This window comes from Rhododendron vialii, chromosome 10a, assembly GCF_030253575.1.
Source record: "Rhododendron vialii isolate Sample 1 chromosome 10a, ASM3025357v1".
Lineage (NCBI taxonomy): Eukaryota > Viridiplantae > Streptophyta > Magnoliopsida > Ericales > Ericaceae > Rhododendron > Rhododendron vialii.
This window is the reverse complement of record NC_080566.1, coordinates 13,747,469-13,819,557: the sequence shown is the minus strand read 5'-3', so window position 1 is coordinate 13,819,557 and position 72,089 is coordinate 13,747,469. Positions and strand designations below refer to the sequence as shown.

The following is a 72,089-nucleotide window of genomic DNA, read 5'->3' as shown; positions in this document are numbered from 1 at the left end:
GTGTGTGTATACTAGTACAAGAGAGAGAGAGAGAGGAGAGGGCCGAGAGATAGAGTTGGCCGAGAGAGAGAGAGGAAGAGAAAGAAGAAAGATTTGGGTTGTATCATGCCTTAACCACCATGATCTTCTTTATCCTTCCAATCTTTGACAAATCTAACCTCCATTGTCCTACTTTGTACAATTATCAATTGTTTAACACAAAATCTTGTACAAACTCTCCTTTCTTCCACAAATCTTCCAAGAATCAAATCCAAGGACTAAATCTAGCCATGCAAACTTAGAAACTAGACCTTGATCTTCCTTGAAAGCTTGATTTCTTGAATTAAAAAAATGGGATATGGAGAGAGAGAGAGGGGCCGGCCATGAAGAGGGAGAGGATGAGCCTTGCCTATAAATAGAAGCTCATTCCAAGCTTGAACTCACACCTTCACTTATTGCTCTCACTTCTCTCTAGAAATTCTAAGTGTTCTTGGTTCAAAAGTTCAAAGTTTCTTGAGTTTCTTGAAGTTCTTGAGAGCAACCACCAAACCACTTCCAAAACCACCACTAGATCTTTAACATAGCTTAGTTTAGTTAGCAAGTTGTTTCTAGGAAGAGAAAAGTCCATCTCTCTTCATTTCGAAGCAATCCGAAGCCGTTACGCCGCCGAATCACAAAACCGACGACCAAATCTTCGTAGCCGACCACTGCCAAGAAGTAAGGTAGAATCCCTAGCCTACTAACTCTACGTATAGTATAGAATCGTATGCTGAAAAGTAGAATGTCTTTAGTTCAAAGATCTTAACCATTTTCTCTAAGTATATAAGGTTATCTGTTGACTGTTAAGGTTATCTGTCATAAGTATATAAGGTTATCTGTTGACTGTTAAGGTTATAAGGCTATCTGTTGCCTAAAATGTTAGAATTTCATGAAATACTTGAAAGGTGTTTTCTAGAAATAATGAAAAGGATAAGGAGTATGTTGAACTCGTCAACTTATGTTTTGAGCATGCTAAATAATATAGAGTTGGATGATCTTGCTAGATTAGTTTCAAGATTTCAATAAATACTTTATGATTCCTTATGTGGAAAGTCCTACCGCGGAGTCTATGCATGAAAACGAGACACCGAAATCAAGAAAGTTAGAGACATGGCACCTAGGGTGTGGTTAACAAGGAAAAAGTGTTCGAAGAAGGAAATATTTTGAAACTACATAATGACCAATTTTGGTGGCATTATGTGAGTTGGGGGTGTGTGTGTGTGCCAATGGGAACCCGGAGCGGCGGAATCATTGTGCGGATACCCGGGAATTCGGAACGGCGGAACCGAGGTAGGGTGTGTGGCTTGGTTACCGCGCAGAGGTGCCAATGTAACTGTGTGCCAGTGGGAACCCGGAGCGGCGGAACCATTGTGCGGATACTCGAGAACTCAGAGCGGCGGAACCGAGGTTGGGTGTGTTAAACACAAATTTTGGAAACGTTGATTTGGAAAAAGAAAAGTGGAAATGGTGATACGGTCTACGATGAGTCGCGTAGGAGAAACACAGAAAATCATGGACACCAACGATAGTTGAATATCGAATGTGGATGTGTTGTTGTTACTGTCTGTTGTATAATTTCTATTGTTTGTAAGTTAAGTGTTCGTGGGTTTAGATTATTCTATTGAGCTTTTCAAGCTCATGGTGTTACCTTTGGTGACCCTGACATATTATATCGATGGCGACGCTGGTATAATGTGTTAGACCTTATAGATAAATAGGGTGAGCTCTACACCTTGAAAGCCTTCGGAGCCGAAGAGCTAGCCCGGATGGAGGAAAAAGCAGAGCAGTAGTTAGGAACCCTAGTTCCCTCCTTGTTTGTTTTAAAGTACTTTTGTAAGACTTTGAGATGTAATAATGAGCCAGACTTACTTATTTTTGTAATAAAAAGTCTTATTAACGTACCCAGAATTTGGAGGCGTTACAAAATCAATCCTATCCTACACCACGAAAATTCACCTATAGGCTATAAATACCCCACTCCATTGACCCACGAGCATACCACGATATTTCCCACCCTCCACCGACCAAAAAAGAAGAGAAAAATAGAAGAAAACCAAGCTCCAATCAATGGAGTTTTAGAGAGAGAAAGTTAGAGTGAGAAAACTGGATTTCATAGCTACGTTCAACCGAAACCCAATTCCCTCATTCCAATCAATTCCTACAGCTCCAAGCATCACCAAACACCCCTTAATTTGATCCCAAGGTCTCCCAATCAAAGAACCTGTAACGCCTCGAATTTTGGGTACGTTAAGAAGACAATTTATGGATAAAAACTGTAACGCCCTGAATTTTGGGTACGTTAAAAGGACATTTTATTCATACAATCAAATAGAGTCAGGCTCTTATTACAACAACTACTCTCACAAGAGTTCAATATTTTACACAAATGGAGGGGGATTCTAGGGTTCCTAACTACAGCTCCTCAGCTCCTCTATTCTTGCCAGCTCCTCAGCTCCAAAGCCTCCACGGTGATCTGCTAACCCTAATTATCTACAAAATCTGACACATTATACCAGTGTCGCCACCGATATAATATGTCAGGGTCACCAAAAAGGCAACACCGTGAGCTACAAAGCTCAGCAGAGTAATCCCATACCCGCTAACCCATACTTATAAACAAGCTATAATACAACATCAATTTCCACATGATAAGTATATACACAGTTAATCAATGACACATCCACATTCATTAATCAACTATCGTTGGTGTCCAAGATTTCAGAGTTTCTCCTACGCGACTCATCGTAGACCGTGTCAACATTTTCATTTACAAAACAACCTTTCAAAAATCATTTGTTTACACAAAACATTTGCATTGGCTCCGTACCGCGGATAACCAAGCTACACACTTTCAAAATTATTTGCATTGGCTTCGTACCGCGGATAACCAAGCTACACACCCAACCTTTTTAAAATCATTAGCATTGGCTCCATACCGCGGATAACCAAGCCACACACTTTACAAAATCGTTTGCATTGGCTCCGTACCGCGGATAACCAAGCTACACACCCAACCTTGGTTCCGCCGCGCCGGGTTCCCAAGTATCCTCACAATGGTTCCGCCGCGCCGGGTTCCCATTGGCACACAAAAATATTTGCATTGGCTCCGTACCGCGGATAACCAAGCATACACACCCAACCTTGGTTCCGCCGCGCCGGGTTCCCAAGTATCCTCACAATGGTTCCGCCGCGCCGGGTTCCCATTGGCACACAAAAATATTTGCATTGGCTCCGTACCGCGGATAACCAAGCTACACACACCCTACCTCGGTTCTGCCGCGCCGGGTTCCCGAGTATCCTCACAATGGTTCCGCCGCGCCGGGTTCCCATTGGCACACAAAAATATTTGCATTGGCTCCGTACCGCGGATAACCAAGCATACACACCCAACCTTGGTTCCGCCGCGCCGGGTTCACAAGTATCCTCACAATGGTTCCGCCGCGCCGGGTTCCCATTGGCACACAAAAATATTTGCATTGGCTCCGTACCGCGGATAACCAAGCTACACACACCCTACCTCGGTTCCGCCGCGCCGGGTTCCCGAGTATCCTCACAATGGTTCCGCCGCGCCGGGTTCCCATTGGCACACAAAAATATTTGCATTGGCTCCGTACCGTGGATAACCAAGCATACACACCCAACCTTGGTTCCACCGCACCGGGTTCCCAAGTATCCTCACAATGGTTCCGCCGCGCCGGGTTCCCATTGGCACACAACCTCACAATGGTTCCGTTTTTTCCGGATCCCATTGGAACACACACAAAACACACACCACACAATGGGCTACCACGTCCGGCCACATTGTGGTTTTCACAATCCACGCAATGGGCTACCAAGTCCGGCCACATTACGAGTTTTCATACACACAACGGGCTACCAAGTCCGGCCACGCTGCGGTTTTCAAAACATTTCAAAAAAAACCTTTTCAAATGTCTCTTTTACACACGCACACAACTCACATAATGTCACCCAAAACCGGTCATTATGTTGTTTCAAAAATATTTTCTTCCTCGGAAAACATTTCTTTTAATTAACCACACCCTAGGTGTCATGTTTCTACTTTCTCGGTTCTCGTGTCTCGTTTACATTCAAAGACTCCGCGGTAGGACATGAATCTTTCTAACAAGATCATCCAATTCTATATTACTTTAACACGCTCAATCACTACTTATAGCATAACGCCACATATACGGACGCCTTTGGAGTGTATCACTTATGCTTTATTCAAAGCACAACGCCACATGTACGGACGTCTTTGGAGTGAAATCACTTATGCTTTATCACATACCACAAGTAATACAAGCAACTCATATACGTATACTCATAACTATCTTAAAGATCAAAATACGAATACTTCTACACAACGATAAGTACGTAAATAAAGATAACCTACTTTCTATCATACAGTTCTATACGTAGAGTTAGGGTCAAGGGGTTCTACATTATACTTTCCAACATACAGTTCTACGTTATACGTTGAGTTAGTGGACGAGGGACTCTACCTTACTTCTTGGCGGTAGTCGGCTACGGAAAGTACGTCGGTGGTCGGACGGAGTAACTTCCTACGGTGGTCTCTGGTAGCTTCGAAAGAGAAAGGTTTCTCTCGAAACTTCTACTTGACTAATACTACCACTACTTTTGGATCGAAGGGTGGTCGAGTGGCGGTTTAGTGGCGGCCTAGGTTGAGTTTCTTGAAGAACTCAAGAACTACTCAAGAACAAAAGAAGAACTAACAAGAATCAAAGAAAGAATACAATTTTTCTAGAGAGAGAAGTTGCTAGGTGAAGGTGTGAGTTGAATGGCAAACATGGGGTGCTATTTATAGGCAAAACCTTGGCTCTCCCCCTCTCTCTATGGCCGGCCCTCTCTCTCTCTATATCTCCCATGGATTTTGCTCCATCAAGTCATCAAATCAACCTTTCAACCAAGTCATAACTTGTCCAATCTAAATCTTAGGTGTAAGGCTATGTAATCAACTAAGATCTTAGGCTTTTTAGGTAGTCATAACCTAGGTTTAGCTTGTAGTCAAGGTCTAAGGCTAATAAAGGCTAGGATTATGTCATAATGGTCCATCATAGGTTGTCATTAGGCATAAAAAGACTTAGGCCTATATAGGTAGCTTGCAAGGCTAGTTTGTACCAAGGATGGGATTTATGAGAGATTTGTTGGAAGGATAGGAGACAAGGGGTACAAGATTTGGTTTTAAACAAGGCATGGAGGTACAAATGGGGAGTTATATTTGGTTAGGAGAAAGGTTTACTCATGGATTTGAAAGGACAATGGAAGATCAAGGGAATCAAAGTACATATCAAGATCTCTCTCTCTCTCTCCTCTCTCTCTCTCTCTCTCTCTCTCTCTCGGGTCTCTCTCTCTCTCTCTCTCTCTCTCAAGTACAACTACACACACACATACATGTATATATATATATATATATATATATATATATATATATATATATATAAATATAAATGCAAGAAAGAATAAGAAAGGTACAAGATTTTCTAAATCCAAATCCTATTAAAGAAATCCAATTTAGGCACATGTTGATTAAATAAATAAACTAGGGTACTTTTTGTAATCTAGGTAGATCACACCTCCCATTTAAACAAATCCAATTGGGTACAAAATCCCAATACAAAATAATAAAAAGGTACTTAAGAAAATCTTAGGCTTTAAAGGCTACATAATAAAATATGGGTACTTCATCACATGGGGTTTTAAGAAGAAAAAACTAATTTAATAAATCCATGTACTTGGTGAAAGAATAACTCTATTACCCAATGGATAATAAATACCCTAACGGTTATCGTCCAATGGATAATAAGGTACGAGTACTTTAAATTATAATTTAAGTCTTTTAAAAGACTACATGTCCTTTTTGAAATTTACCCATGTGTTTATATATATGTACTTAGCCAAATATAATAAAGAAAAAGCTTTTGTCCAATGGGTAAAGATTACCCTAACAATCATTGTCCAATGGACAATAGTTACTAGGGTACTTTTATTAGAAAAAATAATCAAAAGTACTTTTCAAAATAATTATAAAAGTCTATTCAAGTACTTTGCTCAAAACCCCTTTAATATAAAGAATTGGGTTTCTATTATCCAATGGATAATAGTTCCCCTAACTTTTATTGTCCAATGGACAAAGAATAAAACCAAAATAATAAAAAGAAATAAATAAGTAATTTCTAGGGTTTGAAAAGTTTGACTAGTCACATCAACTTTATTGGAAAGTTTTCTTGTCACATCGGTACTTTATTTGGTCAAAAGTCTCTATTATCCAATGGTCACTAACTTTCCTAACGGTTATTACCCAATGGATAATAGTTTCCCTTGCGGTTAATAACCATTGGTTAATGGAGGGGTGGAAGAATCCCCAATAAATAAAGCATACAAGTATTAGCACATGTTTTATAAACCATTAAAATACTATATTTTGTACTTTACCAAAATATTTAAATGGGGGGCCTATTGTCCAATGGACAAAGATTACCCTAACCATCATGGACCAATGGGCAAAGGCAAAAGGTTCAAAAGGTTCATCTAGTAACTAGGTAAGTCGGTTGCTTGGTTCCTCCAAGTAGTCGGTTGGAAATTAACCAAATTGGCCAAGTAGGGTTTCTAGTTGAGACCAAAATCTAACTACAACGAATTTTACAAGAAAACATATAGTCACTCAAAAGAAAATAAGTAAATTAAATAAAATTCAAATTTTTAACGAAATTTTTATAGACCAAAATTCAGGGTCGTTACAATCTATCCCCCTTAAAACAATTTCGTCCCCGAAATTGGCACGCAGCTACAGGTTAGACTAGGTTGCTAAACCGATCTCGGAATCATCGACTATCCCCCTTAAAAATTTGAAGTAGGTCACCATCAATCGAATTAAGCCTCATCACTTGCTTAACGAGATGGGGTTGAAGTTGCTCCTGCCGTCGAACAGCTTGCCTCGTCGTACGTCTTCGGTAAGGTCTCCACCGTAAATACCAACGCCATATGCAAAACTTCTTTCAAATCGTCATGCGGACTAGCATCCCACAAGCATTCCTAATACATCCTTGTTGAACCCTCATGTTCCTCGATATAAAACCTATTTCCAAAAGTAGGAAACAATGGGTCCATCCTTTATAATCGTAAGGCATAAGCTCTCCATTGGACATTAGTAAGCAAGCCCTACGATACTCTTCAGTATTTGCAAAGGCATTGAAAGAACCTTTGCAGTCTCGGGAAAATAAAACCTTGGCAGCGTCGACTTCTAGCGGCTGCTTCCAATCCAGTACTGCTTTGACCTCGATTCCATCCTTGGATACCACGTGCCCCAAGAATCTTAACCACTTCTTAGCCAGAACTTGTCTTGGCATAAAGTTAGCTATCTCAGAGTACTCGTAGTACCATCCGAAAGTGTCCTTCGTGCTTCTCCTGATAAGTCATCAAGCCTTGGCAATGGATACCGGTTCTTGATGGTGACTTGATTTAGCTCCCTATATAGTTGAAGCGTGCCTTCTTTCTTCTTCTCGAACGATGCCGGTGCTTCCCATGGTGATGTGCTTGGCTTGATAGGCCCTCAGTCCAATAGCTCTTGCAATTGGGTCTTGATCTCCCTTAGTTCCGCAGGGGTCATTTGATACAACGCCATAGAAATTGGTGTCGTTCCTGGCTGAAGTTCTATAGAGAGACCTATTTCCTTAAGGCCACAAGCCAGGAAGTTCTTTAGGGAAAATATCGGCGTAATCGCACCCGATGTGTGGTAATCCCACTTCCATTCTATTGGCTTCCTCCAATTGAAGACTAGCGAGCCACCCAAATAGTTGGTTCTTCCATTTGATACCAAGTTGTGGATTCTGCTACCTCGATCTTTTCGTCGCCGAACTTGCTATCCGTCTATCCCCCTTAAAAGGAATCGAGTCCCTTCTAGGGTATAAGCTGTCACCACTTTTCATGGCAGTCTATGGCTGCTCGATGCGCTGATCGCCAATCCATCCCCAGGATTATGTCGAAATCCGCCATGTCGATCACTAAAGGGTTGCAAGCTAGGCGCAGGTCGGCTACTCCTAATTCGCATTCTCAACTCACTAGGCTAACAACTATACTCCCTTCAACTGGTTCATGGCCAAAGCCACACGATCTTCGTCCTGGGTAACTCCGAAGGTGCTGAAGATCATCTTGACCTCATTCAGCCACGTCTCGTCTACGACAGGGTTGGTGTCTCCGTGAAAGGTCGAAGGTCGACGTTTGCAGAACGCGTTCATCGCTCGGGTTCGGGTCATGGATCCATCGTCGTGGTTTTGGTGGTTGGCGTTCAAGGCAGCAACAAACGCTTGCACGATTCGGGTTAGGTCGGGGTTCGCGTTAGAGGGTTCTCCGTTATCGTATCCTAATCCGCGGCGCGTATTACCAATCTACGAATGAAAATCGAAGGGGGGTTTTTGTTTACTAAAACAAATTTTCTATTTGCAAATGGTCTATCTTTCAAAAGCAAAAAGTAGTTTAACAAATAGTATGCAACGGTACTCTTTAAAATAAAAGCAGGTTTTTCATAGATAAGAACATCATTCAATCATAAGCATAGAATTACAAACATAACATAGAGTTCTACTATAAAACAGATAGATTAGAACACGATTTCCTACTACAAGCTGAGACGGTCCTACATAGTCCTACAGCTAGGCAAGTCTTATTCTATACTGCTAGTGCAATATTCTAGGGTAGTTCGATTCCGAAGACTTCCTTCAGCCATATCTTGTAGCTCCTTTTAGCTGCGGTCTCTTCCCTAAAAAGACGCTCACGTTCTTGGGCGAGCAGTTCTTCCATAGTCGGGATGTTTGGCTCCTCCATTGGTTTCGGGTAGTACTGAGAGAGGTTTAGTATTGCAGCTTCAAGCTCTGGGTCAAACATGAGATAATCGTTGGTTTGCTCAAAGTTTTGTACAAGCGGTGCGGGGACAAAGGTAGGCGGAAGGTTCTCGGGAATTGCAACTGGTGGAGACATCTCCCAAGTGATTGGGACCTCATAGAGCTCCATGTCATCCTCTGGTGGGGGTGTCGGTTGAAAATACTCAGGTGCTAGTAGTGAGCGATAATTGGCTAAAACACGCGGGGCGAAAGGTGGGCGTCCTCCTTGCGGTATGTTCGACATCTATATCAATAAGGAAGGTTATATTTCTAGACTTAACGGGGTAAGGGGAAATTTTTCACGTCACAAGGGATAAAATGCAAGTCCACACATAAACAAAGATCACATACAAAAGAAAACATAAGTCTCTTATTACCAAATAAAATGAGAACAACGAAGATGGCTTACTAGCCTAATCTCTAGTTACAACAAGAGGTCCAACTACTACTAAATCCTTATCATCTTACATCCTGAAGGATTACAACGATTACTAGTTTTATTCTATGCACGCCTAAGCAATCTCCTTGGCCTCATAGATCCTTTGGGGTCTCGTCCTCCTCGAGATTCTCTTCACCTTCACCTAACAGGTTTTCCTCCTCGGTCACTTCATTGGCGTCCTTATCACCATCGACTTCTTCCTCTTCAACCTCAAAGTTCTCCATCGGGGGTAAGACACCGAAATACTCATGGTAAGCAAACATGATCGGAAACATTGCAGAAAACCAAGGGTCCTTTTCAACGGGAATAATGGTATTCTGCTGCACTCTTTGGAAATCTCTCTTTTCCTTAAGTACTGCGGCAATAAAGGCAGGATCTTCCAACACTTGTGCTGTCAGGATTTCTATGGTATTTCTGGGTTGATAGGCTTCGGCTAAAAGATCAACCAGACGTTTCATCTACAAGAAAAAGTGTCAACCTCAATTAGGAAAATTTTAGGACAGGGTTTTGCTAATACTAAGAAAACTTTCGAGTCTCTAAGTTCCACAATCAACTCTTGTCTTAGGTCATCATCCAATTGTTCGGGAATTCCCAGCTCAGCAGTACTGCCAATTTCCGCGCCTTGCTTCAATCCGAAGATTGTTTTGACAGAATTCCACCCAATTTGGGACGGTAAACGTAAACTCAATTCACGACGGTGCAACGGTCAAACTTATCTCGTGGTTCTACCCATTCTACCCATGGCCGAGGTTTTGAACCTAAAGCTCTGATACCAAGTTGTAACGCCCCGAATTTTGGGTACGTTAAGAAGACAATTTATGGATAAAAACTGTAACGCCCTGAATTTTGGGTACGTTAAAAGGACATTTTATTCATACAATCAAATGGAGTCTGGCTCTTATTACAACAACTACTCTCACAAGAATTCAATATTTTACACAAATGGAGGGGGATTCTAGGGTTCCTAACTACAGCTCCTCAGCTCCTCTATTCTTGCCAGCTCCTCAGCTCCAAAGCCTCCACGGTGATCTGCTAACCCTGATTATCTACAAAATCTGACACATTATACCAGTGTCGCCACCGATATAATATGTCAGGGTCACCAAAAAGGCAACACCGTGAGCTACAAAGCTCAGCAGAGTAATCCCATACCCGCTAACCCATACTTATAAACAAGCTATAATACAACATCAATTTCCACATGATAAGTATATACACAGTTAATCAATGACACATCCACATTCATTAATCAACTATCGTTGGTGTCCAAGATTTCAGAGTTTCTCCTACGCGACTCATCGTAGACCGTGTCAACATTTTCATTTACAAAACAACCTTTCAAAAATCATTTGTTTACACAAAACATTTGCATTGGCTCCGTACCGTGGATAACCAAGCTACACACTTTCAAAATCATTTGCATTGGCTCCGTACCGCGGATAACCAAGCTACACACCCAACCTTTTTAAAATCATTAGCATTGGCTCCATACCGCGGATAACCAAGCCACACACTTTACAAAATCGTTTGCATTGGCTCCGTACCGCGGATAACCAAGCTACACACCCAACCTTGGTTCCGCCGCGCCGGGTTCCCAAGTATCCTCACAATGGTTCCGCCGCGCCGGGTTTCCATTGGCACACAAAAATATTTGCATTGGCTCCGTACCGCGGATAACCAAGCATACACACCCAACCTTGGTTCCGCCGCGCCGGGTTCCCAAGTATCCTCACAATGGTTCCGCCGCGCCGGGTTCCCATTGGCACACAAAAATATTTGCATTGGCTCCGTACCGCGGATAACCAAGCTACACACACCCTACCTCGGTTCTGCCGCGCCGGGTTCCCGAGTATCCTCACAATGGTTCCGCCGAGCCGGGTTCCCATTGGCACACAAAAATATTTGCATTGGCTCCGTACCGCGGATAACCAAGCATACACACCCAACCTTGGTTCCGCCGCGCCGGGTTCCCAAGTATCCTCACAATGGTTCCGCCGCGCTGGGTTCCCATTGGCACACAAAAATATTGCATTGGCTCCGTACCGCGGATAACCAAGCTACACACACCCTACCTCGGTTCCGCCGCGCCGGGTTCCCGAGTATCCTCACAATGGTTCCGCCGCGCCGGGTTCCCATTGGCACACAAAAATATTTGCATTGGCTCCGTACCGCGGATAACCAAGCATACACACCCAACCTTGGTTCCGCCGCGCCGGGTTCCCATTGGCACACAACCTCACAATGGTTCCGTTTTTCCCGGATCCCATTGGAACACACACAAAACACACACCACACAATGGGCTACCACGTCCGGCCACATTGTGGTTTTCACAATCCACGCAATGGGCTACCAAGTCCGGCCACATTACGAGTTTTCATACACACAACGGGCTACCAAGTCCGGCCACGCTGCGGTTTTCAAAACATTTCAAAAAAAATCTTTTCAAATGTCTCTTTTACACACGCACACAACTCACATAATGTCACCCAAAACCGGTCATTATGTTGTTTCAAAAATATTTCCTTCCTCGGAAAACATTTCTTTTAATTAACCACACCCTAGGTGTCATGTTTCTACTTTCTCGGTTCTCGTGTCTCGTTTACATTCAAAGACTCCGCGGTAGGACATGAATCTTTCTAACAAGATCATCCAATTCTATATTACTTTAACACGCTCAATCACTACTTATAGCATAACGCCACATATACGGACGCCTTTGGAGTGTATCACTTATGCTTTATTCAAAGCACAACGCCACATGTACGGACGTCTTTGGAGTGAAATCACTTATGCTTTATCACATACCACAAGTAATACAAGCAACTCATATACGCATACTCATAACTATCTTAAAGATCAAAATACGAATACTTCTACACAACGATAAGTACGTAAATAAAGATAACCTACTTTCTATCATACAGTTCTATACGTAGAGTTAGGGTCAAGGGGTTCTACATTATACTTTCCAACATACAGTTCTACGTTATACGTTGAGTTAGTGGACGAGGGACTCTACCTTACTTCTTGGCGGTAGTCGGCTACGGAAAGTACGTCGGTGGTCGGACGGAGTAACTTCCTACGGTGGTCTCTGGTAGCTTCGAAAGAGAAAGGTTTCTCTCGAAACTTCTACTTGACTAATACTACCACTACTTTTGGATCGAAGGGTGGTCGAGTGGCGGTTTAGTGGCGGCCTAGGTTGAGTTTCTTGAAGAACTCAAGAACTACTCAAGAACAAAGGAAGAACTAACAAGAATCAAAGAAAGAATATAATTTTTCTAGAGAGAGAAGTTGCTAGGTGAAGGTGTGAGTTGAATGGCAAACATGGGGTGCTATTTATAGGCAAAACCTTGGCTCTCCCCCTCTCTCTATGGCCGGCCCTCTCTCTCTCTATATCTCCCATGGATTTTGCTCCATCAAGTCATCAAATCAACCTTTCAACCAAGTCATAGCTTGTCCAATCTAAATCTTAGGTGTAAGGCTATGTAATCAACTAAGATCTTAGGCTTTTTAGGTAGTCATAACCTAGGTTTAGCTTGTAGTCAAGGTCTAAGGCTAATAAAGGCTAGGATTATGTCATAATGGTCCATCATAGGTTGTCATTAGGCATAAAAAGACTTAGGCCTATATAGGTAGCTTGCAAGGCTAGTTTGTACCAAGGATGGGATTTATGAGAGATTTGTTGGAAGGATAGGAGACAAGGGGTACAAGATTTGGTTTTAAACAAGGCATGGAGGTACAAATGGGGAGTTATATTTGGTTAGGAGAAAGGTTTACTCATGGATTTGAAAGGACAATGGAAGATCAAGGGAATCAAAGTACATATCAAGATTTCTTTCTCTCTCCTCTCTCTCTCTCTCTCTCTCTCTCTCAAGTACAACTACACACACACATACATGTATATATATATATATATATATATATATATATAAATATAAATGCAAGAAAGAATAAGAAAGGTACAAGATTTTCTAAATCCAAATCCTATTAAAGAAATCCAATTTAGGCACATGTTGATTAAATAAATAAACTAGGGTACTTTTTGTAATCTAGGTAGATCACACCTCCCATTTAAACAAATCCAATTGGGTACAAAATCCCAATACAAAATAATAAAAAGGTACTTAAGAAAATCTTAGGCTTTAAAGGCTACATAATAAAATATGGGTACTTCATCACATGGGGTTTTAAGAAGAAAAAACTAATTTAATAAATCCATGTACTTGGTGAAAGAATAACTCTATTACCCAATGGATAATAAATACCCTAACGGTTATCGTCCAATGGATAATAAGGTACGAGTACTTTAAATTATAATTTAAGTCTTTTAAAAGACTACATGTCCTTTTTGAAATTTACCCATGTGTTTATATATATGTACTTAGCCAAATATAATAAAGGAAAAGTTTTTGTCCAATGGGTAAAGATTACCCTAACAATCATTGTCCAATGGACAATAGTTACTAGGGTACTTTTATTAGAAAAAATAATCAAAAGTACTTTTCAAAATAATTATAAAAGTCTATTCAAGTACTTTGCTCAAAACCCCTTTAATATAAAGAATTGGGTTTCTATTATCCAATGGATAATAGTTCCCCTAACTTTTATTGTCCAATGGACAAAGAATAAAACCAAAATAATAAAAAGAAATAAATAAGTAATTTCTAGGGTTTTAAAAGTTTGACTAGTCACATCAACTTTATTGGAAAGTTTTTTTGTCACATCGGTACTTTATTTGGTCAAAAGTCTCTATTATCCAATGGTCACTAACTTTCCTAACGGTTATTACCCAATGGATAATAGTTTCCCTTGCGGTTAATAACCATTGGTTAATGGAGGGGTGGAAGAATCCCCAATAAATAAAGCATACAAGTACTAGCACATGTTTTATAAACCATTAAAATACTATATTTTGTACTTTACCAAAATATTTAAATGGGGGGCCTATTGTCCAATGGACAAAGATTACCCTAACTATCATGGACCAATGGGCAAAGGCAAAAGGTTCAAAAGGTTCATCTAGTAACTAGGTAAGTCGGTTGCTTGGTTCCTCCAAGTAGTCGGTTGGAAATTAACCAAATTGGCCAAGTAGGGTTTCTAGTTGAGACCAAAATCTAACTACAACGAATTTTACAAGAAAACATATAGTCACTCAAAAGAAAATAAGTAAATTAAATAAAATTCAAATTTTTAACGAAATTTTTATTGACCAAAATTCAGGGTCGTTACAGAACCCGAAGCCTTCTTCCCCAAAATTCGAGATTCGTTTTTAAATCAATCTGATCCAATTCAAGGTATTATAATTCATTTTAACCTCTTCTCTAAGTATATTAAGTATTTATATGCTTAACCTTATGTCCCAAACGAACCCATGCATCGAAATCGTGTCAGAAAGACGAAAAAATGAATTCTGGACGTAACCTTGCGGCTGCAACCTGCGGACCGCAAGAACCAGCAGCGAGTTCGCGGTGGATTGCTCCACCGCAAGGTTGACCGTTCCAACCTCGTGGTTTGGACAGTTTTGGTTCAAAATCATTTTGCGACCTTCCGAACATTATTTTTGACACTCGAACTATTTTTTCTAGACTTTTCACATCTCAAAGATCATATATATTTTTATTTTATTACCTATTTATTAGTTATCTTTCAAAGTTTACAAACAAAAAATCTTTGCGACATTCCAAACAACGTTTTAACACCCAAACTATTTTTCCTAGACTCCTTACATCTCAAAGATGATATCTTGTTAATTTAATATTTTTTTAATTTAATTTACTATTTATTGTTATTTTTATAGTGTTTCCAATCAAAATTACCTTGCGACCTTATAGACATTATTATTAATGCCCGAGTAATTTTATTTAGACTCCCTACATTCCGAAGATGAAACTTTGTTAACCTCAACATATTTTAATTAGTAAATTATTTATTATCTATATACTTCACTTTCGGCCACTTTATTTAACATCTTTATTTAAATTAATTCCGCGACCCTCCGAACCCAACTTTTGACACTCAACTGGTTGCATAGAACCTTTAAGACTCTTATTAAAGTCATGTTAATTATTCTAATATTTTTACCTAATTAATGTATTTAATTAGTTCTTAATCAATCTAATTACTTAAAAATAATTAATGAGAACCTAGAAAAAAAATTTTAATTCTTTTAAATTTTTTTTACTTATTATAATCTTGGCCATACGAGATTAAGGGTAACGATCCATTCATAAAAAATTGCGTGATTGCATTGCTTACTAATTGTTTTGTTTGTTATTTGATTAAATTGTATGTTGCACCACTACTTAATTTGAATGCTAGATTGGACCCTAGAGACATGGGGTAGTATGCGAAATAGAATTCACTTATAAGGTGCTAGGTAATGGATAAATTGAGAAGTTTTTCTTTTTAGAGATTGCCTGCAGGCGGGATTTCGAGATGTGATAAGATTGAAACTGGCGGGAGTCCAGTTATGAATTGATAGACTGACAGGAGTCCAGTGATGATTGTGAAGTTGTTTGTCAAGTGGTGTATAAGATAGGCGAACTCTAGTTGTGATTCAGACATGATAAGCTTTTCCTTGTTGTAGTTATTGGGGTGCACACTCGGTATATAACTTATGTGTATCTGCGACAGCAAAGGGAAATGATCTCATGGGACCGAGCATGACTAATGGTTGGGGAGGAAAGGTCTCGTGGATGAGATCTTAGATTTCACATTAGAATAATGGATCGATAGTAATAAATTGGTGTTTGTAAATTTCTGTTCTACTTTTCGCTTCTTTATTATCCTATTACTTACTAGCTGTAAAGTAAGGGGGGTAGTTGGGTTGGATTATACTACGGGGTGAACTCTATCACTCAGGTACGGATTGCCTGGCATCCGTGCTAGATGTTGCAGAAAATCAAGAAGAGACACAGAACCCCGAAGGCGAGCAGTTTTATGCAGAGGAGAATCCAGAGGTGGGAGCCAAGCCAGAAGATGTTTGGGATCCGTATCAAACCTAGGAGTCGGGTCTGTACTCTGTCTATTTCTTTATCACAAAGACCATTTTTAGTATTTTCACAATGGTTTGTAATAAATGAATCTTTATGTTGAACTATCTGTTTGGATTTTTGAACTTTAATTTAATAAATTTTTCAGCAATTAATATTTAATGCCTCCAATTTTATTTCCAAAAATTGGGGCGTTACAGTTGAAGCGTATCTCAAACCAAGTAATTCAAGAGAAAAACTGATTGATGCGAGCCATGGGTGTTAGAATCCGCTAAACCTAGCCGCTTAATCCAAATAATTTTAAAACTCATTTTTATTGAGTTTATTTCCTTCATTTCAAATCACTACAAAGTTGGCTGTCTTAGAGCCGCTATTCTTACATTTACAAATTCAATCAAGCCGTGATGATTTTTCCTTGGGTACGATATCCAGTCTTCCATTATTATGCTTTAATTGATGTATTAGCCCTACATTTGGGGTAATTTTATTCATATTGAGTAGACGACGAAGCAATGGACAGCATGCTCCCCAGTTCGTGAGTATAACTCAAAAGTCAACTTAACTTCTGAGATTAGTTAAACAATAGTTTTCAATTCGTTTGTTGATCAAGATTATCCCATTAAATCATAAGCTTTTATCAACTCCTAATTAAGATTAGGTGCAACGTAGTGATCAATTAATTAATTTTTAATCACATGGATTGTAATAATATTGAAGCTTGCTTTTGTATCAGCAGAGCCAAGATTAACCGACAGTAGAGTCAAATACTTAAAGTACATCATGTTTTATTTTTTTGCACTTCATAATAGGATGATAAAATAACTACATCAAATGCTAAACAAAAAGTACATATCGATTCGTAACACCGAAAACTTACCGATATTGTAATAAACTTTGACTCAATTATCATGATTTCTGAAGCTTAGAAATATACAAATTCAGGAAAAAAAATTACAATCTAACCTATTATTTTGATTTTTCTCGAATTCAAAAAGATTCCGTGTTGCATTTTTATATGGGAGAATGAGAATTATGTTGTGAATGAGAAGGGAAAAACTTATTTCCCCGTAGAATCTTTAGGGCAACTGACTAATAGATGTGGGGTCAAAACTATAGATAACCGAAAAAATTACACTCATCTATAGTGTGTTTTTCGTTCAATCCCCCAAATTGCGTATGTCAATTAAATATATCGATTCGAAAAAAATGTTGTCACTCTGTTTTAGTATCCTACGTGTAGAACTTGTTTCTGGAATCCGGTAGATGAATGAATAAACTAGTAATATGGAGTGTCTGTTTGGATACCTCATTTTAGCTTTTCCATTTCTACTTTTTGGGTGTTTGGCAACCCAAAGCCAAACCTCATTATGAGAAAATGACTTCTCAGATTTTGTATTTAAAATTACTTTCCTATAAATGAACAAGTTAAGCAACATATATATAAGCTAATTAATCACTGTGAATTTGCACTACGAGTTTTAGCCATATGTATCGATCTGTAGGCTTAGCTGTACGTAGCATTACGAAAACAACATCAATGAATTGTTAATTAATTGCACATGCATGATCGATCGAACGTACGCACGTAGGATACATACAAATAGCAGGTGTTGTGTCGCACTACGTACTGTCGGTATCATCGGTTTTGTTTTGGCTGTCTTTCCTGGATCTCAATTATTGAACAGAAACGTAAAACACTCTTGCGAGATCTTTTTGGTTTCAGTGGCAGACGACTGGCATATTAAAGAATACCCAAAAATATTGAATAGAAAGCATAGGTTATGAGCCTAATGTTTGTCTATCTTTAATTGCAAAGCTATAAATTCTGCGCTACCTATACCTCTATTTTCGGGTTCTTATCGCTTATTGTTTGAAAACTTGCAAGCAAGGTCTTGGATAGTTGGATCTAGTAGAGTTGTGTCACATCGTAAATGGAAAAAAAAAAAAAAAAAAAACACCTATGGGTACACCATTGGGTGAACACCAAATATACACCGGCTTTGTGGAATACACCTCGTGGTTTCACATAAATTGAAGTCATTTAATTTGCTTAAAACATGTTTTAATAGTCTCTGTCAAAAAAAAAATTTCATTCGGATATTTATAAGATCTTGATCAATTATCGTCATTTGTCCAACGAATTCGGGAATGAAAATTGATCAAGATCTTACTCGTATTCGAATGAGCTGAATTTTTTAATTTTTTTTTTGCAAAGACCCTTGGAATAATATATGAAAGAATTTTATTAATCTTTGGAAACAAAATTTTTAAAACAAATGAAACGGGCCTCACGCAATCTGGTTTTTTTTTTTTTTTTGGGTACTTCAGAATATTATCTGGTGTATATTTGCATTCCATATATCGTATCTTTATATCCGAAAAATATGGTGCTGATGGAGTATTTTTTTTAATCAAATAGTGCATTACAAAAGTATTGTTTATATTTCTTATTTTGATGTCTTTCTTATACTATTACTTATTGCCAAAAGTTTACCTTGCTTTTAGAAATTGGGTTTGGCAGCCTCGATCTCTCCCAATTAAGAGCTGAAATTCGGTGCTCACAAAATTTCCGGACGAAAAAAGGGGATGGGTTTGGACGGACGTATAAATGATTTTAGACTTTGACGAGAGAGAGAGAGTGAAATCTGGCCCCGATCCGCCCATTTGTGATTCATAGTTATGGATTTAAATCTTTAGTTACATAATTCTTCAAAACATTTTATGCACTCATTCTCAATTTTCGAGCTCTCAATTTTCGTTCTCTAAATCGAAGAAAGAGAGCAGCTAAAAAATGTGATCAAGCGCGCGCTCTCTCTCTCTCTCTCTCTCTCTCTCTCTCAAAATCTCCAAAATCCTAGCCACCAACAGCCCTCTCTCTCTCTCTCTCTCTCAAAATCTCCAAAATCCTAGCCACCAACAGCCCTTCCTCTCCTTCCCCTCAACCCCCCCCCCCCTCCCCCCCGGCGCCGGAAGGGGAGGGATCCTCCCCCTCCGATCTCTCTCTCTCTCTGTGTTCTCTTTCCCCCACCATCGAACCGTCTTCTCTATCAATCCCGTGACTGAAGTTCAGGCATCCATTGGAAACTTTTTAGCCAGATCGTTTTCCGGCAACGTTTCGGGGCTTCGATTTTAGTGTTTGCGGATAAGATGTTGTCCACCACACTTCTCAGTCTCCATCTTCTCAGATCTGTGACCTGACGTCATCTGCCGCATTTGCTGGGCAACCACCTCCCAATAACGTGTTCCTATTTTGTGAAGCAGAGGTGGTGGTTACGAGTTTATCAAGGTGGTTGCAAAAGAGTGGCGGCGGATGTCTCGGCGATGCTTTTATTTATTTATTTTTATGTATTTTAATAATGTCCTCTCATTTGGAGGGTTTCTTCTCATTATTTAGGACGGCACATTTATGCGTTTATACGCTCTTTCTGTTTGAGTGTCCGATCTGTGAACTCCCAACCTTTCCCTATGGAGATCTTTTGATGAATACTACCTCTCAACTTTTGGGAAAAAAAATTCGTTCTCTATGAACGAAAAAATCGAATTACCCCTAATTTTTTTTCAACGCTTTGTTGAACGCAAAATTCGAGTCTGCGAAAAAGACAGAAAAATGCTGAATAAGGTCAATTTTATTAATTTGAGAAATTTAGGGTTACAATCTCTGATGCAATTTTCAAAGAAAATTAATCCTCTGATTCTTCACTTCGGATAAACGAGGGCTTGACAGCTTGATCTTGATTTGAACGGCGATATCTTCTGCGGTCTTTGCGAAGATGACGGCGACTTTGTCGGACTTTGACTTGAGGGCTTTGACGCTTCTTCTTAAGTTGAATTACTTAATCTTCTCCAATTCGGTTGAAAAAGATGGCAGATTTGTGGATATTGACTTGAGGGCTTTGGAGCTTTTTCTCAAATCGGTCTTTGAGATTTTCTTCAATTTGGTTGAAGGAGATGCAAATTGCAGATGTTGACTCAAATCGGTATTTGAGATCTTCTTCAATTTGGTTGAAGGAGACTGATGATTTGTGGATTTGGCTTGAACGTTCTTCAGGGCTTGGATGCTTTAACCTGAAGAGCGTCTGGCTTGATGTGGATTTGAAAGATTCTGAAGGGCCTTCGCATCTTTGATCTTCAGAACTCTGGAAGCTTGCGTGTGACGGACGAATGCGAATTCTGAAGGGCTTGGAGGGTTTGATCTTTAGAGTTCTGGAGTTTGAATTTGATGATGGAGATTTGATTTGAGCGTTCTTCAGGGCTTTGAAGCTTTGATCGATCTGAAGAACCGCCTAGTTTGATGTAGACTTGACTTGAATGTTCTTCGGAGCTTTGATCTGAAGAACCTTCTTGTTGGATGCAGACTTGAAGACTTCTGAAGGGCTGGATGCAGACTTGAAGACTTTTGAAGGGCTTGAGGGCTTTGATCTTCAGAGCTCTGGAACTTGTGTGCTTCAATGTGTTGATGGAAAAATATGAAAGGAGAGCACCTCTATTTATAGAGATGTAGAATGGAGAGTCATAACCAATCTCTGCTTCCTTCATATTTATCTCCCTTTAATTATTTCTTTATTTAGTGTATAAGAAATAATTAAAATTCAATAATTATCCTTCTTTCTTTTATTTTAAGAAAGACAATTATTTATAAAGAGAAACACAATTATTATTTTACCAAGTGGCTTAATTTGATTGGCCGAGCTTAATAAAAATAATAACTACGCCACTTTGACACGTGGCATCATTTGATTGGCTTATACGCATCATCTTGACTTTTGATCTCGAGACACATGGCAACATTTGATTGACCATTTACCGTGCCCTATTTACTAGGTCTCATAACACGTGGCAACTTGTGATTGACAGTAAATTTTACATGTCTACACCCTTGTCATTGTGTAGTTGTGTTATGTTATCGTGTTCAAGCGCGCTATTATTTAATTTTGCATCCGTGTTGTCACTTTATGCCAAAATGTAAGTAACATATTTTAGAGGTAATATTTGAGATCTTCTGCTTAGCAGAAATAAAATGTAAAATTTCAAATATATGGGACACAAGTATTTGGGAGGTGGAAAGGATCAAACGATATTTTTAGATTAACCCCACTATTCGAAAATATGTATGTCTAAAAGGGTTGTTCATACGCATTATAATAGCATTAATGTAAGTAACCAAAAGCAACAAGGTAAAAAATCAAATTCATAATCTACTTTAATGATTATACTCTCAAACACTAATATGTTACAAAATCTATTCTAGATATATCTCTCAACACTCTATAGTTCCATAATCTATTTTGACCATAATTTAAATTTTTAAAATTCACAATGCAAAATGTAAAAAAAGATAGGCTCCCTAACGCTAGATGAATTTGTTCGGGAGCCCCATTTTGTGAATTTTTCATTTTGTCGTAGGCGAGTATGATTGTCTCACAACCAAACTAAAAATACATTTTGTCACAAATCAATTTCCAAAACTGAAGAATTGAGATGCATTTTGCGATAAACCCTTGAGGAACTTTCTGAATTCTCATTTCGCATTCTTCAATTACCTTTGAAGCAAAAGACTAACTTAACCCTCACATTCATAGAAGAATAGTAGTACATAAATCCTAGAAAAAATGTGTACATTTTTTTGTAATCAACTTTAACACAATACTCAATTATATGTTTTCATAAAAAATGGCAATCGAAAAGAAAAAGGAAGAAGATAAAGTAAAGTAAAAGTACACAAAACAACATAGGCTAAGAAGAATAAAAGGCTCCAAAGGTGGGGGTTTCTCAAGAAGCCCGGTGATGGAAGCTCTGTGGAAGAACCTTTGCCCCTCAAAGGTGGAAATTTTAGCTTGGATGGCTATTCAATCCAAGGTGGCTACTAGATCCATGCTTCTGGGCAGAAATCTGATTTTAGAGGGTCAATCAGCTCTTTGCCAGCTCTGCTCGCTGTACTTGGAAACTCCTCACCACCTATTCTTGCATTGTCAATTTTCTTGGGAGGTTTGGTCTCGGATATTGGATTGGTGGCATGTGAGATGGGTGTGCCTTGAATCATTGTAAGATCTTTTCATTTGGTGGGAGGATAATCGATTTCGAAAGTGGGAGAAGCACTTGTGGGAAGCTACCTTCTTTGCGACCTTGTGGTCCTTGTGGCTTGCAAGAAATGCCTATGTGTTCAACAATGTTTCTACAAGTGCGGGGAAAGTGAGTGAGCTGATTAAATCTAGAGTTGAAATATGGGTTAAAGCGAAATTTGACATAAAAGTATATTCGGTGGAGGATTTTAGGATATTTTTGGATGGAGTTAGATTGTTGAAGCTGTAACATTGGTTGAGGGTGAGGTGTTTTGCTATTCCAACTTTCTGTTGGAGGGCAGTGCCTAGGTTGTTTTGTTGTTCTTCTATTTTTTCCTCTTCATATGGTTTGATCGAGTAAGCTTGTAATCTTACTGTGTTCGAACCGCTCGATGTATTTCTTCGAGTGTTATAAAAGTTTCGTTGTATATCCCTTCGAGTGTTATAAAAGTTTCGTTTGCCAAGCAAAAAAAAAAGAATAAAAGGCTCCAGTCGAAAAATATTGGAAGGGAAAAATATTGAGAACAACATAATCTATTCTGCAAGTTATATTTGAAACACTAATCTACTGCAAAATCTACTCCATTTGATATCATCCAAACATTTTTATCATTTCAGAATCTATTTCCTGCATACTTTTTTTTATCCGCATGAAAGCTACAATTTACGGTGAAAATAACAATAATAATAAAAAAAGCTCTCATTAGTCTAACTTGTCCAGAAAAATAAATTCTGTCTTTTTCTAATCCAGACGGGGTCTGAAGATGACATATAATAATTAAATTCTGTCTTTATCTCATTTTGTTTTGACAGAAGAACACTGCATATATAATGCCACACGGCCCATACCTCAAGTTACGAATGGGACCATATCTATCACTAGCTTAAGCTCCGTTTCAGTACTCAATATAAGTATTTATTTTTTAAAAAAGCAATTTCAAGCTTAAAAATAATGTGTTTACGCAAATAATTTTTCTACCAATATGGATCTTGTTTAATAGATCTCATCGAGATCTTTTATACGGTGCAAAAAAAATCAAAAAATTATTTTTTATTTACATTATTTTTAAATTTAAAAATATGAAATAAATACTTACTATTTTTTAAGAAGGTGTTCTAGAATGGAGCCTTAATTCAACTGGGGGATTTGTTAGTGGGCCTCTCTCAATGTCTCAGTGGGGTGTCCTATCTTCATAGGACTGAAAAGATTTGAGGGGTAGTTTCCTAAAAATCCTAAAGTCTTGTCTTTTATTTTTTTATTTTTTAAGTCAAGTCGTTTTACAAAAAAACATACTACTAAAAGTGCTAAAAATGTTATGGTATTTTTTTTGTCATTCGTTAATCATAATCTACTCAATCTTAAGGGATTTAGAGAAGGAGATGAGTGCTTACAAAAATCGAACCCTAATTATTCACATAAGAGTATAAAGGAGGCACCAACTGTACGATGTGCTAAAAATGCTTTTTTAGATAAATGAGTGGGCTACTTGTCCCAAAAGTAGCCTGGGTTACTTTTAAAAAACTTCCCTGACTAGAAAAAATGCAAAAAGAAAAACAAAACAAGATGGTTTGCATTTGGAGAATATGAAGCCCAAAACGTACTTTCCTTTTTCTATTCTTTTTTTTTTTTTGAAAAAATAGATAAATGGCTCATGTCCCTTTTTCGAGTGACGAAAAAATGTTGTTTATATTGGCAAAAAGAATAAGATACAAGCTACACGGCTCATAAGTCTAAAACAGTTATAGACAGAGGAACCAAAGATAGTCCAAACAATAGAAAAAGGAAACAAAATTAAAATGAAACTGAAAAAAATTAAAAAAGAAAGAGAAGCCAAAAAACAGCTGCAGTGTTGGACAGATCTTGTGGATGTATGTGGCTTGAAGGAAATTGCAGGAGAATAAAATCTGCATGTTGGAAATTAAAAGATCCCTCCGCCCCAGTAAAGTCGTTGTTGCTAGGCATCGCCGTTGCTGGAGATTTGAAACTTCGGCTCCGTTTGGTTGGGCGTAAAATGTTTTACTTATTTTTCGGCGTTTGGTTGTATAAAAAAATGAGAAAAACATTTTATATGTAAAATATTTTTCATTAATTGGATGAAAATAACTTACCCTTAAATCTTCCGTAAGTTATTTTTCGAAATGAACCTGCTGTCTTCTACTGCAATTTTCACTGCTCAGTTTCCTCAATTGTCAATCCTGACTTACATTCAATTCCAATATTTGCAAATCTTTTGACCGTTTAAACCCTCTTCTCTCTCTATACATTATTTTGTTGATTTCTGAAAATATTTTTCAAGTGCCAACCAAACACCAAAAAATAAAAATTTAAACTTTGTTTTCTAAAAAAATATTTTACATTATAAAACATTTTACATCAAAACAAACGGAGCTTTCATGTCTTCCATATAAGTAATACGTATGCACAATAATCGACCCATAATTATTTAATTGAATTTTAAAATGTCAATGATTATGAATTACATGTACATATGATTGACGTTGACAATTTTTTTAAAAGAGAACAATTACTTACACTTTATTCCTTATATTAGTTTCGGAAGGTATCCCATTAGGCTCCGTTCAGTTGCCAGGAAAGTACAGGAAAGGATGGAAAAATCAACTTTTCCATGATTTTTGTAGTGTTCAGTTGGCAGGAAAGTAGAGGGAAACATGTTTTTAAGTTTTTGCAGGAATTACTTTCCTGCAAAAGTGATCCTGCAAAAAACACAAGATTTTGCGTCGCGGGAAAAGAAAAATGAGTAAACACTCACAAAATTTTCCCGAAAGTTTCTTTTTCCTGACAAATGAACAACTAAACCTTAATTATTCTTGCAAAATTCTTTTGTCAAATGAACACTCACAGGAAAATAATTTTCTTTTTCTTGTACTTCACCTCACTTCACTTTTTCTGGGAACCACTTTCTCATACAACTTTCTCGACAACTGAACGGAGCCTTAGTGACTCCACTTTATTATTGCTTTTTTTAATCTGTCTTATTATGTTTGCCCTATAAATCATTCCATTGTTCCACACTTATTTAAGACCAATTTTTTTATTTAAGTCATTATTAGAAAACAAAATGACCCGTTCTCATAATTTATGGTTCTAGAAAATGATCCAAAAGAAAATTCTCCCTTGAAAATGGTTCAAATGCAATATCTTTTTATTGTCTTCGATATTTTACTTTTCGCTGATAAAATTCGAATTAAAAATGCATCGCTCGGCATGCACTTGATACTGTATTACTATCGGTATTTGACGATGAATAAAATTTGTTGTTGAAGTTTTTGGCAACAATTTATTTGTTTTTTGTTTCACTACAAAAAAAAAAGAGCGATAGTGACAAAAAAGTTGTCACTGAGCTGTCAGTAAAAGTGTGTTGCTAAAAAAATTTAGTAACAACTGTTTTGTCACTATCGCTCTTTTTTTTTTTTTTTTTGTAGTTTTTCTCGCCAAAGGGGTGATAAGTTATTGGTGACGAATTTTGTAATCGTCAAATGTATATTTTTTTTTTGAATGGCAAAAAAGGGATTATATTAATAATAATAATGAAATTAAGAAGTGCACTAGTTTGAGAGCAAGAAAAGATAGCATTACAACGTGAGAGTAGCATCCCAATTAGGTTGACACCCTACATTACGACAATCATATGTTATTCAAGCTCCAAGGATTGACAAGAAATCAAACCAAACAACACCCAAATTACAAGATACATCTAATAGCACTCCCAAAAGTCAAATGCAAATTTTGGCGACGAAACCCAAGACGACCAAAATAGAAAAATTATTTTGACTTTATTGTTAAACTACCACTGCACCACTTACCATTTGGTTAATAATATTGCAAAATGAAGTATACTAATCTTTCAATAAATTTTAAAGTAATCTATGTATAATCTATACATATCAATATAGATTATTTATTTAAAATATATAAAAAAAAATTGAAATTTAAAAAGTAATTAGTCTTGCATTTAGCGATGAAATATGGGTTTCCTCGCCAAAAGGTGCCATTTGACGACGAAGTCTCATTTCCTCGCCAAATAGGTCCAATTTGTCAATGAACTACCAATTCTCGCCAAAAAGTATCATTATTCATTTGGTGACAAATTTTGGATTTCTTTGGTAATAGTGTGTTTTTTTTTTGTTGAAGTGTGATGAGGAAGAAGTCGAAAGTAAAAGATTTGAATTAAAAGAACGACCAATCATTTCATTTTTTTAAAAAAAAAACTAAAGAACCGATCAATAAGTTTTACCAATATATTTGCCATTGCACTTCCACATGTATATCGTGTAGTTGACACAAAGAACAAAATAACAAATTTTCATTAACAAATATCATGTTCACATACTATGCCATTTAATTAACGTTTCCGAAAATTATCGGTTCTATATTCACAACATCTTTTCCTCACCCATATTTTTGGTACTGTAACAAAAGAATATCAACCAAACAGACCCTTAATAATCCTTCCTTCCCGTGTACTTATGATCCTTGAATTTCCTCAAAACCCCATCAATGGCGATATCAAAAGCATCTCTAAATCCCATACTACTCAACCCATCACTCGGAATCCCATACAAAAACTTGGGTATATTCTCAACCACTCTTTCTCTCATCCTCCACACCTCTTCTATATGGTACCCCTCCAATATTTTCCTTACCGAAATCCCGTTTCTAACCTCATTCTGGTCTATAAACACCGAGTAACGCTCCGGATCGGCCGGCAGGAACCACCCCTTCTCGTTCTGTTTGTACGCGGTCTCTTTCCTGAAAAAAACCGGAATTGAACCGGCCAGCATGCAGTCGAACAGGGACCGCCTCGTGAACCCGTCCCCTTTCGTCTGCAAACAGAAGACCGAGCCCAGAAACGTCTCGAGAATCGATGCCGTCCCGTCGACACATCGAGTCTCGGAGCAGTCCACATGCTGGCACGAGCCGGACTCGTTCCGGCACTGGCTCAGTAAAACTCCCGTGAAGTCGTTTTTTACGGTGCCACGTGTTGCTCCCACGAACGTGAAGAGGCCCGTGCGGGTACGGCTGCGGACGAACCTCTGCCACTCTCTGACGTCCGATACGGTTCTGGGGTGGAATTCGGTGGGGTAAGGCACAGCTATTTCCATGCGGTCCGACAGGCTTTTCTCCACGGTTAAACGAAGGACGTTTTCCATTCCCGGCATGTGGATAAAGCGGGACCCCCCTTCGGAATCGGAGTCTGTCGGCCGTCGAAAATCCCACGTCAGCCGTCCCATCGTGATGAAGTGATCTGAGCCGTTGGATCTCTTCCACCACTTCTGACCCTGGACCCACTTCAACATCCTCCCATAGAGCAAATCCCAGTCCCTCGCGGTGTGATTGCGCGACACATGCTTTCCCACCGCGAGTCCAACGTAAAAAGGTATGTAGAACGACGTAGCGGATTCCGGCTCCATCGTTCTGCACTTGTAGTCCAACAGCCTGTTGTGGTATATAATCTCCACCATGTAATGGTCGGTCCAGTACCATGCCGGGGCGAGCTTCTTGGGTACGACCCGGGAGAGCTCTGTCATCGCTCTCGGGCCGTACCCGTTGTTTGATACCGCATCGCATTTTGACGTCTGCGGGTCTAATTTATCGCAATTGGTTAACAAGTCATTGTTAAACATCGCTGGGAGGTCGTACACGTAAACTGACCCGGACGGACATTCTTGGGGATCCGAATTACTAAAATTTGGTCGAGTGGAGGCGGATCGGGCCCGGGTGAGAAAGACGACGAGGAAGATTTGGGAGAGAATGACAACGCAGACGAAGGCTTGACATAGGAGTGGCTTTAATGGGTGGGTGTTGGGAGGTTGAGCTGATTTGGGTTTGCTTCGGATTTCGGATTTTTGCGTGGAATCCCTGAGTAAAGGAAGCTTCATTTATGTGTTTGTTGTGGTTGGAGTATAATGAGGGAGGAAAGAGTACTGGGATTGCGATGGTGTAACGGAGGGAGGAAAGAGTACAGGGATTGCGATGGTGTAACAGAGGAAGAACAGAGGTGAATGGTGTGGAGAGAGAGAGAGAGAGAGAGAGAGAGAGAGAGAGAGAGAGGGTGTAAGGCAAATTCTGGGATTAGACTAGTTATATGAAGAATGGAGGGATGAGCGCTAGAGACCAACAATTATTTCAATAAAGTGAGTGATTACTAATAACTTGGGTATAACCAAAGATGGAACCAGGTCTAGTGGCGGTTGAATGACAAGAATTTTAGAAAATGTAATTATTATATGTAATATATATATATATATATATATATGCTTAATTTATATAGTTTCGCTATCACTAGATTTTTTTAGTATACATTTCGCCACTGTTAGGGTAAAATCATGATTCTGTCTTTGGGTATAACTTGGCAATAAGTTGCCAATGAGTGGCTGGAGCACCTAATAATTTTTCTTCCGTAAATAAAAAAGCAATTATTTCAATAATTTGAGAATAGTGGTTTTTCTTGATGCCCATTTGCCACCTCTTGATGTGTTGGTATCCAGTTCATTTAAAAAAACAAAAAACGAAAGGGAAAATCTCACAAATAGTCCCTCTAGTTTGCACAAGTTTTTATTTTCGTTCCTCTAATATTAATTGTATCAATTTTAACCCTATAGTTTTCATTTCATCTCAATTTCGTCCGTCTCCTTAATGCCGTCAATGAAACAAATTGAATTAAAGGGAAAATTTGTCAGTTTCTCTCATAGAGGGACTAAATTGAGATTTTATGTAAATCAGAGAGACTATTTCTAAAATTTTACATTTTACTTTCGTTTTTTGCAAATAAAATAAAAAAGACCATAAGTAATATATTTGACAATTGAATTATTTTTTATTGGGTAGTCAAACTATATTGAAAAAAATTTATATATCATTTCACATTACAAAAATATTTAAAAAATGTACAAATCAACCCCTTACCTAATGTCTTTGTATCATGTTCTTATTATCTCCTTACTTTTTCACATGATAAAAAAAATGTTCAAAATCCATGTTTATTTGTTATATGAGTGATCTTATGAGTAAGTCCCAAAATAAATACACTTATACCCATATTTTAATGTATTTGATCTCTTAATATTCAATAGTGTTTCATTACTTAATTAAACACAATTACAAAATTTATAAATATTACTGAACAACTTTTTATTTTTAATCATGTGACAAAGAAAATAGCGAGAGTGAAAATTTAATTGAAAAAAAATACAATACCAGACATTTGACATAGGGGTTGCTTTTCGAATTTTCTCATATTTTTTTGTGATATATATAATAAAAACTTTAAAAAATTTCAACATATTTTGATTATTCAATATAAAATGAGATGAGAAATACATTACATATGACGTATTTTAAATTTATTTACAAAAACAAAAGTAAAAATAAAATTGTTGAAATAGTCCCTCTAGTTTGCATGAAATCTCAATTTAGTCCATTTGTGAGGAGAAATGACAATTTTGTCCTCAAATTCTGTTTGTTTCATTAACGCCGTAAGCGAGAGGGATGAAATTGAGAAAGAATGCAAATTATAGGGCTAAAATTAACACAATTGATATTAGAGAGACGAAAATGAGAATTCATGCACACTAGAGGGACCATTTGTTAAATTTATCCCAAAAAAATTAGTAAAAATAAAGAATTGGTATGAACAAAAACGTGAAATAACGTGGCATGAACATTATAGGAGAACAAATGAATCTTACCTACCTACTATAATATACAAAGCTAAGGAGAGCATCAATTTGGTTGTTTGTGACAATTTTTATATATTATACCTAAAGAGCCTATTTGGATTTTGTATTACCCAAATTGCGATTGAAATCCGTGTGTTGTCATGCGAAACATGATCAAAACTTGTTCTTTTATTCGACCTCTAATTAAGGGATTGAGTTTTAGTTTTCTGAAAATGGTTTGAAACGATTTTAGAATGCACTTGAAGTTTCGCTTATTAAAATATGGTATTATTTTTCTTCAATAATCAATCGGAGAATCCGGATATGGAATGGACCATGTTGGTATGAACAGTCTTCGTAATCAATAGATAGAGGCATACAGCTAGTATGACATGGGATGAAATATGTATATTGGTTTTTTAAGAATACGATACGAATCGTAGGATATATCTCGTATTGTTAAGGAAATGAATCCCACATTTTTTGGGAATTGAATGGGTGATCAGTTAATAACATCTGAGATCTCTCCACTCGTTGCCAATTGATTTTGAGATAGACATAAAATTTTTACATGGTATCGGAGCGGAGCCATTCATAAAGTTTCTACACGTATATTTATGACAATTACGTACAATTGGAAAGGAAATTGATTTTAGCACTTTAAAAATTGATGGAGGGGCTCCAAAACGACGTCATTTTATGTATCAACACAGTTCAATTTTAGAGCATCTTTATCAATTTTTGGAGTGCCGAAATCACAATCCTACTGGGAATACCCTTGCAACTGGCAATGTAACTACTCTTCCATATCCCAATCACCGTCTAAGCTCTAAACATGCACTAATAACTGCTGCGGTTTCCACTTCGGCATCAAAAAACTCTCCATTGCTGTCTTCTTCTTCATCTACATGTACACCACTGCTTGTTCCAAAACAACAATGGCCATACATATCGATCTGTGTCATCTTCCTATCAAAATAACCAATAGAAGGTGGTCCATGTCAATTTGCTTCCATCAGTGGTGGTTGCCTTTTCTGTCTCACGGAGGACTTTTTGTCCGGATTTTTAAACTCTAGAAAGAGAGGGCTTTCTTTTTCTTTTTTTAAAGGCTAGAAAGAGAAAGTTTAATAGTGATGTTTTCAGCTCTTTCTGGTCTCTCCAACTTGGCCACTTGAAATCAAAATATTCTTGATGCTATCCAGAATCAGGGTTGTAAACGAATAAAGCAGCTCACGAGCTTGGTTTGGCTCGGCTCGGCTCATTTAGTACTATATGAGCCGAGCTCGAATTTGAGTTTTTGGCTCGTTTAGTGAATGAGTCGAGCTCGGCTCAGCTCAGCTCCTTTGACAAAAGGTCGGCTCCTTTAGGGTGACTCGGCTCAATTAAAGAGGCTCAGCTCGATAAGGGCTTAGCTCGTTAAGGCTTGAGCCGAGCTCGAATTCGAGTTTTTGGCTCATTTAGTAAACGAGCTGAGCTCGAACTCAACAAAACTCGGCTCAGCTCGTTTACTACCCATCTAGAATTCAGTAGAATGAATTTTTATTTTTTTTTGTTAACATATTTATGTTGTGTTTGGATGAGTGTTTGAGAAACTTTTAAAAAAAATTTGGGATTATGAGTGAAGAGAGAAATGAAAGTAATGATTAAAAGTAAAGGTAATGAGTAGAGAGAGATAAAAAGAGAAATTAGAATAATGATTGGAGATAAAAGTAATGAGTGGAGAGTAATGATTAAAAATAGGGGTAATGAGTATTTTTTGAGTTGGAATTTTTTTTTCAAAAAGGGAACCAAACAAGGCATAACTTTTTGGGTTTGAAAATTATGGTAAAATGCAATCGAGGTCCCTTGATTTGGGTACGTAAGGAAAATAATAACTCAATATTTGAGTATGATGTGAGTAAAGGGTTGGAGATATTGACTTTAAGTAGTTTTTACACAAATTTTGATTGGGGTGAAGTTTATTCTATTCTCCAACCACTTGAAATCTAAATCTTCGAGATGCCATAAACAATTCAGTCAAATGATTTTTCTCTCTTGTTAATAAATAAACTATTTGGGTTTGAAACTTTTCGTAGAATGACATCGGAATTGATTTGGTTAAGGAAAACTCATTTGAGTATGACTTGAGTAAAGGGCTAGAGATCAATTTAAGAAGTAATTTTTACTCAAAATTTTGATTGGTGTGAAATTTATATCTTTTTGTTGTTTATATGGCACAAAAAGTAATATGAGAGTGTAAAAAATCTAACATAAATCTGAAACTTAGTCGTTATTGTGTGAGTAAACTCGACTTGTACAAGTATTGCATATGGCCACTCTCTTGCATGTTGTACAAGAAATTGTGATGGAGTACGTGACTATGAACAAGGATCCATGGTGCGTTAATTCACTGCTAGATCTAGGAAATTTATAATGCCACTCCCCAAATTGATCACAATGTCCCTCCTAAAGGGGAATTCAGTTATCAATTATGGGAGTGACATTATCAATCCCTATATGCATGGAATTGATTTCGCCACTCTCGTGGGGAGTAACAATATAAATTTGGGGAGTGGCATTATCAATGGCCTAGATCTATTGCGTCTTGGTAAAACCTACCGAGATTTTTCTCACCTTGATCTGACACTGTCAGAAGTAATTGATTTTGATTAAATTTATGGCAAGATTGATTTATGAAAAGCTTTGTTAAAACTCCTTTAATTCCACAAGTTTTGAAATGTTGATTTTTGGACTACTAACACATTTTGATACAGTTTTGGAAATGAATCTTCAAAAAAGCAATAGTATTGACCCTTGGCCCAAAACTCCTTTTAAATGTGGTCCTTGAATTAATCCCTTTTTCAGTAATTAATATTAAGTTTTTGGACATAAGCTCTTTTGGCCTTATCTATTTTGCTGCTTTCTAGTCCACTTCGGTCCATACATACCAAAGCATGCACCACGCCCATTTAATCACTAGTGGTTGTCCGGTTCCTCTCAGAGGCCAACTGATGGAATGTGATTTCTGTCCGTCATTGTTGACCCTTCGAGCTTTGCAATTAAGGCATACAATCGTTACAAATCATATATATCAAATCAGCATATCATCGTTACAAAGTTGGAGCAGAAGAGATTTTCATTTCATCTCAACAGAAATATTTCCAATTCCAACGGGTCGATACCTTGGCTATGAAAAAAAGGGAAGATGTTCAGCAGTTGTAGCACACTCAGCAATATAAGAGCTATACAGACTCTTACAAAGCATTACAACAATTTAGAAAATCCTTCTCATTTCTCTCTCAGATACTGTATCAAATTGTATTATTTTCTTCGCGAGAGTTTTTGTGAGGTCGCAAATGTATTTAGAAAATAATTTACTAGATTTTTTATTTTATTTTTGATAAAATAGAGAGAGAGAGAGAGAGAGAGAGAGAGAGAGAGAGAGAGAGAGAGAGAGAGAGAGAGACGTGGGGAGTTGAATATGGAGAGAAAAAAAAATCATTCTAGGCTTCTGGAGTACTGTCACGTGATGCCCAAATTAATTTTCCACCACACAGGTCTTTTGAGCCGTAAGTAAGTTTTTACGGAGCCCAATTTCACGAGTCCAAAAGTGTTTTAGACAGTCCAGATTTTAAAAAAAAATTGTTCCCTAGAGGACTACTTTTAAAATCCGAATCGTCCAAAACACTTTTGAACGCGTGAGATTGAACGATGGTGTAAACAACTTATTCATGGAGGAGCTGTGAAAAACTATATCTCATGTCTTTTAATAATGCATAAAATGAAACCAATGCTAGCGTGCATCAAATACAAAATCAAAAAAAAATTGTTAAACTATTTTTTTATCAACTAGCTTTGTGTCTGTTCGATACATGGGCTTTTTTATCCCGTCCATCGAACAGGTACAAATGCTAGTTTTATTCTTAGTGAGAGATCAATGAGCTTTCATTTATCCTTTTGTTCTGTGAACAAGAAAACTTTCTCAATAGAATATTTGTACACGGGCTATAGAACTGGGTTTTGCTCTGTGAGTGATTTTAGAGCTTGGTATATAAACTCTAGCAATTTAGCTAACTCCTCGGGAAAGGTAGTGGGACAGTTGTAAGGTTTAATCGGCACCAAAAGCTAGTTGATTGATTAGTAAAACGGTGACTCCTTAGGTGAGTGTGTAGACACCCCAATCTGACTTACCGATCATTTTACTTTCTTCTTCGGTTTCTTGATTCCCCGATGATGAATCAGGTCGAAAACAGTCTCGAGAACTTGGAATGGCTTGAGTTTGGCATGTGAGGAACCCATCCTTAGCCCTAAAACCCTTGAATCAGAACCTGGACCTTGGGTTTGATAGTCGCGCGACCCACTAGGATTCGCGCGCGATGGTCCATTTGCCAGGTGGTGGTCAAAGTCAAAGCTTTGACCATTGACCCTCGCGGGGTTGGCTGGACCCTCACGCGATGCTCTCACTTCATCGCGCGATGGTCAACACCTGTCAACCGGATGTCACACCTGAAGCAATGATAACTATAATTCTCCCGCCTACTTCTATGATATCTATAATTTTCACCCAGATTGCGTGGTGGTCAGGGGGCTACAGGCCTATGTGACCCCGTTTTCGTCGGCTGAACAGCGTTTTGGGGGGCTCCCCTTGCACCACCTCACCCCCCATTCTCCCATCACCTTTGCCACCCCACTTCTCCACCAAGCAATTGTAACCAGCATTGTTGGCTGGTTACATGGCCTTGGCTAGCCACCAACCAACCCATTCTTCTATAAACCCCCCCCCCCCCCATGCTTCATTTCAAAGGGTTAGAAAATTCTCTCTAAGAAAGAAGAAGCAAAAGCTCAAGCACAAACATCTCATACCACACTCTCTCCTACATAGTCACCTCCCAAGCCTCACCACCTCATTTAAGCCATCTCCAAGGAACTCAAGCAAAGGTATAATATCTTTCTGCTCACTGTTCGAACCCCTGAGGGGGGCTGGCAGGGTCAAGGCTGGTAACCGATACCAGTTCTGGCCCTAAAGCTAGCAGGGTTTCAAGAGCCGTTACCTGGAACACCCTCGTGCGATGGTCCCATACACTCGCGCGACACTTCTGTCTGCGTGAGATTGGACCACGTGGGGAAGGGATCCTGGTCTTTAAGTTTATTGTTGTGTTCATAGTCTTTTTAAAGTCTTTTAAGGAGCTTTAGCTCACTGCTTTGCAAGTTTGCATGTTAAAAATCATCGTTTAAGCCTAGTTCATAACTCCTCTTGATTTGGAATGCTCTTGGGATGCTCTTGAATATGTCTCAGAGCCCTGAGTATGCAAAGCAATTCCTGGAAATCCAGTCTGAACGATCGCGCGCCTGTATGACTCTATCGCGCGATGGTTCTGGGTTTTCCAGGGACTGCCCTTGCATGAGCAGCTTGGCCTTGGCCTCTGTTTAGATACCCCCACTGTTTAGGGGTCGTGTTTTCACAATATTTCTATCTACTTGCAGTAATATTGTTTACTTTCAAGTGCTTATAAACTGCTTGGTTTGCACCTGGGTGAGCACTGGTCCTTCCAGAGCCCAGAAGGGGGTAAAATCCAAAACATTGGTGGAACGTCAACACTCGCGCGAGTGTATGGTAGTGTCGCGCGATGGTTGGCTTGCATGTAGATGGGTTCACGCATGCAAACTGGCTGTTTGTTCGTGCCAAAATCATACACAGCATTGCTTTGATGTATGATCGATGTTTTGAACTTTATTCCATTTATTGTGTGTCATATCACTAATCCATGCCATATCTTATCACATCCTGCAAATTGTTACAGTTTTAATCCCCGATTAACTGTTCCCCGGCCCTAATTGGCTAAAAATTGATTAATCAAACAGAATCGCAAACAAACATTTTCGCAAATGCCTAAGTAGAGACCGATCTCCGGATTGGGCGAGAGGGGTGCCATAAAACCCTTCCCCTCTCGTAACCTGGCTCCCGAACCCAGATATGGTTATGACGGACTGGTTCCTTAAACTTTTTCAAACAAACAGCGCGACAAGTGCTTCGAAATACGGTTCCTTGGGTGTCGGACCTTCAAACCCGAGTGGCGACTCTGTATTTTCGCGAGCGCTTGCTTCCGCGGTTGCGCTCCCTCGACCCGGGCCCTTCGCGTCTCGGAATCCGGAAATTCCGAAGGGCACGCATGCCCACAGTGGCGACTCTACTGGGGATCGAACCAATATTGGTCTATGTTTAGATTTCAATACACTTGAAGAACGATCCCACAAAAGTTTGTCAAAACGGTGAGCTTCGCGCTGCCGAAGGTTGGAGTGGTGATTTAACGGGACCTCGTGTCCGGCCAATCCAATCTGGGACTCTTCCGATTGTTCTCTTGTGTAGTTTCTTCTAAGCATTGACTAAATAAAGTGAGCCAAATTTGAAAAGGGCATTTGCGAATTTGCAATTCTGTTTCAATAATCAAACCTTTTAGCATTCTCATTTGCATCGATGTGGGATAAGCCCCGTTGGATCGTTTTGGCAATCCAGCACGGTTTACAGGAGCTCGGGGACCCCGAATGACCAACAACCTTCGACGATGATGAGTCATTCTACCGTTTGACTGTTGCTCTGCGATTACGCGGGCAGCGGGAGGTATATCTTGGCTCTAGTCCGAGGAACCCGTTACAAGCCAAAACCAGCCTTTGCATATACAAAGCATTAGAACTCTCCAAACTAGGACAGGTACCTACAGGGTAAGATTATTTGCATCTAACCCCCATATACTGTCTATGTGTTACTGCTTTCCCTATCGCATGCACTGTACATACATACCGTTTTGCGTAGGGGCATGTTTAGGGCGGCTTCTAGGTTGTCTCTTTTTCGAGTCTGTCTTATGTTTATTAGGACGCTGCTAGGCCCGATGAAGAGTCATGCATCTTCGCGGTGCATGTTATCAGATTTTCAAAAGTCCTAGGATCAACGAGGCTTTGGGAAATCAAAACTTTCTAAGTCCTTGTTTATATCCCAATTGAAGTTTCAAAGAGAAAACAAGGAACGACGGAAAGGATGCCGTGATGCTCATATCACCCTGGTTATCGTGCGCAGCACGTACACCGCGCAGGCTATGGCACCGTGTCGCCTACGCCGCCCCGGTTAAGGTATCACGTCATCCACCCCGAGTTATTCCGAGTTCAAGGTTGAAACTTCAAGAACGGAAAAGTCAAAGGCTTAGACTATTTTTGACATCTCTTAGTATTATTCGATTCAAACGAGGATACACTCTCGAAAAGAAATCCAAGGATTTTGGCAGCGTCCGAACATCATGAGACAGACTCGTCTGTAGTCTTAGAGTCTAAGGGCGACACTGACGACGATGGCTGCATTATCACTTTTAGTCTTGTGTTTAGAGTAAGGTTGCTGCAGGGCCCTTATCGAACCTTTTTTACAGCAAAGCAAGGCAGGATTCTGAACCATTGCGCCACCAAGGAAAGTATCGAAGCAGAAAGCCAAACCCACTTGAGAACGTCTGCATCAGAATTCCGTTCAAAGGCTAGTCAGGTTGCGAGATCAGTCAGTCACAACGGAAGACTCTCCGTGTTCTCTGTTGGCCGCTTTACGATCAGGATCACCGTCAGTTCTCCAGGAAATTGAATCTCCGGCGTCACCAACCTACCCGTCCTCGTCAAGTTCATCCGGAACCTCCATTATGGCAGATCATCCGCAACCACTGAGTCTCGAAACCATGCTCATGAACATCCAGAACAGCATCGCCACCATGCAGCAAAGGGGTGCTCAGACTGATGCGAATCTCACAAGGCTCAATGACCTTATCAACACTCGTCTTCCGCCAGCTGCAGAAGTGGGAGGCGAGGTCGATGAGGACGACCATGCGGAACCAATCTTTGTTGAAGACCCTAACCATGCAGGGCGGATCATAATTCAGCCCAACCCGAAAGAGGCTCACCCGGAGGCAGCGAATCTGAATCTCGCTGTGGCAAGACCCGTTCTGGATCCTAACATGACTGCTCTCATGGCAAAGATCGTCAAGCAGGAGAAATCTGTGTCCAAATCCGAGAAAATCAGCGCTGGGGGAATTGATTTAGATCGCCTCTGCTTATATCCCAATGCTAAACTCCCTGACAAGTTCAAAATGCCTAATCTCGCCAAGTTTGATGGGAGTGGTGACCCGAAGACTCATCTCTATGGCTATCATGCCGCCATGAAACTCTTGGCTGTTGAACCCGAGGCCATGTCCCAGCTGTTCCCTCAGACTCTCTCAGGACCCGCTTTTCATTGGTTTTTGTCGCTTGACATCGCTAAAAGGAGGACGTGGGAGGACATCGGTGCTGCGTTTATTTTGCAGTATAGTTACAATTCCCAGCTCAAGATGACAACCCGAGAGCTTGAGTCCACGAAAATGGAAGCTAAGGAATCCTTCGCGGATTTTGTCAAAAGATGGAGGACGAAGGCTGCTCAGATGACCGATCGCCCGAGTGAGAGAGATCAGCTCCGAATCATCTCTCACAATCTTCAGCCTGATTATGCTAGGCATTTGGTTCTTGTCCAAGCCTCCTCGAACTTTGATACTTTCTTCGAATCTGGTATGGCTATCGAGGATGCGCTACAAAGTGGGATTCTGTCCAGAGGGGAGTCCTCTAACCCTTCGAAACCAAAGCCCCGGGTCTACTCAGGAAACACCAATGCGTTGTTTGGCAGTGGGACATCTTCCAACACGGCAACCAACGGCAATAACGCCTCCTCTTCCAATGCAACCAATCGCATCGCTGAGATTAACCAGGTGCAAACCCCTCAAAACAACCGGCCCCGCAGTCAGCCCCGCAGTTTCTCCGCGTTTGAAGCTCCACTGTCATTTGTTATGGAAAAGTTGATCCAGTCAGGGCATCTGAAACCCCTTGACCCAACTCCTCTGCCTAAGAACCATTCACCTAACTTCAAAGCCAATCTTTATTGTGCCTACCACCAAGGGGCTGGACATCTTACGGACTCCTGTTTCCGTCTCCGACATGCGATTCAGGATCTTATAGATGAAGGGACTCTCCACGCTCCACCTCCACCAACCCAAAAACCAAACATCCTTTCCAACTCCCTACCAAAGCCCAATGCTGCTCCCCGTATCAACCAAATATCCATCAGCTCCACTTATATCAACCCTAGCTCTACTATATTCAACCCCACTGACCATATAACCTCAACAGACCAACCCAAGCCGGTCGTGCCCATGCCTTCTCAGCCCGAAGCCGAGATCTTCTATATCCATCTTGAAGAAGGACAATCGTCCAATCCCGATGTGCCCCTCGCACGCCTACAGAATGGAACGTTTGTGTTCAACGCCTCCATCAGCGACCTGTTTCACCAGTCCATCCCTTCCGTGCAGCTCAACTCTGCTTCTTCCTTGGACAGCCCGTATTTTGATGTGACGGATCCAAACTCCTCTCCGAATTTGATAAGCCGTTTTAGGCCTGTTGTCCCTCTTCTACCGGAACGGCAGGTTGATATGCAAGCGGTGGGGTGGGCTATTGCCGATAATGATGACTATGCAGCCCCCATAATCAATGAGTGGACGGAGCTAGAATTAGACGGCTTCCCCTAGAACCCCGAATACGTCCCATTTAACCATGCTTGGTATGACGCCTAGATGGCTAATTATGAGGCAGACATGCTTGACCCTTTGGATGGATTCTCTTTGGGCATGCTATTTCAACAGCCTGAACCCGTTCTGCCTAAGGAGGAGTACTATTGGGATCCCGAGCCCGCGTGGCAGTTTCCATTGGAGTTTGACCTCAATCCTCTCTAAGGATACGCTCTACCCAATCATGAGATTCAATTCATAGAAGAGGAACTCGTTCAGGGAGAAACTCGCGTCTTGGGGGAATGCTTTCTCCCTTCTACTCTTGACAGGCTGGTTGGCTCTGTAACTAACACTGAGTACGACCCTACATTCTACATCATTAGCGAGGAACTCTCACGCCCCGCACCGCCTTATCCGACCGAGGAAGATCGTAGCATTATGGTTACAGACCTTGTTCCGCCGGCTGACCTCTGGGACGTTGATGATGTGGTTAATATCCAAGTTGGGTCCGAGGTCTGGACTGTCAACCGCTCTCTTGCCGATGGGGGACTCTGGGACGTCCCATTTATTGCTAACACGGAGCCTGTTGAGGAGGCTGTAACTGTTAAGGATCCAGATTTCTGGGAGACGTTGCTGTTCAACGATTTGGCTCAAGACCTCGACTAGGCATGGAAGCACCTATAGCCCCACCGCCTTCTGAGAAAGGAAAACGCAAATTGGGGGAAGTCCCTGCTGATCTTTGGAATGACAGTCAAGACCTTCAAGTGATACCCTCTCTAGAGAACGTTCTCAACGTTATGAGGAGTGGACGAATTTTTCAGCCTTCCAATCTGCAGGCCGGGAGCTCGTCCAACTCTTCTAACAAAAGGAACGAACCTTCTGCATTCTCAAGGTCTGCACCGTTTGAGGTACATCCTAGCTCCCCGAATGATGACATGATTCAGAGGTAGTTGGAGCGAATCCCTGCCGCTATATCACTCTGGGGACTAATCTGTTCCTCCCGCGAGCATCGTCAGAAGTTCTGCCACACTCTCTCTCGCCTTGAGATTCAACCGGATGTCACGCCTGAAGCAATGATATCTATAATTCTCCCGCCTACTTCTATGATATCTATAATTTTCACCCAGATTGCGTGGTGGTCAGGGGGCTACAGGCCTATGTGACCCCGTTTTCGTCGGCTGAACAGCGTTCTGGGGGGCTCCCCTTGCACCACCTCACCCCCCATTCTCCCATCACCTTTGCCACCCCACTTCTCCACCAAGCAATTGTAACCAGCATTGTTGGCTGGTTACATGGCCTTGGCTAGCCACCAACCAACCCATTCTTCTATAAACACCCCCCCCCCCAATGCTTCATTTCAAAGGGTTACAAAATTCTCTCTAAGAAAGAAGAAGCAAAAGCTCAAGCACAAACATCTCATACCACACTCTCTCCTACATAGTCACCTCCCAAGCCTCACCACCTCATTTAAGCCATCTCCAAGGAACTCAAGTAAAGGTATAATATCTTTCTGCTCACTATTCGAACCCCTGAGGGGGGCTGGCAGGGTCAAGGCTGGTAACCGATACCAATTCTGGCCCTAAAGCTAGTAGGGTTTCAAGAGCCGTTACCTGGAACACCCTCGCGCGATGGTCCCTTACACTCGCGCGACACTTCTGTCTACGTGAGATTGGACCACGTGGGGAAGGGATCCTGGTCTTTAAGTTTATTGTTGTGTTCATAGTCTTTTTAAAGTCTTTTAAGGAGCTTTAGCTCACTGCTTTGCAAGTTTGCATGTTAAAAATCATCGTTTAAGCCTAGTTCATAACTCCTCTTGATTTAGAATGCTCTTGGGATACTCTTGAATATGTCTCAGAGCCCTGAGTATGCAAAGCAATTCCTGGAAATCCAGTCTGAACGATCGCGCGCCTGTATGACTCTATCGCGCGATGGTTCTGGGTTTTCCAGGGACTGCCCTTGCATGAGCAGCTTGGCCTTGGCCTCTATTTAGATACCCCCACTGTTTAGGGGTCGTGTTTTCACAATATTTCTATCTACTTGCAGTAATATTGTTTACTTTCAAGTGCTTATAAACTGCTTGGTTTGCACCTGGGTGAGCACTGGTCCTTCCAGAGCCCAGAAGGGGGTAAAATCCAAAACATTGGTGGAACGTCAACACTCACGCGAGTGTATGGTAGTGTCGCGCGATGGTTGGCTTGCATGTAGATGGGTTCACGCATGCAAACTGGCTGTTTGTTCGTGCCAAAATCATACACAGCACTGCTTTGATGTATGATCGATGTTTTGAACTTTATTCCATTTATTGTGTGTCATATCACTAATCCATGCCATATCTTATCACATCCTGCAAATTGTTACAGTTTTAATCCCCGATTAACTGTTCCCCAGCCCTAATTGGCTAAAAATTGATTAATCAAACAGAATCGCAAACAAACATTTTCGCAAATGCCTAAGTAGAGACCGATCTCCGGATTGGGCGAGAGGGGTGCCATAAAACCCTTCCCCTCTCGTAACCTGGCTCCCGAACCCAGATATGGTTATGACGGACTGGTTCCTTAAACTTTTTCAAATCAAACAGCGCGACAAGTGCTTCGAAATACGGTTTCTTGGGTGTCGGACCTTCAAACCCGAGTGGCGACTCTGTATTTTCGCGAGCGCTTGCTTTCCCGCTCGCGCTCCCTCGACCCGGGCCCCTCGCGTCTCGGAATCCGGAAATTCCGAAGGGCACGCATGCCCACAGAGTGGACTAGGCTAAGCAGTAGACAAAGTTCAGACCGAATTCCCACTATACATCTCTCTGTGTGTTATCTCTCTCCCGTAACTCTTTTAATTTTATCTATTGCTAGTTAATTACTCCCATCGTCCCATTTTTAAAGTTCAGTATTCCATTTTGGGCTGTCTCTTTATAAGTGTCCATTTCGTAAAGTTGGTAGGTAAAATTTGGTACATTTTTCATTTTACCTCTAAAAGTATATTCCATTTTGAAAAGTTAGTGAGTAAAAGTGTAATGATGATATCTCCATAGAGGGTAAATATGGAAAGTGAAAGTAAAAGTTGATGTGAAATGTGTAATAATGATATTTTCTTAATAAGTTAGAGTTACGAAGCGGGACATTTAAAAATGGACGGAGGGAGTATTTAATTGCTTAATTCTTTTATCATATTTAGTCAAGCAATTTTTTTATTTGGGTATTTTAGTCATTAGCCCACTTCACCCCCCTCTTGGGTTGCCTTTTGGGTAACGGACATAATTAGGCCCCGTTCCACTAACAACTTATTTCACTTTTTTGGTTTTGTCCTTATTTGAATTTTTTTTTCTCATTTGTTAGTTTTGCGTCAATTTTTTTTGACTTTTAGAATCGAAAAAGTAAAAAAAAATTCCTTCTATCCACATATTAACTTTTTTTACTTAAAAGTGGTCCTTATTCAAAATGTAACGCCCCGCTATTTTCTATAAATAAACTCCAAAATACATTGTATTTTCAAATGCTTCTAGGCCCCTATTTTCTCCATAAATAGATTACATCATCAAAATAAACTTAAGCCGCCTTCTAAATAATCTTCTAGATGCTCCAAAATTATCAACTCTTCCAAGACATCTCCAAATTAATCCTTAAATGCTCCGATTCAATTTCGACTAATCCGGCTCCACACCTGAAAAAGAAATTATCCGAGAAGTATACGATACAACAGAATAACAAAGCTCATAAGTGGAATCAAGAAACGATAATCGACCACGTCGAAGCAACAATCACCAAGAACCTTATACCATGTCCTCCTCAGTACATGATGTTACCCAAATTATGCAACCTAGAGGGGGGGTGAATAGGATTGCTAGTAAAATTCACCTATAAAAATTATCTCTAACAATATATGCAAATAATAAGTATGCAATCAAATATAGAATGAGAGATAGAGAGATAGAACCCGTTTATAGTGGTTCGGTCCGAATTTGTCCACGGTCCGGCCCTACTCCACTTCTCCTCAAGCAATTACTTGAAGGTTCCACTAATCTTTAAAAGATTACAATTTGTAAGTCTTGCGAGTGCTTACAAAAACCAAATGCCTCTAGTTTTCCTGAGGAGCTAGCACAACCGCAAGAGTTTTCTCCGAAAATCTCTCAAAAATAAACACCCAAAATCTGCCAGATTTTGGTCTTCTAAGGTTTACAAGTGATCTCTCTCAATCACTCACTTAGGGTTACGAGTTGTGGAGAATGATGAGAAGATGAAAGCTCACAACAACAATAAAGTTTTCTCACAACAATAAATATGACAGTGTAAGAGAATGAGTGTACTGTTCTTGGATCTAGGAGAGAAAAGAGCAATTGTCTTTTTGCTTGGAAAGTGTAAGAGCTTTTGTTTTAATGAATCAATAATCAATTCAAGTGCTTTATGCCCCTGGTTCTGCTCTCTAGCCGTTGTACTTCAAATCCTGCCATTGGAGTTTAATTTGAGCTGTTGGATTTAGATTTGGATCTACACAACTGGACAAAATTTGCTTCGGCCGGTCGGCCGGTTGGTCGTCCGGTGCCCTCCTCTAGACACACTCCTCTGGTCTGACAGCCGGCCTGTCAGCCGGTTCGTCAACCTGTAGCTCAAAAATTCATATAAATAAATCCATTAAAGCACGTATTTAGCTCAATAAGTCTAAGTGACTATTAATCATTGAATCCGAGACTTTATGCTATTTTTCAAGGTCACGAAAATATTTAGTCTGTGAAAGGACTTTTCGATAATTTTGTATTTGTCAAATAAAAATATCATTGAATTAATCATCAAAATAATTAATAGAGATACATATAATTTTCCAACAAATTATAATGCATACATTTTTCAACACATGACCTGTGATCCTCCCCCAACTCCTTCCTCACCAGGTCATCCTCGACCCATTCTGGCTATTGGATAGGCTATTGGTGCACGAGTTCGCTCGATCCATGTACGAAATAATTCCATAGTACTCAATCAACAACATTATATTCAATACCAATTATTCCACTTTTCAACAATATTCCACAGGATTGAACAAAAATCACAAGATAATCAAAAGGAGTACAAAGGTGAGAGTGAAGAAAAGATTCCGGAAGTAGGAAGCATATCATATACTCTCCGGATTACCTCAAATATGATCGGCCGTTTTGTCCATGAATCAATGACTTAAAAATATTTTTTCATCTTTCAACTAAATGCATCACTAACCCACCAATCCAAAACATCACTAGCTAGTTATAAAATAAACTCTCAAGCTTTTCTCTCTCTCTCTCTCTCTCTCTCTCTCTCTAAGCTAACAATTGGAATGAGAAAGGAAGAGAAGTGAGGTGTGGTGTGGTGTGTGGAGTGGAGGGAAGGTCTATTTATAGGGGGCTAATAAAATCTAGAATCATCTAATGATAGCTATCCATATCTTTTAATATCTAGGATAATCTAACATAATCTAATAAAATCTAGAGAGAATCCAAGTATATCTAAGAATATCTAGAATAATCTTTTAAAATCTAGGTATATCAAGATGAAATCTAACATTATCTTTCACAAAATATCACCATATCTTTTAGAATTATCTAATATAATCTAATAATATCCAACAAAATCTATACAATATCTAATAAAATCAATCAAATCTTATCCTAATCTAATCTAATCTAATCCAATCCAATCTAATCCTATCCTAATCTTAATAAAATTCAATCAAATCTTATTCTAGATTTCTCAAATCTTTTCCTAGATCTTTAGGATTATGAAGTAGGGTTAGAAGTAGGGCTAGGGTTTCCTAGAAAGTCTAGGTTTAGAACTATCAATTAACAAAATCAATTATAATTACAAAAAAAAAATACTTCAATAAAATATTTAATTTTATTCAAAAAAATATTGGCTCGAATTTCGGGTCATTACACAAAATATTTGGCAGAAGGAATTTTTTTTACTTTTCCGCGAATCAAAAAGTCAAAAAAAATTCGCATAAATCGAATAAATGAAAAAAAATTCAAATAAAAACAAAATCAGATTTTTTCTAAAAGCCTTAGTGGAACGGGTCAGTTTGGTTAGACAACGTTGTTATACAAAAATGAATGATCAATAAAATATAAAAATGAACTTTAAGGCAAATCTGAAGATCATGTAGCTATCAATTGCATATTAACTTCAATCATTAACTTCGGGTTTTGTGTAGGCAGAGGGATCTATAGTTGGGGTTTAGGCTCTTTTTTGGGCTTGGTTTTTCCCTAGCTATGTTGGTTGATTCCTTGTCATTCTTGTAGCCTCTTGGGGCTTGAGTGACATATTTTGTCGAGCTCTCGCTTCTTTTAATCTTTGTATCGCATTTGATTAACAAAATCTCTATATCGCATTTGATTAACAAAATCTTTTTTTGCTGTTTGAAAATAAAACTGCAGATTAACTTAATTTTGCGTACAAATAGTGTTCATGGAACTTTGCATACTTAAGGGGTGGTTTGGCCTAATAAGTCAAATGTCTTATTTTTTTGTCATTATTCAAAAAAAAATTTTACATTTGTTAGTTTTTCGAAATTTTTTTTGCAGATTATTGCATCATCATGATGAGAAGAATCTAAACAATAAAAAAAAATGATCGAAACCTAAATTTTGTGAATAAAAACAAAAAATAAGCCAATAAGTCATTTTTTTGTCTTTATTAAAAAAAATTGAATTTTGATCATAATTTTTTTCTCCTACTTTTTAGACTTCTCTTATCATGACGAAGCAATAATTCATAAAAAAAAATTGATGAAAAACTAACAAATACATAAAAGAAAAATTGAATAAAGACAAAAAATAAAAAGGCCATTTGGCTTGTTTGGCCAAACAACCTCTAAACCGTTTGGCCAAGACACTTACGTTGAAAAAAAAAAAAACATTATTCATGAAATTCAACTTGTCATTAGAGGAGCCAACAAGATAGCGGTAAGCTCCTAGTAATTACAGTAATAAGCTCTTTTTAATATTTGGTTCTTGTAAATAAATCATGTTAATTAAATAAAAGGGAATACAGTGCACACCATATAAGAGAGCCTAGCCACGAGCCTGATTAATCTTGCAAGAAAAAAAAAATCAGATTACTTTGACTGGTTGATTTTTACCTTTCAATTTCGACTTTCTTTCAAAAAAAATTCAGCTAAGGCTAGCTAAGTTGGCCATCTTTTAAAAGAAGTGGTACTTTCCAATGTTTTGAATACCAAATGTGCCGGACGTGGTACCGGTTTTGTAATTGGTACAGTAAGTACTGGTACTGGTATAATATCGGGTACTTTTTTTTTTTTTTGGTAAATGTGAGAAGTTGTATTAAACTGTGTCCTATGGGGGCAAATAGGCGTCTAAACCATTAGAGAGGATAATCAGAGCACAGTATACGCAGTCCTATTTCAAACACGAGATCAGGGTCACAGAAAATATAACTAATACCAAGTTCATGATCAACAAATCACCGGACATAAACCAAACTAAATCCGGATAGAAATTGGACTAAATCCGGACAAAAACGAATTAATAAAGCAAAAAATACACTCCCCTCTATCATTGAGTAGCCCTTCTCTTGCCTAGCCCCCTATCAATCAAGCTCCCAAGCCGGCGACCCAAGAAGCCACGGGCGACCACGCGGTTGCAAACTCAGAAGCGGCAAGCGGAGCGACGCGAACGATAAGCGGTTTTGGTGGAGAAAGAGAAAGGGAAACCATATCTGAAGGCCATTGGTCCCTCCCCTTCCGCTACCCAAATTAGGGTATAAACCCAAGGGGGAAGGAGGGGAATGAGAAGATGAAGTGTGGCGGTTATTTTAGGGTTAGAGAAAGGTGTCTATCGGGTACCGTTTCAGATTGCTCGTTATTAATAAAATATACTCCCTCCATCCATTTTTTAAGAGTCCAGTATTCCATTTTTGTTTGTCCCTTAATAAGTCTCCATTTTGCAAAGTTAGTTGGTAAAAATTGGTGCATTTTTCATTTTGCCCCTAAAAGTAGATTCTATTTTGAAAAGTTAATGAATAAAAGTGTAATAATGATGTCTTCATAGAGGGTAAGTAGGAAAAGTAGAGATAAAAATTGATGTGAAATGTGTAATGATGATGTTTTCTTAATAAGTTGCAGTTACGAAACAGAACACTTAAAAAGGAACGGAGGGAGTATATACTTAAAAAGCAATATGTCAAGTTACTCCATAAACTCAACTTTCATTTGTATAACCCAATACTATTAATGTTGAATATTTCAAAATAAGGTACTCATAAAAAGAAGTAGGTTAATAAAAAAAAAAAACCTTAAAAGACTAGAAGTACGATAAATAAAAGGGTGTGCTCTTAATACACCCCAACTAATCTCCAAAATGTGTGCACGTTCTACTTTTCCATTTCATTTCTCAGTCACAATGTCCCTAATACACCACCAGATCTGAAACGAAGTAGCTCCAGAGACAAACCTTCCCTTTTTCTCTGTTAACGAGCTGCAACAGAAGAGGCTTGATAGGGTTCATGAAAGAGAAAATCTATGAAAGTGTCTATGAAACAAAAATGAAAGGCTTAGATCGATGTACAGCACTGTGAATTCATGTTGCCTAACACTTTCGGCAACGGAATGCCGGAAACAAAAGCAACTCCAATCTTCTTCTAATTCCTCTATTTTCTTTATTTTATTTCACCGGTCGATACATACTGCCGGAAACCATGCACCGAGACGGCCGGAACTTGATGGTACTGGCCGGTATTCATACCCTTACTACTCCCTCAGTTCCAAAATGTTTGACTTTTTTAGAACTGCGTGTCATTTTAGATTGCTTATATCTTTCGATTTATAAAATTTTATGTGATTTTGAAAATTTTATTTGATATAGAATTAATTAAAATTTATCAAACAAGATTTCGTATTGCATATTTTTTAATATTCGCTTTGAAAGATATAGTCAATTAAAAATGGCACGCTATTGAAAAAAGGTCTAACATTTTGGGATGGAGGAAATATTTTCATTGATAACAGCGTAGATAAAAAATTATTGGTTGTCCTTCATATTAGGCCTTTCATTGTGGTTGGCCACCCTTCAATACAAAAAAAAATTCACTACAACTTTTGGTATTAGTTAAGTTATTGATACTAAACTACAACTTTTTGTCGAAAGTTAAGTTGTTTCCACTAAACTAAAACATCTAACACATTTTTTTCCACTAACACCCAACACCTTTTATACACTTTTTAGATTAGTTAAAACAACTTGACTATAAATAGCTACACAACTTCTAGCTTACCGAAAACGCCCCCATAAGAGATTAGAGGAACAAATCTTACAAAAAACAAGAATTGATTATCTTTTTTTTTTTGCCAAAAGTTGAGAGATAGTATTCATCAAAAGATCCTCCTGGGGGCAAGTTGAGAGCCCACAGATCGGAAACTCCAACAGAAAAAGCGTATAAGCACATAGATGCGCCGCTCTACAGAATGAGAAGAAACCCCCAAAGGAGGACAAAACCCTCCCGAAGGAGGACAAACCCTCCAAAGAAAAGACATTATTAAAACAAATAACTAAATAAAAGAAGCACCGCCGAGACATCTGCCGCCACTCTTTCGTAACCATCTTGATATATAGACTCGTAACCACCACCTCTGCTTCGCAAAATAGGAATACATCGTTGGGAGGTGGTTGTCCAGCAAACGTAGTAGATGGCGTCATGTCATAGATCTAAGAAGATGGAGGCTATGAACGATGGTGGACAACATCTTATCCACAACCACTGAAACCAAAGCACCGGAACGTCACCGAAAAACGATATGGCTAAAAAGTTCCTAATGGACGCCCGAACTTCAGTCGCGGAATTGAGAGAGAAGATGGTTCAATGGTGGGGGAAGTGGACAGAGGGAGAGATTAGAGGGGAAGGGGTAGGGGAATGAGCCCTCCCCTCCCACCGCCTGAGAATGGGGGAGGGGAAGGAGGGGAAGACCTGTTGGCGGCTAGGATTTGAAGATTTTTAGAGAGAGAGAGAGAGAGAGAGAGAGAGAGAGAGAGAGAGAGAGAGAGAGAGAGAGAGAGAGAGAGAGAGAGAGAGTCGTGGTTCCTAAATAGATAAGTTGTGGTTGGGGGATTTTAATAAATTGATTATCTATTGAAAATTAATTTCTACACTCCCTTAATCGATGCAAACACTTCTTTTTTCGAAACAATCTCTGTATGCATACACTTTTTACAAATCTCAGGGACTGATCAATACATTTTCTCATAGAGAGGTTTCTAATTTTGGCTGTAATTATGTACATTATGGGAATTTATCTCTTCTATTATTTTTATTTGATTTAATTTTTGTTTAGTTGTTTAGGATTCCCACATAGTGAATGCATGAAACGTTACATTCTTGCATGTTATTTTAAACTTGATGTATGTAATGTTCCGACATTCAAACAAAAGATTTTGTTTCAAAAACTGAGCACACTAGTGGATAAATAAAGGAAGCTTGTTTAATTTGTTTCTTCGATACTTAATTCGTAAACTCGTGAATGTAAACAAACTTGTGAATATCAATGAAAATGTCATCAATAATTCATGCAATTAAATATTGAGAGAGGTTTATCAATCGATTAAGTTGTCGCTACAATCCTCCTATATATTATTGACAGGAAATCTTAAAATAGGCCCCACTCAACTTTTTTAACAAGTATGGAAAACAAATTACCTTCCATTTAATTAATATATTACTATCTAATAATTTGAGAGTTTAATGAATTAGTTTACAATCACACCCACTTAAATATCTCTCTCTCTCTCTCTCTCTCTCTCTCTCATAAGTAGCTTCAAAAACTACCTATTTAATGAAGGGGGGAGACCATATAACCGTGACCAATGAAAGAAAAATATATTGCCTAGAAGTTTTAAGTCCCAACGATATCAAGAGTGCATTGAGGTACTAGAACAACGAAAGTCAGGAGTTAATTAACTCATCTTTCTAAGTATTAATCTAACTATTCTAACAATACTCAATTCGCATATTCATTCATTAAAGAAAGTACAATTTCAATTTCCAAGCGTAACGGAAATAATATGTACATACATATATGTGTGTGTACACACACATATAAAGAATGTTTGATCATTTTGGTTTTCGGGTAAACATAAGAATGTCAATGAAACATGCAGGTTTTGTGGCAGCTCATCAATGTTAATTTTTAATAGAGGTTTCTATTAATGGAGGATAGTTGGAACCAGCCAATCATGCAAATGTATTACTTGTAATTAAAGAGGGGGAAACAATCTACCTAATAAGAGATAACGGTTTTTGAATCTTATCTCTCTATAAATTCTAACCATTGATTTGCTCCATAAATCCTACGGCTTTCCCTTTCTCTCTCAAACAATATTAATTGCACAATTGCTACTAATTAGATCTCACATTGCGCCGTGCCTTCAGGCACAGGCAAACCCTAGTTAAACAATAACTTAAAACTTAAGGCTTTGACAAATGCAATTTTTAAATAAGAGAAGGATAGGAAAGAACAAATAACAGCTAACCAGCTCAAGAAGCAATTAATACGGAAGATTAGGATATTGTAGATAAGCAGCTGTTGGTTTGTTAGCGTATGAGAAATAATGAGAGAGAGAGAGAGAGAGAGAGAGAGAGAGAGAGAGAGAGAGAGAGAGAGAGAGAGAGAGAGAGGATATTTATTTGATTTTTTTTTAAATTTTATTACAGAAGATCATAAAAAATATTATATTTAAGGTGACACATAAGGAGAGAGAGAATATTAAACCTAGGGTTTATTCGATTAGGAGAAAAGATAATATAAATTGAAATGACAGAAAGTGAAGTGAAAGATGAAGAGGAGAATATAACTCGACAAAATTCCCTAAACTTGTGTATGGCTGTATAATATCTGGTAGAATCCATAAAATCTTCTCCAAGCAAAAGGTTTTACACTTGAAAATCGGCTGAAATTAATGCCCAGGGGTAAGGGGTTTTTCACATCGATATCTGGGTTAGAGTTGATAAACGAATTAAGTTATCCGAGTTCAAGTTTGTATTCTTTCATTAAAAGCTCGTTTAAGTTCAGCTTGTTATTTTATTCCTTTTAAAAAAAAAAGAAGTTCGGCTTGTTAATAAGCAAGCTTGTTAAACTTTCAATCGAAGATCAACAAGCTATTATTTTGCTCGTTCGGCATATGGTGCATAAAAATTCAAGCTATTTAAGATTTGCTTGATTCACTGCAAGAAAATGCATATTTTGCCGATGCAACATAACACGTTGGGAAAAGTGTAATTGTGTCATCACTCTGCCGGTGTAAGTTTGTCGGGAAAGATATTTGCCGACATTAACTGGCACTTGCCGGTGAAGGCAACAGATTCAATCCATCTAAACTCATTCAATAACACATCGGCAATTTTTGTCGGCAAATGCTACTACGTCGGCAAACTCGTTTAGAAATTTATAAATATCACATATGTAAAACATGTTTATATATTCAATCCATCTAAACTCATTCAATAACGCATAGACAAAAGATACATTCATTCCAAATTATACAAGAATTTAATGCATTCAAGAAGTATACAAGACTCCAAATTACACCAACTCCCAAAATAGGATTCCAAAACCAAATCTCTCCCCACCCAATGTATCGAGCTAGTCATGATCTCAACTATGCTCCTTGATAGCACGAGCCAGGAAGTTCAATACTCGACCTCTACCGCCATAGTTTCATGATTATTATCAACCGCAATAGAATGACCAAGTATTTTCCTTATCTCATCCGAATTCTTCCCCAATGTTGAACCCAGTACACGCTTCATATTCGAAATTGAGGTGGACCCTGTAAATACCACAATATCTCAGGTACTAATAGGTGAACAATCTAGCACATAATAATATTTCCAGCATGTGAGCTCATAAAACTAGGGAATGCAGTAGCATATAATATAAACCTTTGAAGTGTATATTTCAGCATTTTGTTTTCAATTCTAGCTTCCACTCTCTACGTTTCAGCACACACAGACTTTAAGCTTACAAGAGAATTCCAGCACGTAAGGATCAACATCTAAGCTCATAAGTACATAATTCAGCATAAAACTATGATCCCAACATCTAAACCGCAAGATTTTTTTGTTTTGTTTTGGTAAGTAAACCTTTCATTAAAGCAAACAAATCAGATACAAGGGAAGAAATCCAAACAAGCAGATTCAGGCCAACTAAGGAAAACAAAGCAACAAGAAGCAAAAACGCTCAGAAATTACATGGGACAGAAAATCATGGAGCCAAGGCTCCAAGCGCTAGCTAGAAGCCTATTCTAGATCTCTAGGTTTCAAATTCCTCGGGGAACATAAGCGTGCCCTCACTTCCTCCAAAATCAGGTTACGCAAAGCATGAGCAGGCAAGCTAAGCAAGCTCTCAGAGTTTCAGCACTAGATATCCATTTAATAACGCAACAACTTGAAAAATCAGAGCAGAAAAAACAGAATAAGATCCAAGATAGAATATAAATTCACTACAACAACCAATATAACTTCATATAACCTTTTTTTCTCACCCATGAAGCCCACAACAATTTTGGGCTAGAAAATTTGCGAGTATGTTCGGTAGTGAGGTGGGGAGCCAGGAAGGTTGGACAACCACCACCGATATGCCTTTAGCATGATCAGCTCTAGGTTGTGTTGGCGAAGTTGAGTTTGCTCCCTTGGGGCTCCATCCTCTTCTTGAATTCTTTGCGACTTTCTCAAAGGTAAGATCTTTCTTCTTCCTGGACTATATTTCCTTACTTGAGAAAAAGGCATAGGTGGTAAATGGTTCAAGAATCAAAACAAGTTATGTAATACCAAAAACATGTTGCAATAAAAACATGTTGCAGTATTTAAATCTCCTTCCTTTAACCTAATGATACACTAGAGCAATGAATCGTGCATTTTAGGTGCCATTCTACATTATCACTATCCATGTGTTATTCTTAAGTTATGTTGCTCAACAACAGAAATTGATGATAGTTTGAACGTTTTTAATACTATTGGACAACAAACAATAACAGCTTAGGTCCTCACCTACAACAATAACTAATACATCATGCTATGATGTTGTTTGATTCCCTAACTTTTGTGGTTAATTGATCGAAATTATTTCTTCTTCAACACCAGCTCCTCTATAAGGTTATCAAACAGGGCCCTAAAGATGAAAAATTAGGTTATGACGTCTGAAAAATGAAAACCTAGGTTATGTTCTCCCCCATTCAGGACTGTAATAAACATTAGCTCAAACTTCTAATGTATTGACAAGAGAAAAATCAATACGATATCCCGGAAAATATTATTTGCCTGGAGAAAAAGAGCATCAAAATTAGTTATATATAATACTAAAAACATGTTGCAGCAGGTAGGTTAATTTCATGCTTGGTTCCAAACAAATTACACCAAAACAAAAGCATGTTGCATGCAACTAGGTTTAATCCTTTGTTAGGGAAGACATCAACGAAATACAGCAAGGAATACAAGTAAATCTATTTAGTGCCCCGTTATTGAATTTATCTAGCTTCCCTATACAGAGAGAAGGAAATACCACAAAAGTGAACACAGTCCAAGTTTCTCCTCACATAAAATTGAGAAAACAAGAAGAGATCGCATAAAATAGGGTGTCACAAGTGAGTATTCCACCTTTCCTTAGACAGATTATCTTGATTCCAACATTCACATTAGACAGAGTATCTCAATTCCAACATCCATAGAATGTAAGAACATCCTTAAAATGGATTGTAAATCTGCAGATTAGAAGAATGGAAGAGAACAAACACTTTAGTGAACAAACTCTTGCATGCTCATAATCATAAGGTACAGATTTAGTGAGGGAACCAGATATATGGCCGAACCTTTTGCAATTCGTACTAAAGAAAATATTAAAATGCTCAACAATTGTTAGACATTAGACAACTCTCACCATAACTCAACCGGATATATAAATAGGAACTCTTACAATGATAGATCACTTTCATGTGGTGTGTCCTTAAGAAAATAATTATTCCTGAGTTGATAATGAAGATGGAAAGCATATTCCTGGTGGTTTATTCAACTTCCCCTTAGTTGTATGAAACCAAGAGATTCAGAAAACGGTCCCAAGCACAAAAGTCAAGGCATTAATGTCCAAGAAGGCTCATATCAAGATTTATTCCTACAGATCATTCCAATTAGATCAGAAGTACTTCTCTATCTCTTATTGCTATATCACTGGTTTAAACCACGCAGAACTCTTTCCAAACCGTGATGCTCAAATGCGGCGAATGTAGAAACAATAGGAAAACAAAAAAGAACAAAAAAAGAAAAAGAAAACAGAGAATAATCTACTTAACACCCTTCAGCTAGTGTGAACAAAAGCAGGCAGCAAGTATAAAAAACAGAACTGGTTGAACACAAATAGGGAGGGCAAAGGCATATCAAGAAGCTAAATTAGGCACATACTGTAACTTTATCTCCTCCGGAAATAAAAACCAAATCCAAAAGGCCCGGACCAGAACTCAAGAACCCATCCTAATGTCATTCACCTGTCAGAAATAAAATTCGTAAACACAAAAGTGTAAAAAAAAAGAAATCAAAAGGAAATTAGCCCTTCGGCGATGCAGCTTTGAGTCACCAAAAGGTTAAGTTTACGGCAATGCATACTGACATCGCTGAAAGTATTTTCCTTCGTCTCAGAAAATACTCCCACCTGTTGACTTGGCCAGAAAGTTGCCGACGAGTTATTCCGTCAGCGATAGGCATCCAACGGCAACACAATTCTTTCTTCATCGCCAATGAAGCACCGACACCTCTAGAGGTCGAAGTATCGCCGTGTCGGGACACGGGGACACGTATGGGACACACCACGTGGCGTGTCCCATAATTTAATTTAAATTTTTTACAGGGACATGGCTGGGGACACAGGGGGACACGGCTGGGGACATGGGAGGGACACTGATGGGGACACGGTAGGGGCCGAATCGTAATTTTAAAAAAAAATTGGGGGCCAAACAGTAATTTTAAAAAAATTGGGAGTCAAACTATAAATTAAAAAAAAGAGGGGCCAAATTGTAATTTTTTTTTAAATTTCTTGGTGTCAAACTAAAATTATTTATTTATTTATATAAATAAATAAATATACAAATGGTGTGTCCCCCGCCGTGTCCGTGTCCCCATTTTTTTAGAATTCCCATGTCCCCGTGTCCGTGTCGGTATCGGTATCCGTGTCCGTGCCCGTGCATTATAATAAATTGCCAAAGCTACATTTTCTTGTAGTGATTAAAGCTCGTTCAAGATTGGGTCGTCTCATAATAAATTGCCAAAGCTACATTTTCTTGTAGTGATTAAACCTCATTCAAGATTGGGTCGTCTCATAAACAAGCCAAGCTTAAACATATCTTTCAAGGGTAAAGTTTTCAAACCAAGCTTGAAAAATCATTTGCTCAACTCATTCAGCTTGTTTACCAATCCTAGTCTAAGTTCCCTTCAAGCAGCACACGCTCCCAAATCCCAACATGTGCAGCGCGACAGTGCCACATATTTTTGCCTTCCCGGCTCGTGTCCTGCATTGTCAGCAAAGATGGAGTCAAGGGGAACAAGTGGCAGCAACCCTCCACCACAAAGATTTTTAAAAAGTTATTACTTATATGAATTTTTTCTTACCTTCAAATTATATATGCCAGTCACCACTATGTTTTTTATTGATTTGCTTTGTTATATCCTAACTCTTTAGTCCTTTGACATTTTCTCTATAAAGAAGTCCAAAACCAAATTTACTAACCTAAGTGGAATATTAGAAACTTAGGTCTAGATTGCAAAAGAAAAACTAGACCACATGCTTTCATATTAATGGAAACTCTTTCTTTATTAGAAAAGCAAGACATCATAATAGACAACAAAGATACAATGAAGTTACTCATTCTTAGCACAACTTTAGATCCTTGGGATGACTATACATCAATTAAAATCGAAGATACTTGCAAGAATTTTGAGAAATTAATATTATCCTTTTGACTTCACGAAGCAGGAGAAACTACATTTGAAGTTTCAAAATTTTAGTACCATTTTCCCATTGTGTCACGTGTTGAACAATACAAAAAATAAAGTCTACAATTTATCCTCTTGTTGACAAATTAATTTGTCTTGTATTGACTTTTCTCAATGTCTACGATGCAACATTCTTTTTCAGCTTTGAAACTCGTGTTGGGTATGCAGACAACCTTCAGCAATAGTCCAAACCCAAGGGGTTAAGAGTGTAATTAGGGTTAAGATTGTTGACCCTACCTATTTATAATGCAAACCCAGGGGGTTAAGAGTGTAATTAGGGTTAAGATTGTTGACCCTACCTATTTATAATGCAGTTGTTTTGTAATTAGGGTTAAGAGTGTTTTCCAGAAAAGCAGCGAGGAGGCAAGAGAAAATTGTTCTCATAGAGGAGAGAAAACTTGAACTCCAATTTCGATTATAGTGGACTGGTGTGGTTCCCGTGGTTTTTTCTCGCATTGAGGTTTTCCACGTATGTCTTGTGTTCTTTCTCTTTCTGTTCATTAAGCACTATTTTCGTTTGCTTTGCAATTTATGTGATTCTAGTTTCCAAGATCCATAGGGGCGTTGTGAGTCGAACGGGTAGTTCGATTCCTATCAACTCGAGCTCCCCTTCTATCTCGCTGTCATCGAGCTCTCCTACCTGCCGACATCGAGCCCGCCTTCTCACTTGTTCTCTCATTTTTGTTGCAGTTTCACCCCAACACCTCCTTGAGGTTAGTTCCCTGTTTCTCTCTCCTATTCTCTACTCTCTCTCACCCTTTCTCTCACTGTTGTTGCCCCTCATTCATCGAACCACTGACTACCGACAACGTAATCCTAGTTGCCTGAAGCCACACAGTCGTTGAGGCCGCCCTTTCTCTCCCTGTTCCACCCCCTCTGTTCAGATTTCATTTTTGACGCAGATTTAATTTTTTTGTTTTCTGGAACTATATATGCTACCAATTTCAAGAATTTTGGATTGTGATTGTATTGGACCCTTGATTTATTTTTCATAACTAAGGGGATCCTTCTGACTCATCTATGCCCGACTTATGTTTCTTCTATTGCACAAGTAATCATATTCTAATGTTTTATGAGAAAATAAAAGCAATTTATGAAGCCAATCTCCTTGCTAGCATCTCTTGGGACCACCTCACCCTCACGTGTGAGTGTGTAAAACGGTGTGGGGGGATTGTAGGGATTAGTCCAAGATGCGTGCAAGCTAGCCTAGGACATCTTGCATTACCAAAAAAAAAAAAATTTAAAAATTATGGAGCCCAACCTTTTTACTTTTCCTCTAATTCTTGTTTTATTTGTTGAGGCACATTTGACTTAAATTCTCCCTAATATGCTACAAGAACATAAGCAAAGGAGATGTTCTTTGGGACCAACCCTAGTAGTGGAGCTAATTATAATTTTAATACAAGAAAAAAATAAGAAGAATATGCTTTTAGCAGGGGTTTCATAGCATTATTGTACACGTCATACGAACTGCCTTTAGCCGTTACTATATGCAGTACATAGCAGCGGTTTTTGAGGCGTGGGTACAAAGCTTCACCAACGGGGATCTCCCAGCGCTAGCGCTGGTATAAACTCGTTGGTTCTAGCAGCGGTTTTTGGCACCTTTAGTAGCGTTTTAGGCCACTAGTATAGACTGATTTTCTTGTAGTGTTGCGTAGCGCAATCGGATGGAAGATGCAATTGTGGACAAATTTTTCAGACATTGAGAAAAAGACTGGTAGAGGTTTTGATATCGATTCTATCATTGATGTTTTTAACGACATGAAAAAGAGCTGAGCACAATTCAAGATGCCTCAATTTAATAGACAAGTTTAGTTAAATTACTAAATTTGTACTCTACGTGCATATGAAAAACATCATTCATTATAATAATTTTAGTATGTTGTTTTGATCAAGGAAAAATATTCATAGTGTAGTCCATGTTCCCATTTTGTTTTTAATATGCATATTCCCCACCACTAGATTAAAATTCTGGCTCCAGGCATGGGCATTCCAACACAAACATTTAAATGAATAATAAACAAAAACCAAAAATTAAAAAGATACAAACGAATTCCTTTTCCAAAAGAAAAAACAATTCATAAATGTTAATTTTCAAGTAAAACGTTTTAAACTGAAACAACCGGAGCCTTAAACTCTTTAAAGAAACACATTTGTGATGTTTGTACTTTGTAGTTTCAAGTCCTTCCAAGAAACCAACTGGGAAGGGCCAGTGAGTACTAGAATAAACACCCGTTGCAGAACCAAGCCTGATTCTTGATGGTTGAGTCCATATTTTCGGTCGGTCAGGATTAATGACGATTCATCAAGGACCATAGGGCCTGTTCGTTAGGGGTCATTGCCTGAGAGACATATTTGTCACCCCGGATATGATATCCAGGAGACTGTTTATCCCCATGAAGGAAATTAAATTTTTCCATCTCATATCCATTCAAAAGTAATCCCCTACTCTATGTGGCTTCCATATACGAAAATCACGTTATTAATTCCAAAAATGGCTTCATGTAGTATTATGGAAATGCCATCCGTCTATTCATACCAATCCATATCTTCCTACTTAAAAAATCCAAACCAATCATGCATAAGTAATCACCACCACCACCAACAACAATAACAGAACCCATCTAGTCCCCAATCGTTGGGGGTATGGGCGGGATATGACCTAACCTCCTACAATAATCTCACCTCCTACTATATCCCCATTCTTGCTATATCGTCTCATACCTCTCTAAAACTAATTCCGCTAATAAATGGACCTCAGAGTGATAAATTGTGTCATAAGCGGAAAATAGCAAACAAACAAATACTGTGGAATATATATTCAAGTATTTGCCTCTGAGAAAAGTAAAGAAGGAAACAAAGAATTTCAGTATCCTGATTCTGTTCATAAACAAACAAATACAGAGACATATAATCAAGAATTTTGTGTCTCTGACAAAAGTAAAGAATAAGGAAACAAGGAATTAAAGTTTCTGATTCTCTTCATGGTCGTTCTTTTGCTGAAGTAGATTTGGTAAAAGTTACAGCTAGTTCAATGTATGGAGAACACGATCCACAATGGTTTAGAGCCAACAGCCTAAATAGTTTTACATACAATTAAAGGACATAATAACTGAAGAAAACAAAATAAATGAGAGGAAAAAAGGAGCAAAGCAATCTTAATTAACAAACCTGGTGAAAAATGATACCAAAAGTCATCCCCCAACCAAGGCTTGAATCATGCAGAGGAGTGATCCCAGTGAAGGTGGCATTGCTGAAAATGATATTGCAAAAGTTTTGAACAAAATCAGCAACAAATCAAGATAACAAAAAAGAATTAAAAACAGAAACAAGAACAATGTCACACCAATATACAACTAGTTCAAATAGCAATGCCTGTGTCAAAAAATGATCCAATGATGGATTGCATCTTCTTGATCTGGGCACCCTCAGTACAGTGTGTGGAATCTTGAACTGTTTACTCAGTAATTCCTTTTGCTGTTATACCTAGCCTGACCTTTCAGGTTAAAATGAGCTCTTATCCGGTAAGATAAGCTCTTACTCTTATCCCGTATCCAAGCCAAATCCTCCTGCTGTTTGGAGCCTTTGGGCAAGCTTCTTTTCTACCTGCAACCTTTTCTGAAATGATGCAAAAACAACGTTGTCGCATGCATAGCAAGTATGTAGTTGTCAGAGAAGTCATTTAGGAAAGGAATCCAATGCAGTAAAAAGGGTTGTACAGAGAGTTTCATAAAGCACCAAACCTGTCGAGGAACTAGAAAATCTCGGGCGAGCTTTCTAATTGGCGGTATTGGGCTTTGGCCTTACTTGTTCAGTTTTGGCTCGTTCTTTTGGTTTTGCGAGCTGATAGATCAAGAGAGAAAGTTCTAACACTTGATACTTGGATTCCCAAATTTTGTAGGTATCTCATCCCCTCCAATTCAAATTGTTACTATTACATACATTTGCTATGCTCAAGTGGCTAATGCGACTGCCCCTAAGAAAAATTTCTTCCATCTCTTGTGTCTATCAACCTTGTGCAGTTGAGCTTCATACATGGCGACCTAGCTGATCGTCGAGAATGTCTACTTCTCCAGTTCTTTCACAACTCTACACTCAAACAAAGTCTACTACAACATGGATCTGAAGGTATAGCACAAAGGATTCTAATTCTGTCAACATTTACTTTGAGAGAGAGAAAGAGAATGAGTATAATGGGTAAATAAACTCTAATTACAACTCATGATTTTGAAATTGAAAAATGGAATACAGAGACAACCGGAGGATACATTCTTCAAATTATGTGTTGCTTTATTCAGCAACCCAGATCGACAATGCAGTTCACCAGTACTCCCCGCAAGAACATGAACCATCAACGAAATGATGAAACCTGTTCCGATCCCTCACAACAATCTTACGCCCTTTGATCTTTGAAATTAGTTTGGTCGCAGTATGACAATCCAAACACATTTTAAGGTTGTTGAAAATCCTGATTGTAGCTCCTGCTTGAGTGCTAATAAGCCCAAAAGCAATAGCAAGCTTCTCGCTATGAACTTCAAGCAACCGCTTCTTTTCTGATTCTCCAATATCGTGCAGGACTATATCTGTCAGTGGGGTATGACCATGAGCCTCAAGCCACCCATTCATCTCCTCAAGCATTGCATAGATTTCTTTGCATTTTGGATGCCTCATATCCCCAGCAAGGAATTCATGTACCATATTATTCACTTCAATTGAGCTACAACCTGGCTCCTTCTGCACCCCACTGCCTTTCATCATAGCCCTTACCTTTGCTGCTCCATCCCAATTCCCTGCTGCAGCATATATACCAGATAGAATAACATACGTCCCAGAATCCGCAACATTCTTGCTTAAAAGGAGCTCCGCGATTCGCTCTCCTAGGACAGTGTTTCCATGAAGCCTACATGCACCAAGCAATGTTCCCCACAAGACAGGATCCGGGTCGATCTTCATGCTTTTGATAAGTTCATATGCATCGTCTAAATGCCCAGCACTACCAAGTAAATTAACCATACACCCGTAGTGCTCAATCTTGGGTTCAATCTGGTACTCGTCCTTCATCAAACAGAAATATCTCCGTCCCTCAGTGACTAAGCCTGAATGGACACAAGCAGTCAATAAGCCAATGAAGGTTATGTCAGTAGGGTAAACACCTCTCCTACGCATGGTTGCGAACAAACGGAAAGAATCTTTACAAAACCCATGCATTGCATACCCAAAAACCATCGCGTTCCAAGCAACAACATCCTTGTCCTCAATCATATCAAAAACCGTGCGTGCTTCGTCCAAACTACCACACTTGCTATACATATCCACCAAAGCAGTACCCAGTTGAACACCAAACTCAATCCCATTATTCATAAGGATGTAAGAATGTACCCACCTACCCGACTCCAAAGCCCCGAGCTGCCCGCAAGCAGAAAGTACTGCAAGTAAAGTTGGTTCAAAAGGCTTCACTCTTAATTCCAACATTTCCCTGAAGAGGTCCAGAGCCTCATTCGGCCTCCCCTGCTGCGCGTAACCGTCAATCATCACATTCCAACACACAATATCCCTTTCCCCTTCCTCCATTCCATCAAACAGCAACCTCGCCCCGTCCACATCCCCATTCTTAGCACAACAATTAATCATCGCGGTCAAAGAAACCAAATTCCTCTCAGGCAATTTATCAAACAGCTGGCGCGCGGACGCCACTTCGCCGGCCTTCGAGTAGACATCAATCAGGCCGGTTATAACGTAGTTATCTGAGGCGCACCCGAGTTTCACCGCCTGGGAGTGGAGGGATTTCCCGGGTTTCAACGGGCAGTCGCGGAGCAAGGCGGAGAATGTGAAGGCGTTGGGAAAGACGTCGTCTGCGAGCATGCGGGCGTAGAGGGAGAGGGCTTGGGGGTGGAGGTTGAGGGTGGTGTGGGCGTGGATGATGGCGGTGTAGGAGAAGACGTTGGGGGGCGTTTGGGCGTGGTTGAAGAGGGAGAGAGAGTAGTCGAGGCGGCGGAGGGAGGAGTAGGAGCGCTGGAGCTTGAAGGTGAGGATTGGATTGGTGTCGAGGAGGTTGTGGCGGAGGAGGGAGGCGTGGATTTGGAGGAGGTGTTTGATAGATTTGGAAGAGTCGATGAGGTAGGCTAGTTTGGAAGGCGGGAAAGGGTGGGGGTGGTCGGTGGTGGCCGGAGGAGGAGGTGGCGGGAGGGAGGCCGTGAGAGTACTGGCAAGAGCATCGGAGAGCATGATTATCCTTCAGATAATTGTTTCTTCCAAAGTTTTGGGCTCCATTCTTCCTACCACACAATCAAATTGCTTTTGGTTCCAAAAAATAAAAATACTAACCGCAACTCGATTTAAGTCTTTATTTTTTAAGAAGGTAATTTCAAGCTTAAAATAATGTGTTTATATAAATAATTTTTCTACCAATATAAATCTTGTTTGATAAATCTCATTAAGATCTTTTATACGATGCAAAAAAAATTAAAAATTATTTTTCATTTACATTATTTTTTAATTTAAAAATATAAAATAAGTTGTTTATTTTTTAAGAAGGTTTCTGGAACGGGGCTAAATCAAATTGCTTTTGGTTACTAAAAAAAAATCAAAGAGCGGTGCTACAGTTCCCGATCCCAAGGGATCCCGATCGGATTCCAACGCCGCGCCAGGCCCACTCTGGCTATCGAACAACCAATCTGAGCTGTCCAAAAAATTTAAAAAAAAAAAACCGAGCGGGCTTTCGCGAGAATCAACGGCATCTGATGTGTTTAGGTGCTAGATCCAAACACTCCATGTATATACACTACATATATATACAAAAACATGGAGTGTTCAGATCGAGCACTTACACACATCGGATGTCATTGATTCTCGCGTAAGTCCAATCGGGTTTTTTTTTCTAGAATCTTTGGACGGCTCGGATCGGCCATCTGGTGGCCGCAGTGAGCCCGCGCGGGACGTCGGATCCGATAGGGACCCCTTGATCGGGAACTGTAGACTTTTCGAAAATCAAATTGCTTTTTGAGCTTTGTTTGGATCTATGGAGGGAAAAAAAAGAAGGTATAGTTACACCATAGTTATTGATTCCGTTCCGTACCGGTCGGTACGTACCGTTTTGACGAAGAACCGGTACTCTAACCCTCCAATTTCGTTCCGGTCTCAATACCGGTCCGTACCGGTCCGTACCGGACTTTTCGGTAAATACCGGCCGAAATTTTGCAACCTTTTCTGGTTTCTCGGTAAATACCGGCCGGTATCAGGATACCGGAAATTCCGGCCGAAATTTTGCAGTTTTTTTTTTTTTTTTTACCTTTTCTGGTTTCAAGAAAACAAAAAAAAAAAACGTTTCAGGGCCCAAAAAAATAAAAAAAAAAACGTGCCCAAAAAATTTTTAAAAAAAACGTTTTTAAAAATTTTAGCAAAACATGGGCTTAACCATAGTACGTGCGCGAGGCTTAAATCCCGGATTTGCACTCCCCCTGCGCACGAATAACCCGTGACGCGCACCCGGTTAATTGGTTTCCGAATCAGTTTTTCCAAATTGCCTTCGGCCACGGCACATTTTCCCGAGCGCGCAAGACCTCTTATTGGGTTTCTCATTCACAAAATCACTAGTGTGCAAAGTCATTTAAAGTGGAAAAAAGTTTTGTAACTAAGCAATGTGAGACTAGAGAATCTCTAGTAGAGATATTTTATGATGAATTGTATGATATGACGGATTTTTTTGAATTATAATTATATATAATTATTATATATATTGTAGTTGCAGTAAATCCGAAACGGTACCCGGTACCTGACCGGTACCGGTACCCTGTCCGAAACGGTATTCAGAACTATGAGTTACACAAGACTCCACTATTGTGTCTTGTAATGTTTAGATAACCATACTTATTGACAAATCAAACAAAATGATACGTAAGGGTCAATTAAATCAAGGGAACCCACATGAGACAACAGCAACTTGAATTAGTTAATTAGAGCATCTTTATTGTAATAAATAAAATTGAATAATCAAAATCGATTTTGATTATCCATTTAGAGGTTGCTAAAGGAAGCAATATCAAGTCTCACATTGTTTGTTTTTTGCCCATAATCAAAATCAATGGGCCTACTGCCACCTATTCCTTCCCTCCAAAATTTTCACCTCCATTTCGCACTTATTTTATCCCTCCAAAATTTTCCCGCCATTTCCTCCCAACAATTTTTTCCACTGTTCCGTTATTTTGTGGGTTTGCTAATTTGGGGTTGCCGATTATAATTGAAAAATCATACTTGAAAGCTAAAATAAAACAAAAGAAAGGAGTATTGTTTCCCTGTGAATCAATAATGATCTTTTTTGGAAGTATTTAGATTGATCACATGAACATGTTGTCTGCCTTTTAATTGGGAAAGAAGTTGTGAAGAGAAAAGAGGAGAGAGAGAAAAGGTCCAATAAATTTGGTTATTGGCAAATACATTGCTAGTTTTGATTATGCAAAATGCCCAACTATGATTATTGGTTAGGAGGTTGCTAAGTTTTTTTTTTTTTGAAAATATCAAATTTATTTCATAACATAGCCCGAAGACAGTATATATTCCATCAAAAGATACAAGAATGAACCAAAACTACCAAGACTTCGACACAGGCACCCCTTGCAGAAGTAAGACCAACAAAACGCTTAGATTAGGAACCAATCTAGGTCTAGGTAGTAAGAACCCCAACGGATCCCTAGCTCAAACCCCCATTAGACAATAAGCACAGCTAAAATCTTGTAAAACAACAACTAAGAAACAACAAAAGAAAAATACTACTTTTCTTTGGTGGGATCACTGGCATGATATAGGCCCTCTTTACAAGTTGTTTGGTGAAGATAGTGTAAGTAATGTCGGAAGCTCCCTTCTAGCCAAAGTTTCATCCACCATTCAAAATGAGGGTTGGCACTAACCCAAGTAGAGAAATAAGGCTATCATGCAAATTATGCGGAGCACACCTTCAACTCTTCAACCTAATACAGTCATGAAAGATTCTGTGATATGGCTGCCTGCCCCCAGTGGTATCTTCTCAGTTCGAACTGCTTGGGAAGCTCTTTGGAACCCTTTCCCTAAAGTTCCATGGGTTCATATTGTATGGGTTAAGCAAGGTATTCCTAGATGGGCTTTTTATCATGTGGCTTGTTTGCTGGGGTAGGCTATCTACTAAGGATAGGTTGTTATCATGGGAGATGAGAGTGGACCCTCAGTGTGTCTTTTGTCATAGTGTGAATGAATCCCACGAACATCTCTTTTTTAACTGTTCTTTTTCAGCTTGTATCTGGGGGAGAATCCTCCATTTGTTTGGCATGACTAGATGTCCAGGGGAGTGGGAGCATGAGCTTAACTAGGCTGTTCAATATCTCAAGAAGAAAGGGTTCTCTTCTGCTCTCTATAAGCTAGCTATGGCGAGGACCACTTATTACGTCTGGAAGGCTAGGAATGATTCAATCTTTGGTAACAAGCAATGCATTTTGGATTCCATTTATGAGCAAATTGTTAAGGATGTGCGGGATAGAGTGTTCACTTGGAGAAACTGTGGCCGTAACCCTCTGAATAGAGTCTTGTGTAGAGCTTGAAACATCTCGGAGAAAGTTTTGTAGCTAGTAGTTAGTTAGGCCAATATCTTTGCTTTTGGTTTCTGTTTCTGTTTTTGTTTCTATGTTGCTGGGGGTATGCCCCTTTGTTCATTTGTATCTTTGGTTTTGTTTTTGGTATAAAATCCCTTTTTACCAAAAAAAAAAGAAACAAAAGAAAAATACAGTTCTCTTGCCGGAGCAAACACCAACTGGTTGATTCACGCATGGTGCCCGAAGATCTGCACACACCTCTGTCGGATCAAGCCGTTGAAGCCGAAACACATCCAGAACTAATTGCTACCTCCGCACACCGTCGGATCTGAGGGAGACTCCGACCAGAACATAGAGCACGGACAACAACCTTATTGCCCACCATCTGGTACACCAAGTCGGAATGGGGGAAACCCAGTCGGAAAAAAGGCACAAACAGCCCAGAAAACCTACCGAAAACCACTAGCCTCCTACCTCTCGGCCACCACAACTATTTATGCCCACATCCCGCTGTCGATCGACCACCCGCTACCAGATGGAAGAACAAGGAGGAGCCGGACCAAAAGGAGGCCAATTGCCCAAGGCCGGTGACCCACTTCACCGAACAACACATCATAAAGATCTTCACACCGGAGAGGAGCCGAAAAACAGATCAGAAAGAGAGGAGAAAAAGGTTGGGAGAGAGGAGGCGCGAGGAGGGGAAGGGCGCAACCCCCCAACCCTAGCTACTGGGAAGAGTTTCTGATTGATGCAAGATTGGGAACAGATGATCGTAGGGTTTTGTATTGCTACGTTTGATTATTACAATGTAAGCTCCTTTTTTAGCACACATTACTAACTTTAGCAACTCTTTAATTTTGATTATTACAATGAGGATTCTTTTAGTGAGAGATAGAAAAAGGAGACCCCACTTGACAAATAACTTCAAAATTCATGACTCATCAAATTTGTTGTTCAATTAATTACCTTTCCCTTTTACGTAATAGTGATTCAAACGTAACGAATACCTTCTAGACATGCATTATCTCCAGAAGCAGGGATGGATTCAACTATGGCACAGGAGGACAATCTACAATTTATGATACAAAACACAATGGTGTAAGACCCATCAAAAGACAAGTTGTTGGAATAGCTAGCTAAAATTCATTTGATAGAGTTGAAATGCATTCTTTCTATTTCATTAAAGTGTAAAATTCATTTGATAGAGTTGAAATGCATTCTTTCTATTTCATTAAAGTGTTGATAGGTTTTAACTAAATTACATAAAGTGCCATACATGTCTCCTTTACTATAGATTGTCTTTCCCAAAAATTAGGTCGGATCCTTTCACGGATTTTTTCCAAATTTCAAACCCCTCTCCCTCTTCAAAACTTTTGTGATACCCCCAAGTGGTATGGGAGCATCATACTCCCAATGAATATAGACCATTGGATTGAAAATAGGTAAATCATAGACCTTGGATTAAAATCAAAAACCAAAAGTAGAGTGATTTTGTTATAACCGAGATGGTTTTGTGAACTTTTGACCAAAAAAAATGTAAGATTACTTACCACAAAAACAGGTTACATATACCATTGAGTAAGATAATACTTACCATTGTATACGGCTAAATTTACTATAGATTATGAAAAAACTTAGTACAACCGATTGCTCAGGTAACAAGTTACCATTAACTAAAAAAAAAAAAAGTACCCTATTTTTTGGCAGGAAAATTTGGAGATTTAAGGATTTATATGTTCACACCACTTTAAGCTATATCATCATATTTTTTGCCTTGTTGCTAACAATTGGGTAGGGGGAAACCTAAAAAATAGTGCTCGATTATAAATCTAGTTTAAGATTTTAATTTGGTCTTAAATATAGTTAGAAGAATTATTTGAAAATTAAAAATTTGACAAATATTTTCTGTAATTTTCAAATAACATTATAAATGTATTTAATTAATTTATTTGTAAGTAACCATATATTTAAGTAACTTACTTTTAAATATTGTGGAGAAAACAAGGTATTGATTTAATATTTTGATAATTTAAAAATTAATTTAATATATACTATAAAATAACACTAGCTATAAGTTGATTGTTAACAAAATTGAACAATAAATATATTTTTTCTTAATAGATATTGAATAATTTAGTAGAATTCTCAATAGAATTTATGATAGTATTTAATGAAATTAGGCTATTCAATTTCATTGATATAGTTTATAGTAATCAATACGACATAATTTGAAAATCTAATAACTAATAGTGTTGATAGCAATATACTTGACAACAATCAGTCAACAAGGATGGATTCATTTGCAATTGATTAACTTAGTTATAAGTTCAATCAATTGATCAAGCGATTTGAGTTGATTAAGATCATATTTGACAGATATAGTACTTAATAATGATGTTGATTGATAGTGATTAGTGAAGATTAATACAATTAACTAAAGTAGGCTGACTAATTTGTTTAATTGCTTAAGCACTGAATTCAATGAATTGGTTCATTTGCCTTGCTTTGCTCATTAGATGGAATCCAGGGAGTATTCTGATCCAGAGACGGAGGTAAATGAAGGCTTATGGGGGCCATGGCCCCCACGTGTTTACCAGATTTTTTTTTTTTTTTGGAATATTGTACTCATGGTGGTCCCCCAAGTTGGACTTTGGAGTAGAAACAACCATTTACACGTGAGCTAAAAGCTTAGAATCAAAGACCACATGGGTGGCCCCCACTCTGGAATTGTACCCCAGAATAAATTAGGGGTTTCTTTTAGCCGACAAATACAATCGACATTCTTGAATAGTTGAACAAAAAATATTTTAGGGCTTTACCGCTTTAGCTGACGACCTGGCTCTCACTCTCACGGCAAAGTAGGAGCACCCACCTCTGCTCTCTCTCAAGTCTCACCTCTGGCTTTGGAGTCTCTGGACGGTAACTCCCCCCTCTCTCTTCCTTTGGAGTCAAGACCAGTTTGGATTTTAATATATTTGTATCAGTTGTATAAACTATAAAGCTTCGATCTTTGCAATATTTTTATCAGAGCATAGACCTGGCTATCTCACGCATGTCAAACATGATTTGAACTAAAAAAAAGATATGTTTGTTTTGTATTTGTAGTTTATTGATATGAGAAGGGTGTACCATTGATGGGTATTTCAAAAAAAAAAACTCAAATTGTTCAATTTCAAAGGTCAATGCTAGTGAGATCTCATTGCCGACTTCTACAACTATTGATATACCAATAATCGAAAAAATTGACATACCAGAGGAAAATGCTGGTGAGACTTCATTGCTAGCTTCTACTACTAGTACTGATATATCAATATTCGAAAATTCACCTACAAAGTTTCAAAGAATTGAAGTTAGGGAAATTGATGTGAGTTTGTTAGAGCGTGATCTTGGATTACGTAAGCAGATATGTGACTAACTATGATGTTAACCACCAAGATGAAATTTGATGAGCTTATATTAAGCTAGGTCTTTGCCTACCTATACTTCCCAATTATCCAAAATCTTGAAAAGAAAAGCACCTACGCAGTTTTCAACGTGCTTGGTTCAAGGCATTTCCTTCGTGGCTTGAATATTTAATTGAGAAAGATGCAGCTTTTTGTCTTCCGTGCTTTCTTTTAAGCAAGTCCACTGGAACATCTAGTTAACATGGGCAAGTTGCATTCACAATCGAAGAATTTAAGTCTTGGAAGAAAGCTATGGATGGAGTCCATGATGGTTTTTTTAATTATGTGGGAAAAGATCTGAGCTCTTTCACAAAATTGCCCAAAGATCATGTGAGGATTTGATGAATCAATCGCACCACATACAAAAGGTGCTAGATAATTTCACTTCAGAGCAAATTGCAAACAATAGACTATGGTTGAAGGCCTCAATTGATATGGTAAGATTGCTCGCACATCAAGGTATTGCTTTAGAGGGAGAGATGAAAGTGCTAGTTCAGTGAATCATGGAAATTTTCTCGAAACATTACATTATGGTGCATCTTTCAGTGAGAAAATGGTTTGACTTGATAAAGAATGCTCCCAAGAATGCAACTTACACATCCCCACAAATCCAAAAAGAAATTCTATATGTTTGTTCAACCATTTCCAAAGTGCATAAGGAAATTAGGGAAGAAATTGGTGATGCAAAGTTTTGTTTGATTGTTGATGAAGCTCGTGATGAATCAAAGAAAGAGCAAATGGCTATAGTTTTAAGATTTGTTGACAAGAGTGGTTTTGTGCGAGAACGTTTTCTTGGGGTTGTACACGTCCCCAACACTACCTCATTAATCTTAAAGAATGAGATCTATTCTATACTGTCTCATCATAGTCTCAATATTCAAAATATTTGGGGACAAGGATATGATGGTGCGAGTAATATGAGGGGTGGATGGAATGGCTTGCAAGCTTTGGTTTTGAAGGATTGTCCATATGCTTATTATATTCACTGTTTTGCGCATAGATTGCAATTGGCACTAGTGGCAACATCGAAAGAATTTGGTGTTGTTTATTGTTTTTTCACAAAATTGCATCCGATTGTCACCATAGTCAGTGCTTCATGCAAATGTTTTGAGGAATTAAAATTGGCTCAAGCGAGTTATATTGAACATTTGTTAGCCATTAATGAGCTTGAGAGTGGAAGCGGACTTAATCATATTAGCACTTTGCAATGACCTGCCGAAACTCGTTGGAGTTCTCACTTGAGATCAATTTCTAGCTTCATAAAGTTGTTTAGTCCCACATGTGTTGTTTTGCTTAAAGTCCAAGCTGAAGGAAATAGTCCTCAAAGAGGAGAAGCAAAATTGGTGTATGAGGAAATCACCACATTTGAATTCGTCTTTATGCTGCACTTAATGAAAGAGATTATGTTGATAACAGATTCTCTTTGCCAATCTTTACAAGGTAAGACTCAAGACATTTTAAATGCCATGAATCTTGTTTCATCTACCAAATTGATAACAACTTGTCTCCAAATTCCTAGAGCACAAAATAACAACACGTCTCCAACTTGAGCCAACAATCGTTATATCAACAAAATTACCAACCTAATGCAATTAATACAAATTCCAAGAAATAAATCCAAAATTTCATAAATATAGTGTCCACCAAATATGGTGATAACAACTTGTCTCCGAATTTCTAGAGCACAAATTAACAACACGTCTCCAACTACAAAATGTATCTAAACTCCAAGGCCACAAAATACTAAAAAGTTCAACTTCAACAAATGAATAACCTTAAAACGTCCAAGCACGTCCACAATATCTTTGATCTTCATAGTCAATAACCAGAAGTATAATTGCGGGATATTCCATTAAAGCGTCGGTCTGTAGAAAAAAGAACAATCCACCATTAGTGTTTATGAACTAGTGTATCTCATTGCTCAAAAATTGAACATAGGTAAATACTAAGCCAAAACGAAACATATGGCTGCAGAAACACTAGTTACGGTAAAAAAAATAACTACTGGCTTTCAATTCCAGAAACATAAGCTCATATTCCAACTCTCAAGACCATATTTTAAGCAAACAAAATCATATTTTTCCACCTAACCACCAAATTTCAGCACTTGAGTACATGTTTTCAACAAATGCAATTTGTTTCCAGCATGTTACACTCAATTCCTGCACTTTTACACATACTTTCAGCTCTTGTAGGTTATTTCCAGAATTCAACAACCAAATTCTTGCATCTATACTACAGCTACAACAAATTTAGCACTTAATAGAAGTGATTTCAACCTCTAAACTTCAATTCTAGTAGTTAGAACTTCAATTTCAGAATCACAACAAAAGACTTAAGTAACACACAAAAATAGCAAGGAACAACACTTGAAATGCCAAAAAAACAGCCATGTACAGCACTACATGGCTGTGATCAATGCCAAATTCAGTGGTTCCATAGCTCATGTTCAAACTCCAAAACTATG

The 72,089-nt window shown here is 38.7% G+C and overlaps 2 protein-coding genes across 7 annotated transcripts; both read right to left on the bottom strand.

The window, feature by feature from the left end:
* Positions 1-26,711: 26,711 nt before the first annotated feature.
* LOC131304290 (xyloglucan galactosyltransferase XLT2-like) lies at positions 26,712-28,850 on the bottom strand. Its single transcript, XM_058331485.1, has one exon. It carries the CDS (start codon positions 28,305-28,307, stop codon positions 26,868-26,870), a length of 1,440 nt encoding a protein of 479 aa, XP_058187468.1. The 5' UTR covers positions 28,308-28,850; the 3' UTR covers positions 26,712-26,867.
* A 23,214-nt stretch (positions 28,851-52,064) lies between these two features.
* On the bottom strand, positions 52,065-62,916 carry LOC131304766 (pentatricopeptide repeat-containing protein ELI1, chloroplastic). Of its 6 annotated transcripts, none has more exons than XM_058332135.1 (6): positions 60,891-62,916; positions 59,969-60,240; positions 59,794-59,875; positions 56,922-59,698; positions 55,926-56,859; positions 53,016-55,860 (listed from the first exon to the last, which is right to left on the bottom strand). In XM_058332135.1, exon 1 carries the CDS (start codon positions 62,845-62,847, stop codon positions 60,943-60,945), a length of 1,905 nt encoding a protein of 634 aa, XP_058188118.1. In that variant the 5' UTR covers positions 62,848-62,916; the 3' UTR covers positions 53,016-55,860; positions 55,926-56,859; positions 56,922-59,698; positions 59,794-59,875; positions 59,969-60,240; positions 60,891-60,942. The 6 variants fall into 6 exon arrangements, with proteins under 6 accessions (XP_058188124.1, XP_058188118.1, XP_058188121.1 ...); XM_058332138.1 differs by having other exon boundaries at positions 60,164-60,240; XM_058332137.1 differs by lacking the exon at positions 59,969-60,240 and having other exon boundaries at positions 60,881-62,916.
* Between the last annotated feature and the right edge of the window lie 9,173 nt (positions 62,917-72,089).

Coding starts and splice junctions, on each gene's coding strand:
- LOC131304766 (XM_058332141.1), bottom strand. CDS start 62,847: ATGCTCTCCGATGCTCTTGCCAGTACTCTCACGGCCTCCCTCCCGCCA.
- LOC131304290 (XM_058331485.1), bottom strand. CDS start 28,307: ATGAAGCTTCCTTTACTCAGGGATTCCACGCAAAAATCCGAAATCCGA.